The 70,289-nt window shown below is 44.9% G+C and overlaps 1 protein-coding gene and 1 pseudogene across 2 annotated transcripts; both read left to right on the top strand.

The window, feature by feature from the left end:
* Window positions 1-15,056: 15,056 nt before the first annotated feature.
* LOC133090247 (nuclear transport factor 2-like) lies at window positions 15,057-15,448 on the top strand (annotated as a pseudogene).
* A 10,738-nt stretch (window positions 15,449-26,186) lies between these two features.
* ZNF496 (zinc finger protein 496) lies at window positions 26,187-65,334 on the top strand. 2 transcript variants are annotated; one of them, XM_061190146.1, is made up of 10 exons: window positions 26,187-26,269; window positions 26,387-26,612; window positions 28,044-28,160; window positions 28,510-28,936; window positions 29,359-29,542; window positions 35,243-35,319; window positions 53,678-53,789; window positions 54,335-54,442; window positions 55,542-55,655; window positions 61,915-65,334. In XM_061190146.1, exons 4-10 carry the CDS (start codon window positions 28,547-28,549, stop codon window positions 62,670-62,672), a joined length of 1,743 nt encoding a protein of 580 aa, XP_061046129.1. In that variant the 5' UTR covers window positions 26,187-26,269; window positions 26,387-26,612; window positions 28,044-28,160; window positions 28,510-28,546; the 3' UTR covers window positions 62,673-65,334. The 2 variants fall into 2 exon arrangements, with proteins under 2 accessions (XP_061046129.1, XP_061046128.1); XM_061190145.1 differs by having other exon boundaries at window positions 53,657-53,789.
* The last annotated feature ends 4,955 nt before the right edge of the window (window positions 65,335-70,289 follow it).

The raw sequence follows: 70,289 nt of genomic DNA, 5'->3' as shown, positions 1-70,289 counted from the left end.
TGGGAATGTAAATTGGTTCAGCCACTGTGGAAAATAGTATAGAGGTTCCTCAAAAAACTAAAAATAGAACTACCATACAATCCAACAATTCCACCTCTGGGTATTTATTCTAAGAAAACAGAGACACTAATTCAAAGAGATAAATGCATCACTATGTTCATTGCAGGTTTCAAGATATGGAAGCAACTTAAGCATCCATGAACAGATGAACAGATAAAGAAGATGTGGTGTGTGTATATATATATATACATGTATATATACATGTATATATATGTATATATATATATAAAATGTTAATCATAAAAAAGAATGAAATCTTGCCATTTGTGACAACATGGATGGACCTAGAGTGTATTATGCTAAGTAAGATAAGTCAGACAAAGAAAGACAAATACCATATTTCACTTATGTGTGGAATTTAAAAAACAAAACAAGAATAAATCCACAGATAGAGGAAAAACTAATAGTTGCAGGGGGAGTGAAATAGGTGAAGGTGATTAAGAAGCACAAACTTCCAGTTACAAAATAAATAAATCGGGACTTCCCTGGAAGTCCAGTGGTTAAGACTCTGCACTTCCACTGCAGTGGGCACACATGGTCGACCCCTGGTAGGGGATCCTGCATGCTGCGTGGTGTGGCCAAATAAATAAATAATTTAAATTTTTTAAATTAAAAAAATAAATAAATCATGAGATGTAATATTCAGAATAGGGAATATAGTCAATATTATAATAACTTTAATGGTGACAGATGGTAACTGGACTTAGTGTGATTATTGCATAATGTATAAAAATATTAAACCACTATGTTACACATCTGAAACTAATACAATATTGTATGTCAAGTGTAACTTAATTTTTAATAAATAAATAATTGATATTTTTACATTTTTTTAATAAAAATAAATAACCTATCATTGCACTGGACCTTCAGTTTTCTGTAAATGGGAGGTTTATTCAAGGTAAACATTTAAAACACACCACAGGGACTTCCCTGCTGGTGCAGTGGTTAAGAATCTGCCTGCCAATGCAGGGGACATGGGTTCGAGCTCTGGTCCAGGAAGATCCCACATGCAGTGGAGCAATTAAGCCCGCGCGCCACAAATACTGAAGCTCACGCACCTAGACCCTGTGCTCCACAACAAGAGAATGAGAAGCCCACGTACAGCAAGGAAGAGTAGCCCCTGCTTGCTACAACTAGAAAAAGCCTGCGCGTAACAACGAAGACCCAATGCAGCCAAAAATAAAATAAATAAATATTTTTAAAATAAATAAATAAATAAAACACACCACAATTTCGTAATCCTGCTTTGTCACTTCTTCTTTTTTTTAATGTACTGGGATTCTCTAAACAAAAAACAAAAAAAAAAAAGGGAAAGAAAGAAAAAATGGAAGTGGCCTGGAACTGCTGTCACAATGTGTTTCCTGCCCACATTCTGGGCACTTCTCCTTTCCAGAAACTGGCTCCAGCTGCATCTTGGGCCGCGGGGGTCTCAACACTTCTTAGGCCTGGCCTCTCCTCTCCTCTTTAGGACTCTAAGCAAAACCGGCCACCTGGCCTGGCCTGGTCTGCAGCCCCCAACAACTGACCTCATTGCTTAGCTAGGGTGGGAGAATCCCCGCTAATTTGCTTCTGCTACTCTCTGCCACCCTCTGCTGGTCATGGGTGTTAGTAGCACTCAACCTTCCACCCTCCTTCCCAGGTTAAGGAGACAAAGAAAGAAAAGCAAGGACTAGAAGAGAGTGCAGAGGACCAGAGAAAGGAGATAGCTAGTCACTGAAGGAAAGAGTGTGCAAGGTGTTGAAATCTCCAGGAGAGAGGCGAATGACTGGATACTGGGGAAAGATGTTGTTTTTCTAGATGAACATTCATATAGTTACTTACAGGAGGTGGGGGAGAAATGTTTGGCTGACACCTGTGCAAAACCAGGAAGCAGGAACCTCCCCCTCTTTGTAACCAAGAGACCGACACTGTGAAGCACTCACCTTCATGGGGCGCCTCCCCTCCACCTCACTTAAGTTAACCAAATGCCCTTCTGTTCACCCTTCATCAAAACCCTTTCACAAGAAAGGCTTTTGTAAACCTGCAGGCGAGCCTCTTTCAATTGTTTAGAAATAAAAAGATATTAGATATCATCCAGTTTAATATCATTCCTTTATAAAAGAATACACTGTGCTCTAGAGCCCATGAGCCACAACTACTGAGCCTGTGCACCACAACTACTGAAGCCCACGTGCCTAGAGCCTGTGCTCTGCAGCAAAAGAAGCCACTGCAATGAGAAGCTCACACACTCCAAAGAAAAGTAGGCCCCACTCACCACAACTAGAGAAAGCCCGCGTGCAGCAATGAAGACAAAATGCAGCCAAAAAAAAAAAAAAAGCATAATCTAGCAGATACAAACTATTATATATAGGATGGATAAACAACAAGGTCCTACTGTATAGCACAGGGGACTATATTCAATACCTATGATAAACCATAATGGAAAAGAATACGAAAAAGAATATATATATATATATATATATATATATATATATATATCTGAATCACTTTGCTGTATAGCAGAAATTAACACAACATTGTAAGTCAACTACACTTCAATAAAATTAAAAAAACAAAAAAGAAGCATAATCTTCCTCGAGGCAGATCCTGGCCCCACTAAATGCTAGCTGTGTTCCTCAGTCCTGACAACTGGAAATGCCCATCCTCACAGCCCAACATGTCCTAGGGGTCCTCTTTTGGATTTGTGTGACTGATCCAGCTGGTAAAGATACAAGGAACCACTTTTAGGTTCAGACACTTGATTACTTATATAGCAAAAGGAAGAACAGCCAAAAGTGCCCCAGCTCCCCGTGGCCCTCTTCCCACACACCAAAAAGACAATACCCCAATGAAAGGGGCAAGTTGTGGGATGTTCCATAGTGGAGGAGACCATCCTAGACTGCAGCTAAGCAGTTTTATATTCTGCAGCTCTCTTCTGAGTGGGGCAGGGCAGAAAGCCCCACGCCTCACTAGAGCCTCAAAAGTCCTGAGAAAATGCATGACAGCCTCCCTGGGGAGATAGGGAGTAAGTGGGAGACAGCATCAGAGCAACTCCTCACAGGCTTACCATGGTCTCATATTCCAGGGGGATCACAAGGAGTTCTGTCAAGACTCAGATGAGCTGTGGTTCAAGCCTGTGTGGACTGAATGTGCCCCCCCCAAATTCATATGTTGAATCTCCAACCCCCAATGTGATGGTGTTAGGAGGTGGGACCTTTGGGACATAATTAGTGTTAGATGAGGTCATGAGGATAGGGCCCTAATGTTGGGATTAGTGCCCTCATAAGAAGAAGGAAATCTCTCTCTCTCTGAGCTCAGAGAAGAGGTAATGGAGCACACTGCAAGATCCAGTCACCTACAAGCCAAGACAAGAAGCCTCAGAATGAAACCTAACTTGCCGGCACCCTGATCTCACACCTGTAGCATGAAGAATTGTGAGATATAATTTCTGTTGTTGAAGCTGCCTGGTCTGTGGTACCTTGTTACAGCAGCCCAAGCTCACTGAGACAAAGTTTTGCCTGCATGGCCCATGTCTCCAGGGCACCATGGGAGAACCATGGCCCTACAATCCCTTCCCTCCAACACTGCCCAACTTTCATCTCTATCACAAACACACTTCATGGCATGCTTCAGAAAGGTTGAACCTTGGACACCCCTGGAATAACCCAGAGGAAATGAGGAAGAGAAGGAAGAAGTTAATGGTCAGACTGTCATACTCCCCCAATTTTCTCTAGTTTCCTTTCTTTCTTTCTTTTTTTAAGTAGGTGTGCCAATGGCTTTTTTTTTTTAATTTTTATTGGCATATATTTGATTTACAATGTTGTGTTACTAGTTTCCTTTATTTCTAACTATTAAAAGCACATTCCAGGGCTTCCCTGGTGGCACAATGGTTAAGAATCTGCCTGCCAATGCAGGGGACACAGGTTCGAGCCCTGATCCGGGAAGATCCCACATGCCGCGGAGCGACTAAGCCCGTGTGCCACAACTACTGAGCCTGCGCTCTAGAGCCCACAAGCCACAACTACTGAAGCCCACGCACCTAGAGCCTGTGTTCCCCAACAAGAGAAGCCACCGCAATGAGAAGCCCTCCCACTGCAATGAAGAGGAGCCCCCCACTCGCCACAACTAGAGAAAGCCCGTGCACAGCAACGAAGACCCAACGCAGCCAAAAATAAATAAATAAATTTATAAAAAATAAAAAATAAAAGCACATTCCAAAAAAATACCGTATAATAAAGAAGTAGACATATATTTAAAAAAAAAAAAAAAAAGCAAAGCACATTCAAAGTCCATTTACACATGGTTGCCTCCTCATCTTCTTCTCCCAGGGGTCAGAACCAAGTTTTGCAAATAGTAAGTACTCAATCAATTTCTGTTTGATTATATGCATTAGTTTAAAAGGACTCAATTTCTTTTTCCTCAGCAATTTCAAGGTAATTAACACTGAAAATCTTGTGCCAGAACTACGCAAAACATTTTGCTGACATCACCCTATTTAACCCTCTGAACTATTTTTGCTCACACTCATGACACAAAATGTGTGGGGGTTTCCTCTACCCAACAACTGATTCTGCAAATGTCTGGACTCTAATTGGGTGTCCTACAACTCAATTCTGATACTATCTACCCAGAATTAATGTCAAATCTCACAAGTTAAGGGCTCAGTCCCACAAGACTGACCCCACTACATATGCCAATCAGACGTCCAGGTTGTCACGGGTACTTCTGACCAACCAGCTATAAATGCAAGAGTTACCATGTCCACTCCCCAACTCAGTTTCAATAATTTGTTAGAGATGCAAACTATTACATACAGAATGGATAAACAACAAGGTCCTACTGTATAGCACAGGAAACTATATTCAATAACCTGTGATAAATCATAATGGAAAAGAATATAAAAATATATATATATACATATATATGTATAACTGAATCACTTTGATGTATAGTAGAAATTAACACAACATTGTAAATGAACTATACTTCAATAAAATAAAAAATAAAAGGTAGATAATTTGCTAGAATGACTCACAGAACTTAGGAAAGTATTTACTAGTTTTTTATAAAGGATATAACTCAGTAACAACCAAATGGAAGAGACACATAGGACAAGGTAGGGGGTGGGGGTGAGTTTCCATGCCCTCTCCAAGCACACCACCCTCCTAGTACCTCCATATGCTCACCAACCTGTAAGCTCTCTGAACCCCACCATTTAGGGTTTTTTTTATGGAGGCTCCATCACATAGGCATGGTTGATTAAATCATTGGCCGTTGGTGACGGAACTCAATCTCCAGTCCCTCTCACCTCCTGGGAGGTTGGGCAGTGGGGCTGAAAGTTCCAACACTCTAATCACAATTATTGGTTTCTGTGGCAACCAGTCCCCATCCTGAAGCTACCTAGGAGCCCAACTTGAGCTCAAATAAGTTCAAATAAGTATAAACTCAGGTGTGGTTGAAAGGGGCTTATTTGAATTAAAAAATATACTCTCTCATGCATATCACTCAGGAAGTATCAAGGATTTTAGAAACTCTGTGTCAGGAACTAGGGACAAAGACCAAATATATATTTCTTATTACCAACATCCTTATTCTATTAATGAGGGAACTGAAGTTTAAAAAATAATCATAGCTTGCACTACAGTCTGTTATATTTAAGAAATGGTTCGTATATATTGTAGACTGTATTCTAAATTATAGTATAGTGCCTATATAATCACACATACGCTATATAAAATGTACTATTCTATAATCTAGAAGTATTGTACATTAGTAGATATTATTACATTATATAATAACACATCTATTAAATGTTTTACTCCTACAATAACCCTATAGGGTGAGAACTAACTATGATTACTATCATTTGAGGAAACTGAGCTACAGTGAAGTTACATTAGTGTACAAGATCACACTATAGGAGGGACTTCCCTGGTGGTTCAGTGGCTAAGAATCTGCCTTCCAATGCAGGGGATGCGGTGGGTTTGATCCCTGGTTGGGGAACTAAGATCCCACATGCCACAGGGCAACTAAGCCTGTGCCACAACTAATGAGCATGCAGGCCACAACTAGAGAGCCCATGCACCACAACTACAGAGCCTGTGTGCCACAACTAGAGAGAAGCCCATGCACCACAATAAAGACCCTGCGTGCAGCAACTGAGACCTGATGCAGCCAAAATAAAATAAATAAATAAATAATTTTTTTTTTTTTAATAAAAGATCACACCATGGGAGGTGGCAGCTGAGCTGATCTAAAAGTTGTGCAGCCCCACAGGCACTTCCTTGGCAGTCCAGTAGTTAAGACTCTGCACTTCCGACGCAGAGGGTGTGGGTTCAATCCCTGGTCAGGGAACTAAGATCCCACATGCCATGCAGTGCAGCCAAAAATATAAAGTTGTGCAGCCCCAAATCCTTTGCTCTCAACACTCCCCTAAACTGCTCTTGTCTGAGTCCCAGGCCTGAATGTGGACCTATCTCAAGGTTCTTGGTCACTGTTTCCCAGTACATCAAAGAATCTTCTTCAATTTTATAATATTCTCTCCCTACTTCAATTTAAAATGTTTATACCCCCAGTCACTTAGCAAAACTCAGCTTCATATTTCCTTGATTCTAAATCTTGCATTTGACAAAAGATGCTATATATAAAGTTAAAATAAAAATGATGAAGGATATATTTGTGAAAAGATTCTCATTTTATATAATAAATTATTACTATCCAAAATGTGTAAAGGGCTCCTGAAAATAAAGAAGCAAAAAAGACTTATATGCTGAGAACTATAAAACATTGATAAAGAAAATCGAAGATGATTCAAGGAAATGGAAAGATACCCCACACTCTTGGAATGGAAGAATTAATATTGTTAAAATGGCCACACTACCCAAAGCAATCTACAGGCTTAATGCAATCCCTATGAAATTACCCATGACATTTTTCACAGAACTAGAACAAGCAATCCTAAAATTTGTGTGAAACCAGAAAAGACCTAGAATTGCCAAAGCAATCCTGAGAAAAAAGAACAAAACTGGACGCATAACCCTTTCAGATTTCAGACAATACTACAAAGCTACAGTAATCAAAACAGCATGGTACTGGCACAAAAACAACATATAGCTCAATGGAACAGAAGAGGGAGCCCAGAAATTAACCCACACACCCATGACCAATTAATCTTTGACAAAGGAGGCAAGAGTATACAATGGAGAAAAGACAGTCCCTTCAGCAAGTGGTGTTGGGAAAGCTGGACGGTCAGCTGCATGTAAATCAAGGAAGTTAGAACATTCCCTCATACCATATACAAAACTAAACTCAAAATGGCTTACAGACTTAAATATAAGACATGACACCATGAAACTCCTAGAAGAGAACATAGGCAAAACATTCTCTGACATACATCATAGCAATGTTTTCTTAGGTCTGTCTTCCAAAGCAATAGAAATAAAAGCAAAAATAAACAAATGGGACCTAATCAGATTTATAAGCTTTTGCACAGCAAAGGAAACCTTGAACAAAATGAAAAGAAAACCTATGGACTGGGAGAAAATGTTTGCAAACGATGTGACCAACAAGGACTTAATTTCCAAAATATACCAACAGCTATTACCACTCAATACAAGAAAACAAACAACCCAATAAAAAAATGGGCAGAAGACCTAAATAAAGATTTCTCCAAAGAAGACATACAGATGGCCAACAGGCACATGAAAAGATGCTCAAGATCACTAATTATTAGAGAAATGCAAATCAAAACTACAATGAAGTGTCAACTCACACCAGTCAAAATGGCTATTTTCAAAAAGTCTACAAATAATAAATGCTGGAGAGGGTGTGGAGAAAACAGAATCTTCCTACACTATTGGTGGGAATATAAATAGGTGCAGCCATTATAGAAAACAGTATGGAGGTTCCTTAGAAAACTAAAAATAGAGTTACTATATGATCCAGCAATCCCACTCCTGGGCATATATCTGGAAAAGAAGAAAACTCTAATTAAAAAAGATATATGCACCCCAACGTTCACAGCAGCACTATTTACAGTAGCCAAGACATGAAAGCAACCTAAATGTCCATTGAGAAATGAAGGGATAAAGAAGATGAGGTATATATATACAATGGAGTATTATTCAGCCACAAAAAAGAATTAAATAATGCCATTTGCAGCAACCTGGATGGACCTAGAGATTATCATACTAGGTGAAGTAAGTCAGACAGAGAAAGACAACTATTATGATGTCACTTATATGTAGAATCTAAAAAATAGTAAAAATGAACTTATTTACAAAACAGAAACAGACTCATAGACATAGAAAACAAACTTATGGTTACCAAAGGGAAAGGGGGAGGAGGGATAAATCAGGAGTTTGGGATTAACACATACACACTATTATATATAAAATAGATAACCAACAATGACCTACTGCAGAGCACAGGGAACTATACTCAATACCTTATAATAACCTATAACGGAAAAAAAATATTTTTAAAAGATAAATGATGAATGATATATTTGTGAAAAGATTCTCATTTTATTTTTCTATATTTATTTATTCATTTATTTATTTATTTATTTGGCTGCGCCGGGTCTCAGTTGCGGCATGCAGGATCTTTTAGTTGCAACATGCGGGATCAAGTTCCCTGATCAGGGATTGAACCCAGGTCCCCTGCATTGGCAGTGTGGAGTCTTAACCACTGAACCACCAGGGTAGACCCAAGATTCTCATTTTGTATAATAAATTATTAATATCCAAAATGTGTAAAGTGCTCTTAAAAATAAAGAAGCAAATAAGACATTTTATTATTTTTCTGTTGCCATGTGTATAACAAGTTGCTTAAAACAGCAAACAATTGTAGTCTCAGTGTCTGTGGGTCAAGGATGTGGGCGTGGTTTAGTGGGTGGTTCTGGCTCAGGGTCTCTCCGGAGGCTGCATTTAAGACTCAGACAGTAGGGGCTTCCCTGGTGGCGCAGTGGTTAAGAATCCGCCTGCCAATGCAGGGGACAGAGGTTTGAGCCCTGGAAGATCCCACATGCCGCGGAGCAACTAAGCCCGTGAGCCACAACCACTGACCTGCGCTCTAGAGCCCGATAGCCACAACTACTGAGCCCGCCGAGCCACAACTACTGAAGCTCGTATGCCTAGAGCCCATGCTCCACAAGAGAAGCCACTGCAGTGAGAAGCCCGAAGAAGAGTAGCCCCCGCTGGCCGCAACTAGAGAAAGCCCGCTCACAGCAACAAAGACCCAACGCAGCAAAAAATAAATAAATAAAAAAAAAAAAAAAAAAAAGACTCAGACAGTAGCTAGGCTCTGAGGCTTGCCTGGGTTTACAGGATCCACTTCCAAGCTGGCACTCAGCTGCTGGCAAGGGGCTTCAATTCCTGGCCACAAGGCCCTTCCCATAGGACTGCTCACGATATAAAAGTTGGCTTCCCAACTTCTATGAGGGTGATGAGATAGACAGAGGGAGAGACCGCACAAGTGGGCAAGGGAGCTACCTAGATGAAAGCTTTTGTAACTTAATCCTGGAAGGGATATACCATCCCTTCTGCCTTAAGCTGTTGGTCTCACAAACTAACCCCGGTAGGATGTGGGAGGGAGCCACATAGGGTGGGAGCAGCAGAAGATTGAATAGAGGTCATCTTGGATGCTGGCTGCCATTAACATAAAAATGGTTATCCATATAAAAAGATATTTGTCCCCCCAGTGATTAGGTAGTGCAAATTATAACAAAAAGAACCCATTTCTCTGTTAGATTAGCAGGAACTTTAAAAGCCTGACATAATCTATCATTGACCACAACGCAGGCAAGTGGGTATGCTTACACCTTATCCTGGAAGTGTGCCTTGAAAGGACAATTTGCAGTAACCTCTGAAGTAGTGGCTCCACTTCCTAGGTATCTCTCCTGAAGGAATACTGACTTATGTTCACATGATTTATGTTCAGGGGTACTTAGGGAAGAACTGCTTGCTGTACAAAGAGAATAAAGAACAGAATGCCCATGAATAAGGAATCATTATTTCATATCATATCCACAGGGCACATAATATGTTGCTAAACGAAGAAAGCTTCATGCCAAATATATGTATCTTGTGATCTAATTTAAGTAAAATAATTTTTTTTTAAATCTCCCATGCAGGTGATAAACACACACACACACAACAGCAAAAATACAGGAAACCTGCATACCTTGTTCACTCCTTAACCCCCAGGGCTGTGAACAGAGACATTCTGGATAAAAACTATGCCCCAAAATATCTGAATACAGATAAAGATAAATCTAGAAAGTTGCATACTCAATTATAGAGAAGAACGGTACGATGAGGGAACATTCACATTTGGGTGTGTGTGTATTATATACAAAACCACAAATATGTACTTAAGTTTTGCAGTTTATTTCCTTCCAACAATATTGCTACAACCAACTGTAAACAAAAATCATGAAACTGGACAAAGTCAGCGTGACTGATACCATCCTGGCCTTCAGAACTCCTCTCCAAGGGCTTTTAAATCCCAAATTCAGTGCGAAGAAGTTAGAAGAGGAGAAGGATGAAGAGGAAGGGGAGGAGGAGAAAAAGTAGGAGGCGGAAGAGAAATATGAGGAAGGGGAGAAGGGGGAGGAGCATGGGAGAGGAGAAGGGGGAAAGCAGACGAAAAAGAGGCGAAAGGCCCTTTTCATTTCATTCCTTTGCTTCTGCAAAGCAAATGTCACCTGACGAGAGTCAGGGATGAGTCCTTTTCACATGGGTGTGAAGAAGAGCCAACTGTTTCCACAAGAGGCAGGAAAGAGGCCTTGGGCTTGCTCAGCTGAAATCAGTCCTATACCTCTAAGTCAAACAAAGACAAGAGGGGGAAAAAAAAAGAAGTCTTGTCCAGGCGCTGCAGTGAGCTGGTCTAGGGGCCTGTGTGTGGAGCGCGCGGCACCCAAGTGGACCCGCGTGAGCGTGAAGGTGAGCTCAGCCGGTCCTGGCGTGCGCGGGACAAGGATGCCCGTCCGTCTGTCGCTCATCTCCCCTGAGAGTTGCTTCCGCATTTCCAGCAATACATATTCGCCCAGCCGGGTTAGCTCTCCGAAGGTAGCTCGGGTTTCGTGGTGTTAACACTCCCCCACTCATTTTCTAGCCCACGGGCTGGACTCAACGGATGATTTTGAACCCCGCAAACCGCCCGAAGCATCTTCTCCGCCCTCTGGTGGTTACAGCAAAGTGAAACTGATAGAGAAATTCAACTCCCGCTGAACTCGGTAGTTGCAAGGAATAGATTTATGACTACTCGAAAAGGAAAACGCATGATCTTGCAATTTGTATTTTAAAATGTCCAGAGCTTGTGGCTCTCCACGGGTCACCATTTCACCGAAAGTGCATGTTCCCAACGGATCCAGTTTGAATGTGATGTCCTCGGAACACCTCCGCGGTGCTTCGAAGGCCTGGAATCCGCCCCGCACAATGGATCGCGCCTTTGTCACTGTATTCCCTCCTGTCTTCTAGGACCTCTGGATGTGCTCCCGGTAGGCTCTGGGCCTCGTGTCCTGGACTCCCCTGAACAAGTTTTGACTTTTACTGCAAGGAGGTAACTCCTCAGCCCCAGGCCAGGGAGACCCCAAAAGGGTGGCGCTCCAAGATCTCCCCTGGGAGGCGGCGCGCAGCAGTACACTTTATAAAAGTGTTTTCCAGCCTTTGAGCCAGCAAGCCACTTTAATTTTAGAAGAGTTGCCGATAGGAGCAGACATGGTGAGGAAGTTCATAACTTAAAACGCCCCACTCCACTACGGGGGGTACCGAGGTGCAACTCTGCCTTCCCATTCCCCAGCAGAGAGAGGAGGCGCGCCCGCCCCAGCTAAACTCTAAAGCCACCCCTGGAGTTTGGGCAGAGAGGGATGCTTCAGGCGTTATAGCCCCGCCCTGACTGGGGAATTTTCCTTTTGTTCCACATTAAAATACGATGGTTGGGGGTGAGGGAAGGGAAATGGGTGAAGGTGGTCCAAAGGTACAAACTTCCAAGTTTACTTCCTGGGGTAGTAAAGTACGTCATGGTGACTGTAGTTAACCACAGTGTATCGTATATTTGAAAGTTGCTTAGAAAGTAGATCTTAAAAGTTCACACACACCGGCTTCCCTGGTGGCGCAGTGGTAGAGAATCCGCCTGCCAATGCAGGGCACACGGGTTCGAGCCCTGGTCTGGGAAGATCCCACATGCCGCGGAGCAACTAAGCCCATGCGCCACAACTACTGAGCCTATGCTCTACAGCCCGTGAGCCACAACTACTGAGCCCGCGTGCCACAACTACTGAGTCTGCGCTCTAGAACCCACGAGCCACAACTACTGAAGACTGTGCACCTAGAGTCTGTGCTCCGCAACAAGAGAAGCCGCCCGGGCCTGGCAAGGAAGAATAGCCCCCTCTCACTGCAACTAGAGAAAGCCCCGCGTGCAGCAATGAAGACCCAATGCAGCCAAAAATAAAAGAAGATAAATAAATTTTTTAAAAAAGTTCACACACACAACTGTAACTTTGTGTGGTGATGGATTTAACTAAAATTGTATTAACTAAACTTACTTCACAATGTATACATATACCCCAGGTAGTTTTGATGTAGGCGGGCTTCCACTGCTCTCTGAGAAATACTGACAGACCAGTGGTGCTAAAATGCAGATTGGAGAGACTTTCACCTAGTACTTACCATTTGGAAGGTTTTGGAGGGACCCAGGAATCAGGATTTTCATTACACACAGAGTTTCAAAGGCAGCTCTTTAAGAACGCATAATCTAATAATATGGTTACTGTCTCTCACACTTTTTAAAATTGAAAGCCAAAGAAATATATTTAACATCGTATCTAGTACATATGTATTTATGTGTATGTAAATATGCATGTATGTATAAAATGGGAACAAAATTTAAGGAACAATACTTACCCTGACATAGCCTGATAAGAAAAAGCAGCCCCCTCTATAATCAGAATTTTGTCAAGTGTTCTAAAAGTTAAAGTAACACAACAAAAAAATTCCTTTCATTTTCCTCACTCAAGGTCCTGCTTCCCTTTGTTGTTCCCAATAAAGCCGGGACTCCTCTGATTCCTCTTTTAAATGTATATTTGGATCCCTTTTCAAATGCAAATTCCACTTTATCTATGGTTATTCAGGGTAGATTTCAAAAACATGTGCTTGAATGGCTTTTCAAACATAGATTGTGAGTTTACTTTTGAGGACTTACCAGACTCCCAGGGCTGATCCCCAAACCAAAAGTATTTGGGAGGTGGGGCTGTCTCCTTTTGTTCTCTAAAAGAACCCATAAACTTGTGGAGATAGGAACTGTAATGAAGTAACCAGTGGTTTCTTGCTGGTGGATACTCCCCTTATTCTTACTTCTCGCAGATCTTGAGAAAACAAAAGCCCTATTTCAGACATACCAGAGTCTATGGACTCATTTCCAAAACTAGAACAATGTGCTCTGGCATCTAATCTCCACTAGTCTCTTCCATTAAAAAAATAATAATACTGGACCACTACGTTGATTAAGCCATGCACAATTCACAGGGTGAAACACACCAGTCTAAGACCTGTTGGGAAAGGATTTGTTGCGAGGTTCCAGGTTTAAAGGGCTCCCTGTTCTCGTTCTGACTGGCATTCACTGGGCCCCCAGGACCTGGGCGGACAACAGTCCAAAGAAACTGAACTCGCAGATCTTTTTTTTTTTTTTTAAAGCCCCCAGTAGGAAAGACGAGTGCAAAATGCGCTGGGTATCAGAGATGTCGGTGGAAGTGTAAGGAGAGGGAAGGCAAATTCGCAAAACCTGGTGAGGAGCTGTAGTCGGAGGAGAAGATGGAAGCTCAGACCCGGGGGCGATTTGCCCTTCGGCAGTGGTTCTCAACTCTGGGAGACCAGCTTTTCATTTGCGAATGTGAGGAATCCCCGCAGGCGTGCAACAGCCGCGGTGCAGGAAAGCCAGCGCGGTGCCACGCCTTTTCTTCTCGCTTATTCAATTTGTCATCAACGACGCATCGGAACAATCGAGAGGCAAAAACAAGTTCGCTTCCTTTTTTCAGAAGATTCCCTAGGAAAACGATTTGCTTTTTAAATTTCTTTGAACAACCTTTCGCCCTAGAAATGGGAGAACTGAAATTCTGCTTAATTCTGATTTCAAATATCTGCATGGCAATTTGGGAATAAACATTCATCCCCAAGGCCTCTCCCATTCATCTATGGGAGCGGGGAGGAACTACCTAAGACCCCGCAATGTCACCCCTCCAAGGGTGATAGGGCCAGCGCGAGCCCTTCTTACCGCGGTGTCCCAGAACCAAAGTTGGTGACCGGTGGTTACCGACAGTGGCGGGCGGCTCCTGGGTCCAGCCGTCTGCCGGAGTAGCCTGTTTGAAATACAGCGCCCACCCTTAGAAATTCCCGCGCGGGCGCCTATGTACTTGGCAGGATGCACACCTCCCCGACCCTCGCCTTCCCAGCCCGAAGAGCGACGGCAGAGAGGCCACTGTCCTAGACCCTCCCTTGCGGCCAGCCCACCACTCCCTAGGCTTCAGGGCCTTTGTAAGGCGCGACCACCTGCGTCAGAGAACGTGGCACTGGCAGGGCTGACCCCCAGAAACTCCTGGAGCCCGGGCGGGGGCCATCGGTGGAGATGGGGTGGGAGTAGGGGGAATTACGCAAGGCGGGAGGGTTCAGTGGAGAAAGCAAGGGAGAAGTCCAAGGGCTTGGAGTATCCGGCTTCCAGCAATGGGAAGGCTCTGTAATAACAGAGAGACCAGGCAATGGTCCCTGTAAAGAGTCCCGGATATCAGGGGTCAGATGTACCTGTTGTGTCCCTAGAAATTCCTCGAATGCGGCTGTTAACTTTTCCAGGCTTTTTCAACTCAGTTAAGGAGTTTGATGCTGGATAATTTCTGAGGATTTATCAGGGTGTTAGCTCTGTGCTACTAGAGTAAGTAAATTTTAAAACAAACGAACAGACAGACCGCGCTGGGTTGCTGTCGCCATCGTTGCAGCCCCTTGGGTCTCAACAAGACCGGTGATGCTCCAGAATGGGAGACAAGCCAGTTTGGGAGCAGATTGTATCCAGCTTCACTCAACATTACTACCAGTTATTTGATAACGACAGAACCCAACGAGGCGCAATTTATATTGACGCGCCATGCCTTACCTGGAAAGGACAGCAGTTTCAGGGGAAAGCTGCCATTGTGGAGAAATTGTCTAGCTTCCATTCCGCAAAATCCAGCACAGCGTCACGGCTCAGCACCATCAGCCCATGCCAGATAGCTGCAGCATCAGCATGGTTGTAGCCCAGCTCAACGCAAGTGAAGACCCTACCACGGGGTTCCACCAGATGTTCCTATTAAAGAACATCACCTGATGCTTGGGTTTGCACCAATGACAGGTCCAGGCTTGCCCTGCACACCTTGGGCTAACGCTCTCCCAGCCAGGCACTCATGCTGTTTCCTCCTCCCTCCTCCTCCCGATACTATTCGCACTCCTCCAGATGCTCCGAATATCATACACGAATGAGCAGGGCCGCGGTGCGAGTGAGCGCAGCACGCCTCTGCTACTGAGGTATTGTGCATGATGTTTGGACGCTAGACTACTTGCATCTGACAGGAGAAGTTTGTGCCGTACCAGCGCATGCCTTGGAAAGACAAGTTAATGCAAAACGTTGTCTTTTTTCTTTTTTCTTTTTTTTTAATCTACTGACAAGTTGTTTTAGTAACCCAAAGAAGTGAAGGAGAAAGCTGCTGCCTCGCTGCCCAGATGTACTGATTTGTTCAGATGTTTCAATGCCTCATGATACAATCAAACCACGGAAATTTTCTTAACAAAAACAAAAACAACCTTTTTAAAGAAATTATACCAAGTAGTTGTGTGGGGGGGGGGGTAAAGGCAGATGTTTTTGGAAGTGAGGCTAAGGATAGAAGTAGATGATAACCTTTCAACTAGAATAGATAATGTAAAGAAAGAAAATAGGAACACAAAGTAACATTTACATGATCTATTCTTAAAGTGGGAAATCTGCATCATCCAAGCCACAGGGAAGATAGCTATGTTCACATCAAGTTGGTTTTAGATGGTACATCTGTCTCATTTGTTCAGTCCCATTAGCCTTCCTCGTGGCAGAGCTGGGGAGTCCCTAGGAAGGCTACCAGCATGAGCCAGGCCCAGGGCCCACCTTACAGTTCAGAATTCTGGCTCTTACCATTCAGGATGAGGTTTAGGAGCCAGACCTTTCTTATTTCCAAAGCCCACAACACAGGCTTTAGGATGCTCTTTCTCAGCAAACTACTACAAGCCAAGAGGTTTTGGTTCCCAGACATTCCACAGATCTGGGAGAGAATTTTTACCTGGCAATGTCTTTCCACAACCTAATGGTGACTGAGACATACAAGAGCCCCCTTCAGCGACTGGATTCAATCACAGTTATGGGGCAGCCGACTTTCCAGCCTTCAACTCCTGTACTCACTATTAACTGTCTACTTTCTTGTCAAGTCAGTAAGCCAGCAGCCCACACATCTCTCTCCTGGGTTTCCCCAAAATACTAACTGAATTCTAGTACCTGTCAAGATCCCCTTAGCCTAATGAGAACCGTTCATCAACACTCCATTTTGTTAAAAGACCCATTACAGCTTATGATAGTGTTAAAGAAAAATTATTCATGACACTAGTTAAAGCACAATAAGGCTGATCTTGGAGAGGCAGCGGTGACTGGTGGTGTGAAGCGAGATCTTAATTCCCTGCCCAAGAATTGAACTTGGGTAGCCTGGATGAAAACCAGGAATCCCAGCCACCACACCCTCTGGCTCTTGCCCCCAGTGAAAAATGCATTTCTCACGGAGGCAAAAACTGTAAAAACAGGTACAAAGTTTATTATTAGAGACATAGCACAACCACAAGTGGGAGAGCACACAGAGAAAGTTTGTTTAGTTAAGACAGAAGCAAGGCAGAGATGCACACCCCGAGAGAAAGGGTGTGGGCATCCTCCCTAATGAGGAGGAGTGCAGTAAAGTGGTGGTTAAGTCATTTATATAGGGCAGTTCTTCCGGGTCTTTGTTTACCTTTGACCAATTATCTGGTTTCTTTTTCCACACCTGACCTGCCTTAGGCCCCTCCCCAACATGCGTGCACAACTTTTTTCCAAGATGGATTACAGCCCAGAGGCCTATGGGACGGCCTTAGCATCACATATTATGGGGCGGTGCCCCCTCCTTTTTGACCCGCAAGGAGCCTTTCTGCGCATGTGCAATGTTTCCCTTGCCCCAAGGATGGAGAAATGTATGACCTCTTGATCTTTTAACAGGGTTTAGTCCCACTCTGTCCCTGCCATAAAAATGTCCAGTGTCCGGTTATTTACCCTATTTCTCTTGCTGGTTTTTATATAGAGGTGCAGATCTCGAAATATAGACAGGAGTCCGGTCATAAATACGTAGTCCTGGAGCCCATTTGTCTCTTGCTTCAGGAAATGTAAACAGGGGGCTGGTAATGAATGTCTGGCCTGGAGCCCATCTTCTTCTCACCCCCGGAAGTGTGAACAGGAGGCCAGTTGTAAATGTCTAGCCTGGAGCCCATCTATCTCCTGCCTCAAGGCAATCTTTATTCAGGGAACTATTGGGATAGGTGTATGGACCACTGAAACAGGGTTTTGCAAGGGGGGAGAGTGATTGGGCTCAACTCCAAATACAACAAGGAAACGTGGGAATTCATAGCCAAGGAGCAGGGTGGGAGAGTCAGTGGATAGAATATTACTAAGGGGAAACATTAGGGGTAAAGGGGCATTCAGACTAAAGTGACCTGACCTGAGGGCATTCTTGCTGAAGGCAGGCCAGGGTGATCAGATATCACCTGAGGGATCGTGGGGGGATGACCAACCTGATCAGCGATCTCAGGGGTAATCAGAAATCTCTAGGGTGGGGACTTCTGGTTAAACTGACTTAGCAGGATTCTTGCTAAAACTGGACAATGCAGAGAAAGAATGGAAGCCCAAAAGTCAGGTCTAGTTGAAAAATGATCAGGGAAACCTGATTACACTTTGGCTGAGGAGAGAATCTGCCAACAACAGCCCAGCCTTTTTCCTGCAGAATAGAGTAAAGCAGAAATTATCAGAGTGAATCACGATTTGTGCGTCTTTCTCTGGGCTGCAGGCAAAAAAGCATGAGAAACACTGGCCTACAGAGTGAAATCCAAGTTCTTTAGCCTGGTGTATGAGGACCTCTTACCTCATCTGCAGGTTTGTCACACAGTTTCCTCCAAATAGCAAGTGTTTTGCATCATGGTCATTCGTTCACTTATTTCATCTTCATGTTGTACCAGTGAGATTTTCCCGTCTTCCAGAATAAGCCCCACTTGCTCACCCTTGAGCTGGGCTGCTCTGAGTTGATACCCAGTAAATGCTAAATTAAATTAACTCGAAGAAGAGAGAGATTAGGACAGCAGATCTGTTGGCAATTATCTCAATATTCCAGGGAGATGACTTCAACAAAGACAACCAGAATGCCAAAGAGAAGATGGATGGGGGACTTTGTCTATTTTAACCAGTTAGATCTGGGAGATAACAGGCAAGGAAAAGCTGAAGGTGACAACTTTCATGTTTCATTGAAGGGTCTCAAATTTATCTGTAAGAGACTAGGAACAGGAAACTGGAAATAATAATAAAATAAGCAGAGAAGTAAGACTGCAACAAGTTTCCTAATGCTGCAGGCCAAGTTAGTGGGTGTGTGTGGGTGGGTGTATCCAGACCTGCGTTAATTTCTTAGGGCTGCCATAACAAATTGCACAAACGGGTTAACCTGAAACAACAGGAATTTATTCTCTCACAGTTCTAGAGGCCAGAGTGTGAAAACTAGGCATCAGTAAGACCATGCTCTATGGAAGAATCCTTTCTTGCCTTCTCCTAGCTGCTGGTGATTATGAGCAATCCATGGTGTTCCTGGCCTTGTAGACCTACCACTCCCATCTCTGGCTTTGTTGTCACATGGCCTTCATCCTGTGTGTCTATCTTCACATGGCCTACTTATAAGGACACCCATCATCAGATTTTGGGCTCACTCTAATTCAGTATGACCTTGTTTTAACTTGTTCACAACTGCAAAGACCCTATTTCCAAATAAGGTTAATTTCACAGTAATAAGTGATTAGGACTTAGATATACCATGCTGTGGGACACATTTCTACCCATTACAGGACCCTCACTGCCATCCCTATCTGCACATGAAGTAAACTGAGCTTGAGGGAATGGGGCTGAAGGGAGACTGGCAAAATTGGGAGGGCCAGTAGTTAGGGTCAAGAAATTCCTGAAATAGGTCATGCTATGTTTAAAAGATTCAGTGTAAGTACTTGGAGTGTTTGAGGAACAAGGAGTAATTTAGAATTCTTTGTGTCTAGAGCAAAAATATGTGGTGCCATCCAGGTGTTCAATAGCAGAAAAGCAAACTGAGATACACTGTAATAGGATGTGTTGAACACTAAAAAGTTTAAAAGTTCATGTGCAGCTAATTGAGGAAGAAAAGGGAACTATGATGCATAAGTACCTGTTAAGTATCTCTGGCTCTGTGCTGGGGTACTTATGTAAAACATTTTGTTTGATCCATGTGAGCCAGGTATTGTATCATCCTATCATGAGTGGAGAAACTTACCCACTGCCTCCTAGAATCTAAGTAACTTGAATGAACAGGGTTGTTTCCCTCCTAAAAGAGTCAAAGCCTGTCCAGGAGCAAAACTGTGAAAATCAATGAGGAGAGAGAAAAGAACAGGCAGGAAAGAAGACACACAGTAAAGCAGCTGTGTGTCCACAGGAAATGTGCCTTCCCTAAGGTTTTGTAGCAGCTGTGAAATGCCACAATGCACCCATCTTGGAGTGACTCTTATTTTCTTACCACTGACACCCCAGATCTGCTTGCTACACTCATCTATGACTCCACGGCTAAGTTACCCTCACCTCCTGACAACCCCTGACCCTCAGTTAACCCCACCTCTCCTGAGCCCACCTCAAAATAGCATGCAAAGCAGAAGTGACCCCACTTCCCTGGTACCGTCCTCCTCCTCCTCCAACCTTCAGCTGCAAACAGACCTTAAGAAGACACTTTCCTTCTTCCTTTATCAAGCCTCACTCCAGCATCCTCTATGCCCCCTCCCTCATGGCACCAGTACAATAAATCTGGTTGTTTCAGTTAACTGAATTTGCCAAACTATAGGCTGGTCCCTGGTGGTCTGGATGAGTCAGTAATAACACCCCAATGCTCATGAACAGCCCTCCAAAACTGATGTTTGGTGTTTTGGCTTTGTTTCCTTGACCACAGCATCCACATGTGACTTCGAGGAAAGGGATGGCACCTTTTTCCAGGGAACAACTGGGTCATTTTAGGTGCTTTCATTGGAGCCCTTAAGTAGTTGGTTATGTTGGTCTTTGTGTAGTTCTCAAAGTCTTTTTGACTTCAGCAAAAGGAACAAAACAAAACAAAATATGAAAATAGATGAGCAGCCTTCACGTGACAGCTGGGAGGCCTGTATTGCAAGAAAATTAATCAAGCCAAATTCCTTCACTCAATGGATTCTCACTGAGCCCTTTTTACCAGCCATAGCCTCTGCTGGATATTGGGGACCAGGTCAGAGCCCTGCTGTCCTTGCTTCCTGGAAGCCTGTGAATAAGTCACAGTAATATTAAGCACTATTACTCTTAGAACTGCTAGTCAAGCTACAGTTTATTGAGCATCTACTATGCCCAGAACCATGCTGACCCCTTTACAACAGAGCTTCTCAAACTGCAAAGAGCTTGGACTTCCCTGGCGGTCCAGTAGTTAAGACTCCGCGCTTCCACTGCAGGGGGCGTAGGTTTGATTCCTGGTCGGGGAACTAAGATCCCACATGCTATGAGGGGTGGCAAAAAAACCCCAAAACTTCAAAGAGCTAGAGAGTCCCCTTGTATCTGGCTAACCATGCAGGCTGTGTTTGGGGCCTGAGGGTTCTATTTCTAATGAGCTCCCAGGTAAGGCAGATGTGGCTGGTCCAGGAACCAGACGGCGAGGTGGCACATCTTATACACCTGTATTTGTCATCGGTCCACAAGCATATTCTGTGGAATGATGACCTCCTCCCCAGGGGAAGATGTAATTGCTGCCCTTCCATATGTAGATACTAGGTTTCAGGAAAGCTACACATGGCACTTCATGGTGCACAGTTGACTTTCCATGTTTGGCATAATTTATGGTTTCCTTTCCTACAGCCCACTCACCTTTCCACTCTGCAAGGTGAGCGTGTCATGTCTTCTCCTTCCTGCTCTCACACCTCTACCATCTCCTGCTCCTCCCTGTTAGCCAAGGGCCCCATGGATCAGTCAGGGTTCTCCAGGAAAACAAAACCAATAGGATGTGTGTGTGTGTGTGTGTGTGTGTGTAAACCTCAGTCTTTACCCTTAAAGACTGACTGGTTGAGGCCCACCAACATTACGGAGGATAATTTGCTTTACTTAAAGTCTACTAGTTTATTTATTTTTAAACTTATTTAGTTATAAATTTATTTATTTATAAATTTATTTATTTATGGTTGCATTGGGTCTTCATCACTGCACATGGGCTTTCTCTAGTTGCAGCAAGTGGGGGCTACTCTTCGTTATGGTGCGCGGGCTTCTCATTGAGGTGGCTTCTCTTATTGTGGAGCACGGGCTCTACACGCGTGGGCTTCAGTAGTTGTGGCACACAGGCTCAGTAGTTGTGGCTCATGGGTTCTAGAGCTCAGGCTCAGTAGTTGTGGCGCATGAGCTTAGTTGCTCTGCAGCATGTGGGATCTTCCCGGGCCAGGGCTCGAACCCACATCCCCTGCATTGGCAGGCGGATTCTTAACCACTGCACCACAAGGGATGTCCCAAAGTCTACTAATTTAAATGTTAATCTCATCAAAAAAATATCTTCACAGCAAATCTAGACTAGTGTTTATCAAATACCTGGGCACACTGACCTTGCCAAGTTGATGCATAAAATAAATCATCACACCCTGTTTCTTATTTTGCCAAAGTGTCTGAGTATTCAGAAGTCCACCGTGGACTTCCACTCACCTGCTCCCTGTCAGCCTCAGGGCCCAGGGATCACTTTGCCTTTTCCTCTCCCTTCACTGCTCCCCTTGGCTCCTGCCCGGCCCCTCCTTCTTTTAAGCCACACACTGTAATTCTCCCATCCTTAAGATGGGACCCATGCTCCCTTGGCCACTGCCACTTTTTCTTGCCCAATTGTCTCCACTCCCTCACCTCCTTTCTCTCTCCAAACTACTCCATCCCAGCAGCTCTACTACCTCTGCTCTGCTCAGGGGCCCTCTATACCAAATACTAGGGTCAGTATTCTTATCGGTGTTTTTCCTCATCTAATTTCTTCTTCCAGCAGCACTTATCTTCACGGACTATCCCTCTTTCTTGAAACACATTTGCCTGCCTGGGATTGCAAGGCTCGGCACTGCCCAGATTTCTCTCCAGCTCATGGTGGCTGCTCCTTCTCCTTCCCCTTTCCCCCCTTCCCCCTTTCTTCTTCGCCTCCCCCTCTGGATCTCCCTCCTCTCTTCCTAGTCTCCAAAGCTGGTCCACCCTCTCCAAGGCAGCTTCTCAACCTGCACTTGTCCATCCCAGGGTCTCAATTCCTGCTCCGTGCTGTGACAACAGATTTCCACCTCCAGCCTTGGCTTTCTCCCTGGACAGTCATAACTATTTGTCTTTTGAGCATTTCAGACCCACCAATTCCAAAACTCATCTTTGTCTCCTAACCCCTTCCCAGAAACCTGCTTTGCAGTCTCCTAGGCAGACTCTCCAATCACCCAACTGGGGCCAAAACTACAGCCGTTTCTCACTCCTTTGACACCCAGCAGCACACCATGGGGAAAATCACCACTGTTCACCAGCTGATTCTGGACTGGACCATGTCCTGCCTGCATTTCCGTGGCTGCTTCCAACATGGCCTCTGCCTCCTCCATCCAGCTCCAAACTGTTCTGCACAGTGATCACGTAAAATCAAAGTCCCATCAGGCCACGCCCTCACTTGAAACCCTCTAAGTGTAAAATCCACAGTCACTCCATTCCAGCCTCCCATTTCTCCAGGGGGGGGACAAGCCTCCTGCTTTATGGCCTTTGCACATGCTGTTCCCTCTGCTGGAATGTTCTTTCTGCGCACCTCTGTTCAGTCTGCCCTCCACCTGCTCTCTCCTCAAATGTTACCTTCTCAGGAAGGTCCTACCTGACTGCCCCAGCAGGATCTTTCTTAGCCTGTTTTATTTTTTTCATGTCATCTATCATCTGATTCCCCTTCCAGCTTCTAAAAGCCAGGATCTTCTGTCCACTACGGTCTCCCCAAGGTTGAAACAAATGGTGGCACACAGCAAGCCTTTCATAAAAATATACACAATCAGCAACATAATATAAACCAAATGAAATGTATACATTAAGTGTGAGATGGCTCGATGGTCCTTGAGCAGCATTGACATTCAGGGTTCTCTTTCTGTTGCTTCACTAGTGGTATCTGTCACGATCCCATCTCGTGTCAAGGAAAACTCCTTCCCATGGCCTCCAGTTGCCTCCCCACCTCCACCCTGAGCTGACACCCCACTGCACTTGCTCACTGGCTGCCTCACTGTGCTTCCACAACTTTAGGGCCTTTGCTCTCATGGTGGCTTCCACCTGGGACCCTGATCTCACCCAGGCTTGGGCTTGATCAACTCCCTCATCTCAGATGTCACACTCACAATGGAACCTGCCCCGACCTCTTCTTTAATACTGTGACTGTCACCAGCTCATCCCCAGCACCCCTGTTACCTGATGCCGCTCCACTTTCTTTTTCCTCTGCAGCATGGATCAAACATAGCAGATCACGTTATTGATTTTGCTAACTGCCCGCCCTGCCCCTCTCACCCATCCCCTCAGCCAATTGTGTTCACAGATGCACCCTGAGAACCTGCAATGGAGCCTAGCATAATGAATGCCTAGTAGGTACTCAGTACACATTTGTTGAATGATCGAATGGCCCCGCACATTTAACGAGGTAGACAGCATCATCCTTTTTCTGGATGAGGAAACTGAGGCGCAGATAGGTTAAGTATACCTGAGATCACCTGGTTAGGAATTGATGAGGCAGGTTTTAACCCAGGTGCTCTGACTCATAAATGGCAAATAAGCACAAAGCTTCAAGGAGATAACAGTGTACAGGGAGGTGTCAGGTCAGGGGAAGGAACTGGACAGGGCAGGGAGGATTGATCTGATGCTGTGTGCTAGGAATTTCTGGGCCCTGCATTTTATCTGCTTTACGACTGCAGTGGGCAGAACTGTGAGCACAAATTACCAACACTCAACAGGTAGTTCCCTGCCCAGTCACAGGGCTGGGAACCCAGGCAGAGGATCTGGACTTTTAGAGCAGGCTGCGCTATTTGCCAAAGTACCTTAGTCGGACCTGCCTTGGCGAATCCTTGGTTCTTCCCCAGCTTCTCCTCCAGGCCATGGTGCCTGGCTGGTGTTCCTGAGAAAGGGGTGCACATGAACCCTGTTAATGCTGAGTCAGGTTAAGTCTGAAGGGGGTGGTTCCCACTTGTATCTGCAGGTTCCAGGTAAGAACTCTGGGTGGCCCTGCCTGCATCTGGCTGTATTTGGGGGAACAATCACTGTTCACAAAGATGAGCTTTACTCCTTGGCTTTGATCCATCTCCTGCAAAAGTCACAGAATCCAAGCATCCGGCAAATGGTGGCTCCCAGTAACTCCCCTACTCAGGAGTGATTATTCATAATAGAGAGGAAGAAACAAAAGGCTCCCAAGTCCAAGGAATAAGGAAAGCAACACTGCTAAGAAATCCTGTTCCTCAGTCCATCCACCTCTTTCCCACCTGCTCAACCAGGCCACTTTCTTTCAGGGAACTGGTATTGTCCTACTTGATCTGAGAAAAATCATTTATCTGCAGTAGTGTATCACCTCTAGTAGATGTAGACATTTCTTTGCCTTCTTCCGTGGGAGAGTCCAACTTCAGTGCCAGGCAGATGAAGAAAGAGAAGGGTTGGTAGGAATCAGGCCTGCTCAGGGACCCGGTACATGCTTGCTCCCAAACCCAAGAACCTGGGAGATTAAGGATGACCCCAGGAAGACCCCTCTGAGCCTTTGAGCTATGTTCAGCATAGGGCAGTGGCAAGGAGCCCTATCTAGAGGTCCAGAGGCCCTAATTCTTCTTGCCCCTCACGGACACTCGACTTCAAGTCAAAGTCCCTTAACCTGTCCCTCGGCCTCAGTGTGAACAGCTAGCTACACCCTACACTTAAGGGAACAATAAGCACTCCGACCACCCACTAGGGGCCGGGATTGACCAAAGTCCCTCTGCGCACTCCCCAGAGCTGTCCTGATGCTCAGAAGGGATGTGTAACGGCAGCTATGAAAGTCCGCAAACCCCCCAGAAGCCGGAGCTGACACCTTGGGCATCCGATAGAGACGAATCGGGGAGGTGAGTCTTACTTTCTCCAGTCCTCCTCGCTTCTTCAGCGGCCGCGGGCCGGACCTAGAGGAGGGGTTTTGGCTGGAAGGGGGTTGGGCCTGCCAGGGCGCGGGGTGCGGGGTGGTCACACCGGGATTCTGAAATGTAGCGGCCCACTGTGCGCGGCCGCCTTCTTCCTCCGCTCCCCCTCCCAATTCCAGCATTCAGCCTCGGCTCCAGGATCGTCCCTTCCGGGCGTCCCCAAGCCCGGAGTGTGGGCGTCCGAAGGGGCAGAACAGCGAAGAGAGGAGCCCCCAGGCCAACCTTCCCACACCGGCGGCCGTCCAAGGCAGGGCGCACCCGCGCGAGCCCTCCTGCTGACCGTGTTCTCTGCCCCCCCGTTCTGCCACCCGCCTCCAGGCGCGGTCCCAGCTGAGCCTTCGACGCCCCGGCCTCCCGCCCCGCCTCGACGCGCGCCCCCCGCGCGAGCCCGCGGGGAGGCAGGGCAGAGGCGGTGTGGTTGACCCACAAAGCCCCCGGCCGAGCTCCTAGGCCGGGGCGCGAGCGGAGCGGGGCGTGGCAGGGCGGGGCGCGCCGGCCGGGCCGGGCCGGGCCGGGGGTGTCGGATGTCACCCCCAGCGCACACCTCGGCCGGGGGGCGGAGGAGCGAACCACTGAGATGCGGAGACCTCCCCGGTCCTAGAGCGGAGCAGGAAGTGTCCCAGGGGAGGGAGCCGGAGGGCTTCGGCCTTTCCTTTCCTCCGCGTCCGGCGGGCTCCGGAGGCGGTCAGGCCTGCACGGCCCGCCAACTGGGACGCGGCGCGGCGGTGAGTGCGGCCCAGGCGGCCCAGGCTTCTGTGGCCCGCGCGCCCTGCCTCGCTTCCAGGATCCGTGCGGTGAGTCTCCGGGGAGGGGGATAAGACAACACAAATGTTGTTTTTCAGGCGCCTCCATTTGCTACCATTTCTTCCCTCCTAAGCGGAGCCGTGGTTTTCTGGATGAGCAGGAGACGGGGGCTCGGCTAGCCAGGGACAGAGTGGCCTCTGCCGAGAACCCGCCTCAGGAAGCACACCCGGGGGACCGGGCTGGAAGGATGAGGAGCTGCTGCCTCAGACTTCCGCCGCAGGAGGGATTTGAGTTAGACGCAGGGAAGGAGTTCCAGGCTGTGAGGTGAGGAGCTGGGAACTGATTAAAGTGGAGGTGGATGTCTGTATGTGTAGGGAGGGAAAGGGAGAGAGGGAAAAGGGAGAGAGATCTGCAGCGAGGAAAAGCTTGCCCTTTTTCCTGGCATAAAATGCCCATCCCCTCCTCTTTCTGCTGATGCAGCTCTGTTCCTCCGCCTAGAGCTTCTTTAAGCATGCCCCGCCCCCCTGTGGGATCCTCTTGGGACCAGCGTTAATTCATTCATCACACATCATTTCTGAGCCTCCTATGTGCCAGGTGCTAGGGTGACAGGAACACGGCTGTCTGGTTAGGGATGATGGGCAGAGCCTAGAGCCAGATGCCCCAGAGCGGGCATCTGAGTACTGACTGAGGGTGGGGCACAGGTTTGGTGCAGACCTGAGGAACCTAGAGGCCCTGCAGGTGTGTGATGGCTGAGTTCATGGAACGTGGCAAGTGAGTAAGGCTGAGATTGGGTGTCAGATGCAGGAGCAGACACTGGAGGAAATCCGGAGGCGGGGCAAGCTGTAGTGTGTCCAGCCAGATACCCTCAGAGTCCTTTTATGCCAGTCTGTATTTGTTTTTATGTTGGAAAGCAAAGAGGTATAGAGATTTGGGGTTTTCTGATTGCCATTCAGTGGCTTTGTTGTTCTTCTGTGAAGAACACTTGTCTTCCTGTGAAATGGGACTGAGGCCTGCGTTTTGCATGGAACCCTTGGGGGATGGGGACACTGAGCTGTTGAGATTAAGGTGCTGGCATGCTGGGGAGCCTCATAAACTTGGTCAGGAGGGCAAGTGACCATGTCCAAGGATCTCAGAGGCCTTATGGTGGCTGGGGGGGACTGTGTGCGACCCCATGTGCCATTCATTTTCCCTGGGTCCCATAGTTTTGAGTAGTGGCTGCTACTCTCTGATGTCGCTCTGTATGTGTTCACTGGGGAGGTGGAGGGGCCCCTGTGCCCCACCCTGCAGATGTGGAGGCTGTGCCCTGAGTGCCCAACCTCTGTTCTGCCTGAGAAAGGTCTGTGAGGTGTGTGTGGTTTTCTTCATTGTGGTTTGAAGAGAAGAGAAGGCAAGATGGGTGGAGGCCAGGTGGAAGGTCCAGACATCGTTAAATATATGCTAAAGTTTACTATTCAGACTTTAGTGAGTTGGGTGGAGGTTCATCTGAAGGCCCTGATGTTTTTAATTACATAATGTTATTTTTCTGTAAGAAACTCAGGATGTGGCTGCCTCTTTTGACTTTCTCCATCTCTTGTCTGGGGATCTTCTAGGCTGTCTGCTTTATTCCCTGCTTCCCAGTGCATATTCCACTGAGCAAGGCCGATTCTCAGTCTGTGTTGGTCTAGCACTGATCGTCAGACCTAGCCACCAGCAGGATGAATTTCCTGGATCAGCTTTGAAGACTTTTCCTGTGCATGTCTGTCTTTGTCCTTCTAGCTCATTTTGTAAAGGTCTCAAGGGCAAAGACGGTGACTTTGGCTCTGAAGCCTCAAGATAGCGGCCTTCTCAGCTCGTCCATTTCAGGTCCTTTCCAGGAGGACCTGGACACCGAAGGTACCACAGAGCGTTAATTACATCTCTCTCCTGCATGCGGCCCTGTTGGTCTCCTGGGATGCTTGGAACGCCCAGTGCCACGTTGAAATGCCACTGATTTTCTCCTGGACTCCCTGCCTTGTTTGTCCAGTCACCCAGTTAGGGGAATCACAAAATGATGCTTTTGGGAATGGGGTCATTCCTTCTCTCCCTTTGTGTAAGGATCATCCACACTGACACTTCTCACATGTCCCAGGGCTTCTCCCAAGGGCTGGTCTCTGTGGGCTTTTTCACTTTTCCCATCACCACCCCCAAAAAACTACTGCAGGAGACCAGAACATTGAAGCCAGTGATTTCTGTTTGGAAATAGGGTCGTCTTCTGCTGCTGACCCCCATCAAATCCCATCATGCCCACAGCCCTGTGCCCCCGAGTCTTGGCTCCGAAGGAAAGTGAGGAGCCCAGGAAAATGAGGAGCCCACCGGGAGAGAACCCTAGCCCCCAGGGTGAGCTTCCCAGCCCCGAGTCCTCCCGCCGCCTCTTCCGACGTTTCTGCTACCAGGAGGCGGCGGGCCCCCGGGAGGCCCTGCACCGCCTCTGGGACCTGTGCCGGGGCTGGCTGCGGCCTGAAAGGCACACCAAGGAGCAAATTCTGGAGCTGCTGGTGCTGGAGCAGTTTCTGGCCATCCTGCCCCGGGAGATCCAGGGCTGGGTGCGGGCCCAGGAACCTGAGAGTGGTGATCAGGCTGTGGCTGCTGTGGAGGCACTGGAACGAGAGCCGGGGAGACCCTGGCAATGGGTGAGCAGAGGGGGCTGGGCTGGGCTGGCTGGGAGGATGGGAAGGGAGAGGGAGAGAGTGGGGCTGGGCAGCACGTGTGGAAAGGGTGGCCACCTTGTGCTTTGATGGTTTGGTGGGGTCACGCGTCCCCTGGCCAGGGATGAGGAATTCCATCTAGAGCTATGTGCTTCGGTTATACCCACATTGAAGTTTGGTTTCCTAAAAAAGCAGATTCCATTCCCTAAAGGCCCTAATTGGTGGCATGGTTATGTTACCCCCCTTTATAGCCCTGTACAAGGCTGGGACTGAGCTTCTAGTGGTAGAGTCAACAGTCAGCAGGCCCAGGGAGGGAGGGGTTTGCCCAGTCCCTGGCACAGGTGCTGGTCCTCATCTGGCCAGGGACCTCTCCACCGAGCTCTGAAAAGCCCTCTCTGGGATTGCAGCTCAAGCACTGTGAAGACCCCGTGGTGATTGACGATGGGGACAGCCCTCCAGACCAGGAGCAGGAGCGGCTGCCAGCAGAACCCCAGAGTGACCTTGCAAAGAGCCAGGACGCCCAGCCCATGGCCCTGGCTCAGGGCCCCGGGCTTCCAAGCAGACTCTCGGGCCAGCTCAGCGGGGACCCAGGTAGGGAGCCCAAGAGAGTGGGGAAGGGGTATTTGTACCTAGTCCTGTGCACTTGGGAGTAGCTCTTGACATTTTTAGTTCTCTCCTTCCCCCTAAGTAACCTGGAACCATTTTCAGCGTCTGGTTCTTCCCTAGAGCAATTCAATCAGAATCTCATGAGAGTATCCTCTTCATGGGTGCCAGGTCTGCCCAGAGGGACCTCTACTATGGGTAGGTGTTTTTGAGGCTGCATCATCTTGTCTCTTTGAGGGCGCACCTCTGGGCTTTGCTGGTCCGGGGACAGCTGGGCACCGTTGCTGTCCCACTAGGGCCTGTGTGGGGAGCTGAGCATGGCCATGTCCTCTTGTCTCTCCGAACCTCTCTTTCCCCAGCCAAACAACTTCTGCTCTCAGGATTGTTATAATATTGCAAAGAAATATAAAAATGCTTCCTAGGGGATAGGGTGATATCTTCAGGACTTGGAGCATGGATGTTGGCTAGACGTGTCTGAATATCTGTACAAAGTGCACTAATGGCCACAGGCAGGTGGCTTTGGCAGCAGATACACTTGGCTTTGAATCCTCCAGGTATGACCCGGGGCATGCTTCTAAACTCTGCAAGCCTCAGTTTCCTGGTCTGTCCAGTGGAGATAATCTCAATAAAGTGAGTCACATGAAATTTTGGTTTCCCAGTACATATAAAATTTGTGTTTACACTGTAGTCTATTAAGTGTCCATTATGTCCATAAGCATTATGTCTAAAAAATCAATGTACATACTTTAATTGAAAATATTTTATTGCTGACTATCACATGAGCCTTCAGCACGATGAAATCTTTTTGCTGGTGAAGGGTCTTGCCTCCATGCTGATGGCTGCTGACTGATCAGGGTGGTGGTTGCTGAAGGTTGGGGTGACTGGCAATTTCTTAAAATAAGACCACAATGAAGTTTGCCTCATCGATTGAATCGTTCCTTTCATGAACAGTTTCTCTGTAGCATGTAATGCTGTTTTATAGCATTTTACCCACAGAACTTCTTTCCTTTTAAAATTGGAGTCAGTCCTCTCAAACTCTGCCATTGCTTTATCAGCTAAGTTCATATAATATTCTAAATCCTTTGTTGTCATTTCAGTAGTCTTCACAGCATCTTCACCAGGAGTAGATTCCATCTCAAGAAACCACTTTCTTTACTCATCCATAAGAAGCAACTCCTCATCCATTCAAGTTTTATCATGAGATTGTCGCAATTCAGTCTCATCTTCAAGCTCCACTTCCAATTCTGGTTCTCTTTGCTGTTTCCACCACATCTGCAGTTTCTTCCTCCACTCAAGGCTTGAACCTCTCAAAGTTATCCATGAGGATTGGTATCACCTTCTTTCAAACTTCTGTTAATGTTGATATTTTGATCTCTTCCCATGAATGTTCTTTTTTTTTTTCTTTTTTTTCTGGCTGTGCCACGCAGCTTGTGGGATCTTAGTTCCCCAACCAGAGATTGAACCTGGGCCCCGGCAGTGAAAGCACCGAGTCCTAACCAGTGGACTGCCAGGGAATTCCCGTGAATGTTCTTACTGGCATCTAGAACGGTGAATCCTTTCCAGGAGATTTTCAGTTTGCTTTGTCCAGATCCATCAGAAGAATCACTGTGTATGGCAGCTATTGCCATGTGAAACGTATGTCTTAAATGATAAGACTTGAAATTTGAAACTACTCTTTGAACTATGGGCTTCAGAATGGATGTTATGTTAGCAGGCATGAAAACAATGTTAATCTCGTACATCTGATCAGGGAGCTCTTGGGTGACTAGTCAAAAAGCAGTACTATTTTGAAAGGAATCTTTTTTTCTGAGCAGTAGATCTCAACAGTGGGCTTAAAATATTCAGTAAACCATGTTGTAACCAAATGTGCTGTCATCTAGGCTTTGTTCCATTTATAGAGCACAGGCAGAGTAGATTTAGCATAATTCTTAAGGGAAGTTTTAGGAGTTTTGGAATTGTAAATGAGCACTGGTTTCAACTTACAGTCACCAAATGCATTAGCACCTAACAAGAGAGTCAGCCAGACCTTTGAAGCTTTGAAGCCAGGCATTGCCTTCTCTCTAGCAATGATAGTCCTAGGTGGTATCTTCTTCCAATATAAGGCTATTTTGTCTAAACTGAAAGTCTGTTGTGCAGTGTAGCCACCTTCATTTAATGATCTTGGCTAAATCTTCTGGATGACTGGCTGCTTTACCTTGGACTTGTATGTTATGGAGACCGGCTTTTTCCCTTAAACCTCATGAACCAACCTCTGCTAGCTTCAGACTTCTTTTGCAGCTTCCTCACCTCTCTCAGCCTTAATAGATGGAAGAGAACTAGGGCCTTGTTCTGGATTAGGCTTTCGCTTAAGGGAATGTTGTGGCTGGTTTGATCTCTCCAGACCACTAAAACTTTCACCATATCAGCAGTAAGGCTGCTTCGCTTTCTTGTGTGTTCATTGGAGTAGCACTTTTAATTTCAATAACTTTTTGTTTGCATTTGCAGCTTGGCTGTTTGGTGCAAGAGGCCGAGCTTTCAGCCTGTCTCAGCTTTTGACATGCCTTCCTCACTAAGCTTAATTATTTCTGTCTTTTGATTTAAAGTGAGAGGTATGCGGCTCTTCCTTTCATTTGAACACTTAGAGGCTATTGTAGGGTTATTAATTGGCCTAATTTCAGTGTTGTTGTGTCTCACAGAATAGAGAGGCCCGAGGAGAGGGAGAGAAATGTGGGAGCCATTGGAACACACACAACATTTATCAGTTAAGTTTGTTGTCTTATATGGGCATGGTTTACGGCACCCCAAAACAATTACAATAGTAACATTAAAGATCACTGATCACAGATCACCGTAACAAATACAATAATGGAAAAGTTTGAAATATTATAAGAATTACCAAAATGTGACACAGAAACATGAAGTGACCAAATGCTGCTGGGAAAATGGTGCCTCTAGGTTTGTTTGATGCAAGGTTGCCACAAACCTTCAGTTTTTAAAAAAAGTAATGTCTGCAGAGTGCAATAAAATGAGGTAAGCCTGGATACCCATAAAATACTGAACAGGGGGCCTGAGCTGCCCATGATTTGTTTTTTTTGCTGCGCCGTGCAGCATGCGGGATCTTAGTTCCCTGACCAGGGATCAAACTCGTACCCCCTGCAGTGGAATCATGGAGTCCTAACCACTGGACAACCAGGAAATTCCTGCCCATGATTTCTAGTTGAAGTAATTAATCATCATGGAAAGAAGTGGTGCTCTCAGCTTGAAGGAAGTGACCTGTAGGGTGTGAGGGTTAGTTTGGACAGACTTGTGCTACAGTTGTGCTACAGTTATAGATGGAAAAAGAAAGTATGAGGAGACCAGGAATGCGTTCTTATGATTCACAGAAGTTGTCCTTGTCATTGTAATAAGGTTTTCAGTTTTAAAAAGTTATATATTACATTTCTTTACATGTGAAACTATACTGATTTCTGTACAAATCTAATTAACTCTCCAGCCTCTCCTTGGTTAAAAGTCAAGACAGATGTGCTAGTTTGTTTGGGCTGCCATAATAAAGTCCCACAGACTGGGCAGCTTAAACAACAGAAATGTATTGTCCCACAGTTCTGAAGGCTGGAAGTCCTAGATCAAGGTATCAGCAGAGTTGGTTTCTCCTAAGACCTGATTCTCCTTGGCTTCTAGACAGCCATCTTCTCCCTGTTTGCTCACGTGGTCTTCCCTCTGTGTGTCTGTGTCCTAATCTCCTCTTATTATAAGAGCATCAGGCATATTGGATTAGGGCTCACCCCAGTTACCTCATTGTAATTTCATTATCTCTTGAAAAGCCCTATGTCCAAATCTAGTCCCATTCTGAGGTACAGGGGGTTGGGACTTCAACATATGAATTTGGCAGGGATGCAATTCAGCCCATAACCACAGGCTTGAGAAACAACCATTTGCCCAAATAAACAATGCATGTGCAAGCAGCCTGGGTTATGCAGGTTGATGGTGGCCATGACAGGACCCTCAGGAGGAGGAGGTGCTTCAGGAACTGTAGCAGCCTACTCACTTCCTGGTGAAGTTCTGAGATAATCCAGCTACCATGGATGGGCTTTGGGTCAAAAGGGTCAGCACTTCCGTTTCCTTGAGCAATAATGAATGGACAAAGTAGGCATGATGAGACTTAGCTCTTAAGAACACCTTAAACGTTCAGGTGATTTATCATTGGGAAGCACTTCCAGTAAAAGCCATATAGTTCCTAATCTTGAAGCTTTTCCCCAAAATATAGATTTTGTTTAGAGGCTGAAAGCTGTCCAAAGTAATCTTAAAGTGTCGATGTGCTCATTTATCATGCTGAAAGATAGGGTAGGGCTGTGTATTATACCCCAGAAGGTGGTAGGTGTGAGAGCAGAATTAAAACATGCCTTCCTCAAATCCATGCCCACCTAGCCTGAGCTTCTGGCAGCAGAGTGGTGAGGCTGCCTTCCATGGGGAATTCTCCTCACACACCCCCACCCAGATGTCACTGCTGGCTGAGCTGGCTCCTGTCTCAGGCTGTTGTTCCAAAGAGCCACACCTGCCCCTGCTGTTTGCCGAAAGCCTCATGTCCCAGGTGTGAAAGGTGAGGAACACTGGCTTCTAATGTTAGCTTTGACACTGATTTCACATTATGAGCTGCGGTTAACCTCCCGGATTTTCTCCAAACTGAGAGATGATAGTGCAGCTTATTCTGTGAAAGGAGTACCTTTTGAAACACAAGCTCATTTTGACATGGCTGCACCGTGGGCCAGGTATGTGGCTCACTTCTTGCAGAAGCCTGGGTGTGTGCTGGTCAGGGGAGAGAAATCACATGAGAATGTAGCAGAGGCCCTTGGTAGCCCAAGATAAGGGAGAGTGAGATGATCCCAGTACTACACTGTGTACACATTTTGAGTGATGGTGGTTGGGCACTGTGGGAAGTGCTCTTCCAGGAGCATCTGATAGAGATAATAGTCTTTCTTAAAGAGCTTTGCAATTTATAAACTTATAAATGTATAAATTTGTATGACACTGGAGTCCGACGATAATCTTAATTGCTAACAGCTCTTACTGACCCCATTTACTCCATGGAGCTTCATTTCCCTTGTATTGTGGATGATACAGCTAAGGTCCCTGGACCTGCAGGGAGTCACATAGCTAGTTGGTGGCAGAGCCAACTGGAACCCAGGCATTCCCTGTTAATGCCCCCACTGACATGTCTGAAAGCAAAGTGACAGAAATCTTTATTTTGCAAGTTTTTTTTTTTTTTAAACTTAAATTATTTATTTATTTATTGGCTATGTTGGGTCTTTGTTGCTGCGCGCGGTCTTTCTCTAGTTGCAGCGAGCGGGGGCTACTCTTCGTCGTGATTTGCGGTGGCTTCTCTTATTGCGGAGCACAGGCTCTAGGTGCGCGGGCTCGGTAGTCGCGGCGTGTGGGCCCTAGGCGCGCGGGCTTCAGTAGCTGTGGCTCACGGGCTCTAGAGTGCAGGCTCAGTAGTCGTGGTGCACGGGCTTAGTTGCCCCGCAGCATGTGGGATCTTCCTGGACCAGGGATCGAACCGTGTCCCCTGCATTGGCAGGCGGATTCTTAACCACTGCACCACCAGGGAAGTCCCGCAGGTGCTTTTTATGTGCATCATCTGGTAATCCTCTTTCTACAGGTGAAAAAAGAGACCCAGGATTTTATGAGCTATCCATTTCTGATCTCTTTCAGTCCTGCAAGACACTTCCCTTCTTCAGGAAGCGAGTTTGAGGGACGCACAGCAGGTGACTGCCCTCCAGCTGCCCCCGGTGAGTGATTTCTTCAAGGGTCTTTGAGAACCCCATATTTGCCTCTCTGTAAGCTGCATGGCAGCTTTTCCAGGACCCCAGCCAGCTTGCTGTCTGCCCCACAGGTTGTTCAGCCCTAGCAGAGAAAAACTAATACAGGAAGGGCGTGAGTTTGTAAGATGCTCTTTTGCATCCCTCCTGCCTGTGTAGTCCTGGCTGTTCACCATGCTGGCTGTTTGTCACCTTTGGGAGCCTTTGTGCAGACAATGATGGTGGAAAACAAATGCCCTGGAGTCCTCATCTGTTGTCCTCTTGGCATCTTAGAGTTCCTTTCCTGTGAAAAAAGAGAGACCTCTTCACTCTTTTACTTCATAGGGTATTTTTTTAATTTAATAATAATCATGGTAATAACTATTTCAGAAATATTAGGAGATGGAGGAAAAAAGCACAGATTATTTCAGCACCGTCACACAACCGTGCAGTGAGTTGTTAGGGAATCTCCTCTGCATTTTCCCCTTCCATGTTCCCTCACGAGGCTTACTTTCTCAGGTGTCCTCACAGGATAGGGGCTGGTGTTGGTCTGGCAGGTGCTGTCACCTGCCTCTTTTCAGCCCAGTTTCTGCCTTCGACCTTGGTTTCCCACCATACCCCTTCATTTTTATTTCTAACGCTTTCCATTGGCTGGCATAAAATTTAGTTACTGTACCACAGAGTCATCTCCTCCCACAAGAATGGGCTGTGTGAAGGTATGGACTTTGTTTTGTTTCTGGTTCCCTGGCAGCTGAAAGACTGAAGGACAGTAGATGCACAGGAAACACATCTCAAGTTTGCCATCCGCACAGTGCATTCGATAAGACTTTAAACTTGGGGAGTGGAGAGGGCTCAGGATAGGAAGGAATTAACCAGGGTACATGGGATGGGGTGTCTCTATTCCCTCAGCGCTGTACTTATGCGCCCTAGTGCTCAGCACACGTGTTTCAGCATCTACTATGTACTGTGATAGTTGTTGAACACAAATGACCCAAAGGAGATGAAACTCATATTTCTTATTAAAACTTGATACCTTTGACCGGTATGACACACAAGGAGATACTGTGAATTTAATATCTAATGAGCTTTGGTATTCATCTTGTGAAAGGAAAATATAGATTTTGATAAATCAATGCTGTTTTATCACTCTATTGAGGATAGTTTCTGCCTAGTGCACTAGAAATCACCACTGTGAAGGTCTTTTTTTTTTTTTTTTTTTTTAGTTTTTTAAAAAAATTCATTTGTGGTAGAATGTGCATAACATAAAATTTAGTATCTTAACCATTTCTAATGTACAGTAGTGTTTTTAAGTGTTCAGTAATGTTAAACATATTCACATTGTTGTATAGCCCATCTCCAGCATTTTTTCATTTTCCCAAGTTGAAATTCCTCACAAATTAAGTATTTAATTCCCTCCATTCCCTCATATCCCCAGCCTCTTGAAACCACCATTCTACTTTTTCTATGATTTGACTACGCTAGATAGCTCATATAAGTGGAATCCCACGGTATTTGTCTTTTTCTGACTGACTTATTTCATCTAGCATAATGTCCTCAAGGTTCATCCATGACGTAACATGTGTCAGAATCTCCTTCCTTTTTAAGGCCGAATAATATTCCATGGTATGTATGTAATGCATTTTGTTTATCTGTTCATTCATTGATGGACACACCTTTTGGCTGTTATAAATAGTGCTGCTATGATCATGGGTGCACATAAAGTTTATATATTTTTTATTTTTTTACACAATTGTAGATTCATATGTAGTTGTAAGAAATAACAAGAGATCCCTTGTACTTTTACACTAAATGGTAACATCTTGTAAAAATGTAATACAGTATCACAACTAGCATATTGACATTGATACAAATAGGATACAGATCATTTGCTTCACTGGAGGATCCTTCATGTTGCCTTTTATAGCCAAACCCACTTCTCTTTTACCCCATGCTCTCATCCTTCTCTGACAACCGCTAATCTGTTTTACATCTCTGTAATGTTGTCATCTCAAAAAAATTATATAAATGGATTTATACAATATGTAACATTTGGGAATTGACTGTCAGCATAATTCTGTGGAGCTTCAGCCAGGGTTTTACATGTATCAGTAGTCCATTCCTTTTTTAGTGCCGAGTAGAATTCCTTGGTATGGATATAGCACAGTTTGTTTAACCCATTACCTGTTGAAGGACATCTAGGTTGTTTCCAGTTTGGGGCCATTTTGCATAAAGCTGCTGTAAACATTTGTGTACAGGTTTTGTGTGAACATCAATCTTCATTTCTTTGGGGTAAATGTGCAGGCATTCAGTTGTTGGGTTGAATGGCAAGTGCATATTTAGTTTTTCAGGGAACTACTACATCCTTTTCCAGAGTGACTGTACCATTTTGCATTCCTATGAACAATGTATGACTGATCTACATTTTTCACATTCTCCCACCATTTGTTGTCACTTTTTAAATTTTAGCCATTCTGATAAGTGATATCTCATTATGGTTTAAATTTGCATTTCCCTAGTGACTAATAATGTTGTACATCTTTTCATGTGCTTATCTGCCATCTGAATATCCTCTTATGTGAAATGTTTCTTCATGACTTTTGCCTGTGTTCTAATTGGACCATTTACTTTTTCACTGTTGTTTCAAGAGCTCAGTATATATTCTAGATACTTTTCCTTTGTTGGATATGTGTTTTGCACATATATCCTCTCACTCTGGAACTTGTCTTTCCATCCCTTTAACAGAGTTTTTAGCAGAGCAAAAGTGTTAAATTTGGATTAAGTCCAGATTGTGAGTTTTTCCTTTTAAGGATCATGCTTTTGGTGTAAAGTCTAAGAACTCTTTGCTTAGTCTTAGATCCCAAAGATTTTCTCCTGTTTTTTCCTAAAAGTTAAATAGTTAACGCATTTTACATTTAAGTCCATGATATATTTAATCCATGATCTGTGATCCATTTACATTTTAAGTCCATGATCTCTAAGTTTTGTATAAGGTGTGAGACTTAGGTCAAGGTTCATATTTTTTGCCGGTGGACGTCCAGTTGCTCCAGCACCATTTGTTGAAAACGTTGTCTTTCCCCCACTGAATTGCTTTTGCTCCTTTATCAAAAATCCGTTGAGCATATTTGTGTGGGTCTTTTCCCAGGTTCTCTGTTCTGTTTCCTTGATCTATTTGTCTCTCTCTCTACTAATAGTACATAATTTTGAGTACTGTACCTATGTACTAAGTCTTGAAATTAGGTAGATTGATTCCTCCTTTTTTATTTTTTTAATTTTTTTATTTTTTTAACTATTTATTTTTATTTATTTATTTTTGGCTGTGTTGGGTCTTCGTTTTCTGTGCGAGGGCCTTCTCCAATTGCGGCAAGCGGGGGCCGCTCTTCATCGCGGTGCGCGGGCCGCTCTTCATCGCGGTGCGCGGGCCTCTCACCATCGCGGCCTCTCTTGCTGCGGAGCACAGGCTCCAGACGCGCAGGCTCAGCAGTTGTGGCTCACGGGCCCAGTTGTTCCGCGGCATGTGGGATCCTCCCAGACCAGCACTCGAACCCGCGTCCCCTGCATTGGCAGGCAGACTCCCAACCACTGCGCCACCAGGGAAGCCCCGTCCTTTTTTATTTTTTTTTTCTCAAAATTATTTTAGCTATTTTAGTCCCTTTGCCTTTCTCTGTGAATTTTAGAATAATCTTGTCCATATCTATAAAGGGTCTTGCTGAGATTTTGATAGGAATTTTGTTAAACCTGTATATCAATTTGGGGAGCATTGACATTTTTATCATCTGAATCTTTCAATCTGTGAATGCAGAATGCTTCTCCATTTACTTATTTTTTTTGATTTCTTTCATCACTGTTATGTAGTTCTTAGCATATAAATTTTGTTTGTGTTTTGTTAGATTTATACGTAGGTACTTCATTTTTTGAGCAATTATAAATTATATTTTTAATTTTGATGATAACACATCCATTTATAGTATAAGAAACACAATTGATTTTTGTATGTTTATTTTGTATTCTGTGACCTTGATGGATTCATACATCAGTTTAAGGAGGGTTTTGGGCTTTTATTTTATTTTAAACAGTTCCTGGATTTTCTGTGTAGACAATCATGTCATCTGCAAATAAAGGCAGTTTTCTTTCTTTCTTTCCAGTTGTTATGCTTTTATTTCCTTTCCTTGCCTCATCCCACTGGCTAGAATTCCCAGCACAATGTTGAATAGCAGCAGCGGGGACAGACATCCATCCTTGCCTTGTTCCCGATATTAGGGGGAATGCATTCAGTCTGTCACAATTAAGTATAATGTTAGCTGTAAATTTTAAATAAATTATGAAGTTGAGTAAGTTTCTTAATTCCTGTTTTTCTGGAGTTTTTATTATGTGTGATTGTTGAATTTGTCAAAACCTTTTCTACTTCAGTTGATATGATTATGTGAATTTTCTTTAGGCTGTTAATATTATGGATTATATTGATTGACTTTTGAATATTGAACCAGCCTTGCTTCCCTGGAATAAACGCCTTCTTGTCATGGTATAAAATTCTATTTATATATTGCTGAATTTTATTAGCTATTATTTTGTTAAGGATTTTTATATCTATGTTGATGAGAGATACCTGTCAGTGGTTTTTGTTTGTTTTCTTTACTGTCTTTGCCTAGTTTTGTTCAGGGTAATACTAGCTTCAGAAGATGAATTGGGAAGTGTCCCCTCTTGTTTTCTAAAAGAGATTGTATAGAATTAGTGTTCATTCTTTGAACATTTGGTTGGATACTCTAGTGAAACTATAAGAACCTGAAGGTTTGAGGGTGGGGTGGGTTGTGTGTGATATTTTAATTATATATTAAACTTCCTTAGTGGTTATAGGGCTATTTATACTATCTGTTTCATAGTGGATGAGTTGTGGTAGTATGTATTTTTCAAAGAATTGTTTCATTTCATCTAAGTTGTTAAATTTTTGTGTGTGGAGTGATTTGTAGTTTTCCTTTATCATTCTTTCTGTTATCAGCAGGGTCTGTGATATCCCTGTTTCATTCCTGATATTAAAAATTTGTGCCTTTATTTTTCTTTGTCAATCATTTCAGGGGGTTTAAATTTTATTGATATTTTCAAAGAACTAGCTCTTTAGTTCATTGATTTTTCTCTATTATTTTTCTGTTTTCGATTTCATTGATTTCTGCTCTCATATTATTTTCTTCATTTAGCATGTTTGGGTTTGTTTTACTATTCCCTTTCTGGGTTCTTGAGGTGGGAGCTTAGATAATTGATTTGAGACTCAAATGTAAGCATTTCTGATGTAAGCATTTCAGTGCTATAAATTTCCCTGCTTTAGCTACCTACTGCTTTAACAGGGTCCCACAGATTTTAATACAATGTATTTTTGTTTTCAGTCACTTCAATGTATTCTTAAATTTCCCTTGAGACTTCTTCTTCATCACACTTTAGAAGTGTGGTGTTAAATTTCCAAGGGTTTGGAGATTTTCCTGTTACCTTTCTATTATTGATTTCTATCTAGTTCGATTCCATTGTTTTCAGAGAACACACTGTATTATTTCAACTCCTTCAAATTTGTTGGGAGTTTCTCGTCTCCTTCCAGGATTTCGATGACCCAGTGTATGGTCTGTCTTGGTATATATTCTGTGGCCATTTGAATAACAAAACATTTTGCTGTTGTCTAGTGAAGTGTTCTATAAATGTTGATTGGCTCCTATTTGTTGATGGTGCTATTGAGTTTTTTTGTATCCTTGCTTATTTTCTAATTGATTGTTGTATTAGTTTTTGAGAGAGGGATGTCGAAGTCTCCAACTATATAGTAGCTGATTTGTCAGCTATAGTAGCTGATTTGCCTATTTCTCTTTTCTGTTCTGTCAGTTTTTGCTTCACATATTTTGCAGCTCTTTTGTTTGATACATACACACTTAGGATTGCTATGCCTTCTTGTTGGATTGACCCTTTTATTATTATATATAATGTCCCCCTCTCTCTGATAATTTTCTTTATTCTGACGTACCTTATCTGGTATGAATGTAGCTACTCTTTCTTTTGATTAATAATTGCATAAAGGACTTCCCTGGTGGCACAGTGGTTGAGAGTCCGCCTGCCAATGCAGGGGACACGGGTTCGAGCCCTGGTCTGGGAAGATCTCACATGCCGCGGAGCGACTGGGCCCGTGAGCCACAATTACCGAGCCTGCGCATCTGGAGCCTGTGCTCCGCAACAAGAGAGGCCGCGATGGTGAGAGGCCCGCGCACCGCGATGAAGAGTGGCCCCCACTTGCCACAACTAGAGAGGGCCCTCACACAGAAGCGAAGACCCAACACAGCCAAAAATAAATTAATTAATTAATTAATTTTAAAAAATGTACTTAAAATAATAATAATAATAATTGCATATTAAATATTTTCCACCCTTTCACTTCCAACCAGTCTGTATCATTAGGTTTGAAGTGAGCTTCTTTTAGATAGCATATAGTTGGGTCATGTTTTTTAATCCATTCTGCCAATCACTGTGTTTTAACTGATGTACATAGACCATTTGTATTTAATGTAATTATTGGCATGTTAGGGCTTAAGTCTGTTCTGGTTTTTTTTCTATTTGTTCTGTTTTTTGTTCATTTTCTTTTTCTTGACTTCCTGTGGGTTACTTGAACATTTCGAAGAATTCCATTTCTGTTTGCCTAGTGCATTGTCAAGTGTATATCTTTATATTGTTAAAAAAAATATTCAATGCCACTTGTTACAGATGGTAAGGCAGACCTTATTCAGGACCATCTCGACAGGTATAGGGACCACTGTAACGGAATTTTACAGTGGAGGAGAGAGGTGGGGCTTAATTCCAAATACAGCATGGGCAAATGGGAACTTATAGCTTATAGCCAAGGAGCAGGGTGGGGTCAGTGGATGGAAAATTGCTAAGAGAAAGCATCAGGGATAGAAGGGATTCTGGCTAGACCAACCTAACAGGATTCTTGCTGCAGACAGGCCAGGGTGACCAGACATCACCTAGGATGAGGAAGCCAATCAGATGTGGAAGACAGGACGTTCTGGTTAAACTGACTTATGCTGAAATTGAGTTTTACAAGGAAGTGCACAGATGGGCCCAGGTTCAGGAGCCTGACTAAAGTTTGGTCAAGCAAAGAATCTTTGTCAATATAGCTTTTTAGTGATTGTGTTGCAGGAAAAATGGGGCACGAGAGGATTGTCATGTCCCAGGTCTTGGGGGAGTTCCTGGGACAGCCACTAAGTGAGGGTCCTTGGCTTCGCACAGGAAAGAATTCAAGAGCGAGCCATAGTAGTGTGAAAGGGGTTTATTTAGAGAGATACACACTCCGCAGACAGTGTAGGCCTTCTCAGAAGGCAAGAGGCGGCACTGAAATATGGGGTGGTTAGTTTTTATGGGGTGGGTAATTTCACAGGCTAACGAGTGGGAGGATTATTCCAGTTATTTTGGGGAAGGGACAGAGATTTCCAGGAATTGCGCCACCGCCCATATTTTGGCCTTTTATGGTTGGCCTCAGAACTGTTATGGTGCCTGTGGGTGTGTCATTTAGCATATGCTGATGTATTACAAGGAGCATATAATGAGGCTCAAGGTCCACTGGAAGTCGAGTCTTCCACCATCTTGGGCCTAGTAGGTTCTAACCGGTTTTTGTGGTATCCTGTTCTCCTTAATGGTTGTGTAATTTTTTTAATGGTTGTGCCCTGCCCCCTTCCTTCCTGTCTCAGTTGCTCTAGGTATTAAATATACATAACTTATCACAACACTTTACATCCCTTCCCCCTCCTCCTTTTATAATACAATTGATTTAAATAGTTTCTCTGCATACATTTAGAACCACGTCAGACATTTACAACCATGTCAGACAATGTTATAACTGGTGCTTCAACTATCAAATATTTATTTAGAAAACTTAAAAAGGAGAAGGACAGCCTATCGCCTTTGCTCATATTTTGACTTAACTTTTTCCTTTCTTCCTTTCTTATGTTCCATAGTTCCTTCTTTTATTGTTTCCTTTCTGTTTAGAGAATTTTCTTTAGCCATTCTTCTAGGATAAGTCTGCTGGTGGCAAATGTACCTTTTTTTTTTTTTGGCTGCATTGGGTCTTCATTGCTGTGCACGGGTTTTCTCTAGTTGCCTCGAGCGGGGGCTGCTCTTCGTTGTGGTGCGTGGGCTTCTCATTGCGGTGGCTTCTCTTGTTGCGGAGCACGGGCTCTAGGCATTCGGGCTTCAGTAGTTGTGGCACGCGGGCCCCAGAGCGCAGGCTCAGTAGCTGTGGCGCACGGGCTTAGTTGCTCCGCGGCATGTGGGATCTTCCCAGACCAGGGATCGAACCCGTGTCCCCTGCATTGGCAGGTGGATTCCTAACCACTGTGCCATCAGGGAAGTCCACAAATGTACCTTTTTTTAATTCATTTGAAAATGTCTTGGGCTTCTGAGGGGGGTTGGGAGTTCCAGCTCCCGATGTGGTCTCCACTGATACAGTGTGTGTTGGGGTGGTGTGGGGGAAGGACTGTTATTAGTCAGCAGGGATGGAAGTCCCAGCTCTCTGCTTGGCCTTGGCCTTCTCTGAGACCACCAGTGGAGGTGTTGGGGCACTTCATTGCAGCCTGGTGAGGGTGGAAGTCTAGGCTCCCACTCATTCTCTGCTAGCATGAGCGAGGTTGGGGGCCATGTTTTTTTGTGGTGCTTGGCTGGACTAGAGCGGTTATTGTCTGTCTAGCTACTTTCCTGGTCCTGTGAGACCAGGCTGAGAGAACAGGCTTTTGTTAGGGTTGTATTTTTATCTGTGCCTGTTGGTATTTTGGGGTCACTTGCTCCTTCAGCTTCAAGTTTTGATATATGAGGCAGAAAGAAAAACCAGGGTACTCACCACTCTCTGTTGTTCCTCACTGTGTTGTCTGAGGTCCCTAGCTGGTGTGCCTTCCTCTCTCCACCTTTCAGAGAGAGTTTGCTGTGTTTTTTTAATATATAATTTCCTGGGGTTTTAGTCATACTTAGTGGGGGGAATTAAAGGAACGTATGTCTGCTCCATCTTCGAGAAGGCAGCAGAAGTCTCCTCTGAAAATTTAATTTTAAATGGACATATTTATTTCCCCCACCCATTCTTGTTATAAAAATTGGCAAGATTTAGAAAGTGAAAGGATATTACATGTTTCCAGTTATCTGAGAAGATCTCTGAGTGTTGTGATGAACTTCCTTCTTTTCTCTGCTGTTTTATTTGTGCCTTTCTGGGATCATGCTGTATTGAGTCCTGTTTTTATGCTTTGTCTCCCGTGTGTATGTAAGCATTTCTCCATATGATATAAAAGCTCCCTGGGTATCCTGCTAAGTGGCTGTGTCAGATTGTCAGTGATTGGAGCATCATTGATCCATTTACCAGGCCCTGGGACTTGGGTTTGCTTACATGATGCCATGAGCATCTGTGCCCACTGTCTTTTGTTCCTGTTGCAGTTTGGGGTAGATTCACAGACACCTATCCAAGGCTTACAGGGGAAAAAATCCATATCTATTTTGAAAAATACGTAACTGCCAGTTTTTTCTTCAGAATCTTCAGAACCAGACACCTCTGCAGTGCTGTCTTAGAGCACTGACTTCTTTCATATTTCACCAATACTGACAGTTACCATCTTTTTCTCATTAAGAGACTTGTCAGGGAGGAAAAAAACTTTTTCTTCTACTCTCTAAGGTTAAGTGGCTGGGGAACTGCAAATTGAACTGATAAAAGACAGATTAACAGGTGAAAAATATTTATTGTATATGGCTATGGGATGCCTCACAGAAATGAAAGGAAAATTAGAAGGCAGTCAGACCCAGAGAATTATACCATTTTAACTACAGGCAATACGTTTATGGAGAAATGACAAGACAAAGAGGATTTTGAGCTTCAAGGGCTGGTAAATTGTGGGAAGGTAGTTATATGTGGAAACTAATGGAAGATAAAGGTTATTTAGTTAAATTTGTTATGCTGTCTCTGGGCTGATGAAGAGTCTAGGGTTCTGTCTGGTTATTAAGAGTCACATTGCCCTCCCTGGTAGGAGGGGAGGAGTCCTTCACAAAGGAAAATTTACGCCCTGCCTTTAGGCAAGTAGGGGGAGGGTATTTCTTCTGCAGTCTTTCTGTTTCTCCATTGCCTACAGCTCAAAACAGTCCTTAGGCCAAAGTGGCATATTTTGGGGTGGTGGATTCTTACCCCCTTCAAGACCAACATCAAGTTCTTTGCTGCAAGCCCTTGTGAGGAGAGCCTGTGGCTTCCTGAGGCTTGTCTTCCACTCTGCGGAACTTGTCTTGGACAGGCTTCCCCCATACTGGCCTCTGGCTACCAGTAAAGCCACTTAAGGGCTGATAACTGTAGGCTCTCAGTCTCCACCCCAGACCTGCAGGGGCATAATGTGCATTTTTACCAGGATGCTTGAGTGATTGATATGTACATCCAAATTTGAAAAGCCCAGTTCCAAACGGATTCATCTTTAGAAATTTTTAAAATATTATATTTATTTTTAACTTTTGCTTTGGCATTAATATCAAGCTTGGGGAAGACTGCCAGAATAGAAAAGACTTGCAAATACTCTTCACTTTAATTCCCCTATTCTCTGTCACTATCTCTCTCCCTCTCCCTCCTCCCTCTCTCTCTTACTCTGTCTCCGTCTCAGCCCCAATGCCCCCCCCAATTTTTTTTTTCCTGAATCTTTAGGGAGTTATATGCAGACATTCTTCCCCTTTTATCTCTTTGTTCATGCTGAGGGGGCATATTTCCTAAAAGCAAGGGCAGTTGCCTACATAACCATAATACAGTTACTACATTCTGGAAATTCAACATTAAAATAATAATCATAGAGCATCATGCTTCCCAATTATTAGTTGTCCTATGTCCAACATTTTCTCCTTGGAATTTCAATGTTTGTCACAGCATCAGTAGTTCTGAAGAGTGAAGACTAGTTGTAGTGGCAGACTCTGCTCAGATAGGTTCTAACTCACGATGAGATTCAGGTTAAGCGTTTTGGTGGGAGTGCCAGGCTGGGTTGTCTTTCCCCATGTGGCGCGTCGAGGGCACTGAAATGGTGTTCCCCATATGGGTCATGTCAGCTCTGATCTCTGGGGTAAGGGTCTCAGGTGGGGGTTTTTTTTGTTTTTTTTAAAAAATAAATTTATTTATTTATTTTTAGCTGCGTTGGGTCTTCATTGCTGCACGAGGGCATTCTCTAGTTGCAGCGAGCGGGGGCTTCTCTTCGTTGCGGTACGCGGGCTTCTCATTGCAGTGGCTTCTCTTGTTGAGGAGCATGGGCTCTAGGCACACGGGCTTCAGTAGTTGTGGCACATGGGCTCAGTAGTTGTGGCTCACGGGCTCAGTAGTTGTGGCGCATGGGCTTAGTTGCTCCGCGGCATGTGGGATCTTCCTGGACCAGGGCTCGAATCCGTGTCCCCTGCATTGGTAGGCGGATTCTTAACCACTGCGCCACCAGGGAAGTCCCTCTCAGGTGGTATTTTAATATGACATATATACATATATAAGTTATGTATAATTGTTCCATATTTGTTTATTTTTTATATTAACATTGTTTTTTTAATCTTCACCATAATGATGACCGAAAATGGTCTCTATATTTTTACTTTTTTTAATCTGTTTTTTGAGCTATAATTTGCATATACCTATTTTAAGTGCAAAGTTTAGAGAGTTTTTGACAAGTGTCTACGCATGTAACCATTATCCAGTCAAGATACAAAGCATCTCCATCACCCCAGAAGTTCCCTTGTGCCCTTTTGCAATAAAGTTGTGCTCTCCTGCCCAGGTCAGCACTGATCTCCTTTTTGTCACAATAGATTTGTTCTTGTTTTAAAATTTTACATAAGTGGGATCGTATAGTATGTGGTCCTTGGTGTCAGGCTTCTCTTACTCAGCTCAGTATCAGTAGTTTGTCCCTTTTTATTGCTGAGTAATATTCCATAGTATAACTACGTCACAGTTGGTTTATGCAGGGCAGTTGCCTGGTGGTCCAGTGGTTAGGGCTCCATGCTCTCACTGCCGAGGGCTGGCTTCAATCCCTGTTTGGGGAACTAAAATTCCGTTAAGTCGCGCAGTGCGGCCAAAACACACACACACACACACACACACACACACACACACACACACAGTTGGTTTATCCATTGACCTGTTGGTGAGTATTTGGGTCACTTCCACTTTTGGCTGTTATGAATGAAGCTTGTATGAGCATTCATATACAAGTCTTTTTGTGGATGTATGTTTTCCTTTCTCTTGGGCAATTACCTAGGAGTGAAATTGTCATGGGGAAGTGTATATAATTAATTATAGGACAATTGGCTGTTTTCTGTAATGATTTAACCACTTAGACTCCTACCTGTAATGAATGAAAGTTTCAGTTTTTACACATCTTCCCTGACCAGGGATCGAACCCGTGTCCCCTGCATTGGCAGGCGGATTCTTAACCACTGCACCCCTTTGGTTCCTTTTAAAATTACATTTTGTGTATGGTATGAGGTGTAGGGTTTTTGTTTTTGTTTTTTAATGTTGATATTTAGTTGTTTATCACCAATCACTGAAAAGATTTCCCTTTCTCCCATTGAATTGCCTTGGCACCTTTGTCAAAAAATGGTTGTCCACATGTCTGGACATCTGGGCTCTACCTGGTACCCTGATTTATGTTTTGATCCTTTATGCCAAGAACTCTATAACTTTATACTTAGTTTTGCAATTGGTAGTGAGTCCTCCAATTTGACTTTTGTTTTTCAAAGTTCTTTTGGCTACTCTAAGTGCTTTGTACGTCCTTATAAATTTTAGAATCAACACATCAATTAAAAATAAATAAATAAAGTCTCCTGGAGTTTTTATGTGGAATTGAACTGAATTTATAGATCATTGTGGGGCAAATTGACGTCTTAACATTTTGAAGTCTTCCCATCTAGGAACATGTTAAATCCTTCCATTTACTTAGTTCTTCAGTGTTTGGGTGGGGTACATATTTGGTAAACATTTTCCTTAAGAATTTCATGACTTTTGATGCTATTGTAAGTGGTATGGTTTTTTAATATTTCATCTTCCACTTGTTCATATATAGAAATACAACTGATTTTTGTATATTGACCTTCTAACCAGCAGCAACCTTGTTAATTTTACTTATTAGTATAGAAGCTTTTTTGAAGATTCCAGAGGATTTCTATGATTGGATTGTAAGAATTTTGGCCTCTAGGCTTGGGTGAAATTCATCACCTTTCTTTTTGAAACTTTATCAAAGTGAAGATTTTTTTTTCTTTTTATAAATTTATTTTTGGCTGCGTTGGGTCTTCATTGCTGTGCTCAGGCTCTCTCTAGTTGTGGCGAGTGGGGGCTACTCTTTGTTGTGGTGCACGGGCTTCTCATTGCAGTGGCTTCTCTTTGTTGCTGAGCACGGGCCCTAGAGTGCGTGGGCTCAGTGGTTGTGGCTCATGGGTTCTAGAGCGCAGGCTCAGTAGTTGTGGCACACGGGCTTAGTTGCTCCGCGGCATGTGGGATCTTCCCAGACCAGGGCTAGAACCCATGTCCCCTGCATTGGCAGGCGGATTCTCAACGACTGCACCACCAGGGAAGTGCCCAAAGTGAAGATTGATAATAGTATTTTATATACATTTTTTTCATGTACTAGTAAAGGTGAACTTTTTTTCATATGTTTTAAAATATTTACTTTCTTGGTTCCCTCACCTTTTTTTATTGGGATGGAAAGCTTTTCCAATTGTGTTGTAAGGGCTCCATATATTTTAAGTACTCTTTGCCTTTCATAAATGGTGTGCCTTTATTCCCAGTTTGTCATTTGTCTTTTAACTTCATTCATGCTTTTTCATTACTATGGATATTTATAATTTTTATGTGGAGTATCTGCCAATTACTTCTTCATATGGCCTCTCTATTTTTAGTGCCTGAAAGCCTTTGCGGGGGTGGGGAGGCTTCAAATTTTTTATTTTTATGTTCTTTATGATCAAGGATCAGAATCTAGTTTTATTTCTAAGTAATTAGCCAACTGTATCAGGCACATCAGATGAAAGTCATCTTTCTTTTTCCCCATTGATTAGGGTTGTGTTTTTTCTTGTAGATTAAAGTTTTAGGTATACCAAATTTTGTTTCTGGACTTTTTCTTCTCTTCTATGTTGGCCTGTTTTTGTTCCAAAGCCGTATTTCTGATTTTGAAGCTCTTTTCTAAAATGGTCACCTTACTAATTTGTTAAACATTTTCTTGCAGTTCTTTATATGTCATTAATATTACTAATTACTCATATCACCATAAAGTGATTGAAACACTTAGATTTTTTTTAAATTGAAATAGTGTTATCTTTTCTTTTATGATAGTGAAGTATATCCACAGTTGATAACAAGCTGGTTTAAAAAAAATAGGAAGAGCAACTCATTAGAAAATAGAAAAATAGGCAAAGAAAATAAGTGAGCATCTTAAAGAAGACAAAACCCAACTGGCCAATAAATTCATGAAGAGATGTTCATCAAGGTAAAGGGAGTTACACTGCTGTGATTGCTTCATACCCACAGTGTTGCTAGAACCTTAGATATTTGACAGTACCCAGTGTTGTTGGCAAAGGTGTTTGGAAATAGGCGTGCCAATGGATTGCCAGTGGGAGTGTACTTTAGGTACTCCACTTGAAGAAAGATGTGGAAATACTTAATGTCGGTCAAGATGTATGTTCCCAATGTTCCCTCTATACATCTACTCTGGAGACACTCTTACACATGGATGGGGTGACAGAGAGAGAGTTCACTGAGCTGGGAAAGACCTAAACATTATGACAGAAGAATAATTCTATGAAATTGTATACATTAAAGTCAATGAACTAGACCTACGTATATCAACGTGAATAAATCTTAACTAGAATGGTGCATATAAGGCAAGTTTAACATTTAAATACTTACAAAACAGTGCTGTCATTTCAGGCTATATTCAGATGTAGTGGGAGTTTAAAAGCCATGCATAGAATATTAAACACCAAATCCAGAGTGCAGCTTCCCTCTAGGAAGGTCTAGGGGTGGAACTGGGATCAGGAGAAGCTTAGAGGAGACCATAATCCCACCACACCCTTCCAAAGAAAACCTGAAGCAAAGACTGTTACCTATTAATAGTTTATACATCTTAGTAGTGGGTACATGGGTATTTTATTTCAGGTTTTTTTTGTTGTTTTTTTGGCCATACCACTCAGCTTGCAGGATCTTAGTTCCCCGACCAGGGATTGACTCTGGGCCACCGCAGTGAAAGCGCTGAGGTCCTAACCACTGGACCACCAGGGAATTCCCCAGTTTTTAATAATATTAAAATATAAATGATACATGCTTAGGTAGGTCTTCAGACACTAGAGAAAAGCATAAAGACGAAAAGAAACCTCACATATGATTCTGCAAAACATTGTGTTCTACATTCTTTACACACATTTTTGCATACATCTCTAATGATTTCCTTAGGAACATTTCCTAGAAATAGAATTACTGGATCACAGTATATACTTCTGCTACATTCTCCCAAATATTGTTCAGAAATGTGCAGTTATTTCCAACAGTGTATAAAGGCCTATTTTCCTACATCCCTAAGTACCCAGGGGAGTATCACACTTTTAATCTTTCCTGATCGAATGGACTTGGGCAAAAAAAAAGTATAAATAAGTAATTGTAAACATATGCCTGTGGTAACATAAACATAAGACTGTTGAATTTTATTTATATCCCAGATGACTGACATTTTAAGACAATGTATGTTTAGCAAGATTTCTAGGGGCCCATTAGAAAGCTTTAACCCAGCAATTCCCAATCTTGACCTCTTGTCACAGTCACCCGTGAAACTCTCCAAAATATTTTTCCTTGAAAGGGTAATGCTATTTCATAATTCAGAAGACACTAGGTGATATTACTGAACCAATATTAAATTTCTCTGTTGTAGAGCAGTTTATTTTATTTTTTTTTCATATATTCATTTATTTATTCATTTAAGAAACATTTATTGAAATCTGTTCTGTGCCAGGTATTGTGTTGGGCATTCAACATACATTATCTCTTAGCCCTCACAATAATACCATCTATCTATTGTTAGCAGTTCTATTACTATCAGTTAGCAGTACTATTATTTATTTTTTTTCACACACACAGACACACACACACACTGTATTTTATTTTTACAAGAGATAAATAGACTGACAGCAAGCATTGTACATGGATGACCACAACGAAAGCAACAATGATTGCAATTACCAAACACGAAACGCACTCATACTATGTCATAATATTGACATTCAGTCCAGTAATCCTCCACTGTAACAGCTCCTTTACTTTGCAGTGAAAACTGATTTGTATATGTTTTGCCTTGTAGAGCAGTTTCTTGACCATGGCTCTGTTGACATTGTGGCTGGATAGTTCTTTGTCGAGTTGGGCCGGAGGGTGTGTTGAGCAGCATCCTTGGCCTCCACCTGCTCCATGCCAGTAGTGCCCACCCCTCAGTGGTGACAAAAATGTCTCCAGACATTGCCCGATATCCTCTGGGTGCAGAATCAATCCGCTTGGTTGAGAGCCACTGTGCTAAAAGAATTGTGCTGATGCAGGAGAGTAACATCTTTCTTAGGAGATACACTCTGTCACATGTTGGGGTAACGACCTGTGGTACCTGCAACTCCCCAGGGATCCAGGAGAACAAGTGAACATACCCAATCACCATATATGTGAGAGGGGGAAATGTGACAAAAGGGCCAAATGTTCATTTATTGACTCTAGTTGAACAGTGGTGTATCCTTCATGTTCATTGTATTACTCTCTAGGTTTAATTTTAAAAATTAAAAAGCGTGTATGTGGGGGAGGAAGGGTCCAGAGGTACCAGAGGAGATGCATTGAAAATTCTCCTTACCCAGGTCCCCGCCCACCCGTCTACCCGCCAACCCCCGCACCTGGCACCTGGCCCCCGGGCAACCGTATGTCAGTAACTGGTAATATTCCAGAGATTTAGATGTAAGGACATGTGTTTAAAATATTGTGAATTCTTTTTCTTTTTTAAAAAAAAAAACAAAAACAGATGTTAATATATTATACAGAAGTACTGTGGGTTGCACTTTTACCCCCAAATTTTATTTTGAAGTCCTTTTCAATTAACTGTATAAAGGGCTTTTTTTTTAAAAAAAAAAAAACCCAAATGGAATTTTATTTTAAATGCTTTGTGATTGAAACACTTTGCAGAAAACATGTGCTTGTTAAGCCAATATATAATGACATGCTTAGTAGAAATAATACATGTATGTATTTCTGTTCTTCTGGGATTAGAAGGTACAAACAGAAATGTCAACTAGACCAGTAGTTGTTCATCTTTCACATTTTACTTCTCCCAAATATTCTATCAAATGAACAAGGTTCCAGATTATTACAAACAAAACAAATAATATTTCAGTGACATTTACATTTACCATCAATTGTCATATTAGTATTTAGAGGAAATTTGAGAACCTAGCTTCATACTCTAACTGGCTAAGAATTACATTTCCATTTTGTAAATGACTTCTTTATTTTTATGGACTCCTGGTATTATGTGGATATGCCATCCTTTCAGAAATTAAAATTAATTTTTGACACATTCTCATGGTTTATAACACAAAGTGTAAGAAAAGTCTCCCTCCTGCACGTAACCCTGGGGGCCCTAGCACCTTTTGCAGAAGCAGCGACGGTCAAGACTTTTAGGTCCTGGGCACACAGGGACAATCTAGACAACCTCTGCGCGGGTGATTTTTTCATGTAACAGTACACCTTGGAGGGCTTCCTACGCGGTACAGAGAAGCCCTTATTCTTTCTAATGGGGGTGTGATCAGGCCTTGTAGGATGTCCTGTAGCTTACTTGAACAGTTCTTTGTTGATGAGCATAGACCTTGTTTTCAGCTTTAACTATTATCTATTATCATCAATGCTGCAGCGAAGGAGCTCATACAGACCTCATGCTGCACATGTGCAAAATAAACTATAGAAATGGAATCTCTGCATCAAAGGGTGAACACGTGGGTAATCTGGTGGACATTTGCCTGCCTGGGAGTTGTGGGTTGCAGCCTCCCCAGCACTGTGTAGGAAGGCCTGTTCTGTACATCCTTGGCCACCCTGTGAGGCATCCACTGTTTGGATTCTGCCAAACCAGATGCATCCAAGGTGGATGGATCTCAGGCTAGAACTAGGGAATCAGTGTGAGCTCTGGAGCAGCCTGTCTGCTTTTTTCTTTCTCGCATCTGCACGTGTTGCTGGGGGCTCTGCCTCAACCCCGTCTTCCTTCCCACTTGTTTGTAGCATCCCTCCCCTAGCTTGTCCCTGGATTCAGGTGTACCTGTTCTCCTGTGGTTTCAGAACCGGGTTTCTTCTTTCAAGGATATGATCTTCTGCTTCTCAGAAGAGGACTGGTCCCTTCTAGACCCTGCCCAGACTGGCTTCTACGGAGAGTTCATCATTGGGGAGGACTGTGGAGTCTCACTGCCTCCAAGTAAGACTTAACTCTCCTCTCTCCTGAGACCAAGGATCTAGGGGGCCCATATCTGACCTCACTGTTCACCCCCAAACCCTGATGGGAGGTCACCTGTACACAGTGGCCCCAAGGCCACTTTGCAGATTGACCATTGCCTGCTGCTGTGACATGTAAGTTAGGCTTGTTAGCTGGCTGTTTTGCATACAAAACCAAATATAACTTGTATCCCTTGCATTTGCTTTTCTTCTATCATTCCTGTCCTACGGGTCTCTTCATTGCTGTTTTTCTAACTGATAGGCCTGAAAGAGTTGCCCCAGGCCCACAGCTTCCCCTTTAGTGTCCTCCGTCCCCCGTCCTCTCGCTGCTTGCTCTGGTCTTTCCACTTCTCTGTGGCCCTGTGTGGCCCCTGTTGGTGTCATGGCCCGTCGTGTGTCCCTCCAACTTCTCTCTTCTCTACCTGTCCCAGAGTTGCCTGGGACAGGCAGCTTCTCTCTCCTCCCACCCTGGTTTCCTATGGGAGCAGATCACTGATGAATGTGTATCCTTCCCTTTTCTGTGAATAGATGACCCAGCTGCCCAGCTGGATCTCTCCCAAGGAGAGGAGAATGAGCCCCGTGTTCCAGAGTTGCAGGACCTCCAGGGGAAGGATGTGTCCCAGGTCTCCTACTCAGGTGAGTAATAATACCAGAAGTTGGTGAATAGAGCGGGATGGAAGGCCGCTGCCAGCCAGAGGCAGACCTGCTCCCTCTGCCAATTTTCTGCAGCCCTCTGTCACCACTGGACCATGTCTTGGTAGGACAAGTCTTGCCTCGTCCCTCATTCCTTACAGAAAGAATATGGGGATTTTAATTTTGCCAGGTGTGGGGATTGCACTTCATCAACCAGGAACTAGGATGTAATAGGAATATCTTTCTCCTCTGCTATAAGTGACACCTGGCTTGTGCTGACAACCCAGTGGCCCCTCTGCCAGTGAGGTCAGATGCTCTCCAGAGGTCAGGTAGGGGAGGAGGAGGGTGTGCCACCTCTTGGCCGGGCACTGGGCACAGTGCCTCTGGCCGCTTCCCCCGTCTGCTCCTTCCAGCCACATACTGCAGGTAGTGTGAGGAGAGTGAGGCAGGGGGTGGTGCTGGGGCTTGGTTGACATGACACAGTTCAGCAGCAGCATTTCCCAGCCCCCTCCCCACCCCCAGCGCTCTGTGTCACCAGAGCTTGTGTTTGTAACCACTGTGCTGTGATGCCTCAAGATGTCTGCTCCTTCAGGGGAAAAAGTCCTGTACGGTGTCGTCAGCAGGCCCTTGACCCCTTCCCCTTTGGGACCTAAAGCTGGCACAGAGCAGATCTGTATTTCACTCACTATCCCCACCTGGAACAAGCATCCAGGGCCTCTGGTGTGGCTAGCTTCCCATCCCATCTCTACCCCAGCAGGCCCTGTCCAGGCTGCATTTATGCAGCGTCTGCGTGGAGTACTGGAAATCCCACCACAGAAAATGGAAATGACAGCAGGGATGGCAGTTACTTGTCCACAGTCAAGTGGAAGGGGCAGAACCAGGATCCACATTCCTTCTATCTAGCTTCAAAACCCACGTTCGTGGTGTTGGCCCATTTTGCCTGCAGATTCATTTGCTCAACAGACATTTACTGAGTGGCTGCCCTGAGAGGGAGCCTAGGCCTACTCTTGGATCACAGCCTGGCATCTGTTAAGATGCACCCCCCCCAGGTGGTGCTGCAGCTGCAGGGAAAATCAATGTTTTCATTTTCTTCTCTGGAAAGACTTTCCAAGTCTCCAGCCATTCCAGACAGAAGAAAGAAGAAAACGGGATGAGCCGCAGGTGCCAGAGTTCCAAATCTGCCAGCAGACAGTGCTCCCTCAAAGCACCTGCCCAGGTAAAGGAATGCCTGAGAGGGTGTGGGGGAGTGTGCCCCTGGATGTGTGATGTGTGGCTTGAGTGTGCATATGTGTGTATATGGTGTGTGGTGTGTATGTGAGCTTGTGTGTGCATGTAGCGTGGGGCTGTGATATGGCATGTGGTGATGGCATGTGTGATGTATGTATAGTGTGTCTGGTGTGTTGCGTGTGTGAGCGTACATGTGTGGTGTGTATGGTATGTGGCATTGTGTGGTATGCACGTGAGCATGTCTGCATGTGTGTGGGCATACACGTGTGAGTGTGGTATTTATGTACGTGGTATGTGTGTGGTGTGTGCATGTGTGTATAATGTCTGTGTGAATGTATGTGTGCATGGTGTGTGTGTGCGTGCATGCGTGTTGTGTATGTGTATACATTTGTGCTGGTGGTAGGTTCAGGAACTGAACTTTCTGAAATTCCTGCTGACGGTTCCTTGCCAACTGCCTGCCCTAGTTTTGTTTTGCTAGGTTCTCTTCCAGCTCACTCGCAACCTGAGACCCTGCCCTCCTTTCCTTTCTCTTGTGGGTTGAGTCAGGGTGCTGATGTAGTGCTGTTGACCACCTAGTTTGTGTATTTCTTCCCTGAGCAAGGAAGACCAGACTCCCTGGACAAAGTGTTGGAATTAAAGAGCAGGTTTGCAGAATGCTGGAAGGGGGACCTCTGGAGAGTGTGCTCCAACCGCTCTCAGCAGCATTTAGACTCCGAGTAATGCTGGTAAAAGTTGCCACCTCCAGAGGCGAAGACTAAAATCCCGCCATATTTAATGTCCTCAGTGTTCAGCCATTCTTCCAGATATCACACCCACGTCTCCGGTCCTTACTTAAACCCACTGTGTCATGGAGGACTTTTTGCAGCTATGAAGACTGACTCATGCACAATCTGTGATGCCTTTTGGGGGCAAGATTTGCATGATATTTTGGTATTTCCACCTACCACCATGCAGGGTTCACGACCATTTGTGTTCGCCCCCTATCCTATGTAGACAAAAGGGATTTTATGTTTATGTAAATCTACAGTAGATCTAGATGGACAGTACTCCCTCCCCACAAGCTTGGATGCTCACCCTTGGTTTTCTAAGGAGCTTGCTTCTGTATGCTGAGGATGATTATTCATGTGTAGCCCATTCTCAGTTCTGCCTGATGAAAAGCTTGATGCTTGAGATACATTTTGAATCCTCTTCAGCTTCTTCCTGCCCACAGCATGTCTCAGCCCTGGCAGCATCCTTATAGAATGTGGATAGTCATTAATCCCCAGGGGAGTTTTTTAGCTCCACTCTCCCTTTGCTGGGCTCTGACACAGAATATACTTTGAAATGGCAAGAAGCTAAGGGTTGCTATCTGAGATCAGTGAGAGATGATAGATTGCAAAGAATAGGCACCGTTTTTATTTTGGTAGCCTTTCCCACACTTCTGACAGCAGGTGAAGGGTCCACATCGCCACATCCACGCTCATGAGGGACCATCCCAACCGGTTCCACTTGTGTCAGTCCAACCAGCACATTATAATGCTGCCACTGCGATGGAATATCTTTTTTTAAATTTATTTATTCTTTTTTGGGGAAAGGGTACTGCGTTGTATCTTCATTGCTGCATGCGGGCTTTCTCTAGTGTAGGCAAGCGGGGGCTACTCTTCATTGTGGTGCGCAGGCTTCTCACTGCAGTGGCTTCTCTTGTTGCAGAGCACGGGCTCTAGGCGCGCGGGCTTCAGTAGTTGCGGCACACGGGCTCAGTAGTTGTGGCATGCAGGCTCTAGAGTGCAGGCTCAGTAGTTGTGGCATACGGGCTTAGTTGCTCCGTGGCATGTGGGATCTTCCTGGACCAGGGCTCGAACCCATGTCCCCTGGATTGGCAGGTGGATTCTTAACCACTGCGCCACCAGGAAGCCCAGAATATCTTTTCTTGTTTATTGTGTTTTCTCTGTGAATTGCCTAGTTAATATTCTTTAGTCCTTTTTTTCTTTTTTGCCCCTTCTCCCTTCACATTTGGTAAGCTCTATGTCTTTATATCCAAAGCACTGCACCAGTGTAAGGTCTTTACATGATTTGTGCATTATATCCTTACTGCACCTTCTGAGATAGATACCGTCTCAACCAGCACAGGCTACTATAGCAAAATACCATAGAGGTATTTTCTATTAAACAATAGAAGTTTATTTCTCACAGTTCTGGAGATTGAGAAGTTTGAGATCAAGTCAACAGTACATTCATTGTATGGTGAGGGCTCTCTTCCTGGCTTGTAGTTGACTGCCTTCTCCCTATGTGCTTGTATGACCTTTCCTTGGTGCATGCTCATGGAGACAGAGCTCTTGTCTCTTCCTCTCCTTATAAAGGTACTAATCCCATCACAAAGGTCCCGCCTTCAAGACCTCATATAAACCTAATTACCTTCCAAAGGCCCCACCTCCCATACCATCACATTGGGAGTTAGTGCTTGGACATACAAATTCTGGGGGGGGGACACAAACTCTTGGCCCATAACAGGTACTATGATGTCTCCATTCTGCAGCTGGGACCCCCAAGCTGAAGCCTCTTGCCCAGGCAGCATCTGGCACTCACAGGCTGTGAGTGTCAGACTGAGGATCTGAACCCACGTTACAGGGCTCCAGACCCGTGCTCTTAATTCCACATCCGCTTGCCTTTTCCATGAATTAGTAGAAACTCAAAATTGTGGGTCTCAATCTGTTGCCTCTTAGTATTTGTACATAATTCCTCCTGTTTTTTAACTTTGTTTATGTGTCTTTTAGGACATAAATGGTTTTCTAAAAACGTTTTTAATATGTAAATGCAGTTATTCATCTCTTTTTTGATTTTGTGTCTTGCTGAAGAAAGCCTCCCCATCCTAACATTATAAGAATATATTAGTTATAATGCCTTTATTTGTTTATTTTTTAAAATCTAGCTTCCTGTCCTCCCTGCTTCTCTCCTTAGCACCCCCAGCTGACAGGGAATGATTCATTCCCAGGCCACAGATTGCCCTTCTTGAGGAGTTAGCCATCCACCTGGTCATGGGCTTTTTCCCCCTGAAAACACACAGCATCCTGGTTGTTCCCTGGCCATGGAACATCATAGCCAGAGGCTTTGGTATGCAGCACCCACTCCCCCCTACCCCCAGTGGAGCTCAATTCCCCTGAACCTTGGTCTACTTTATCTCTCGGTTTTAAATTTTTCTCCTGTAAGACAGAGATAATAGTCATAGCTACCTTGTGGAGTTATTATTGTTGAGGATTAAATGATTTAATACATGTAAAAGCACTTACACCAGTAACTTCCCTGTTTTCTCTACCATCATCCTAACAGCCAATTCAGCCTCCCTCTCCCCTTCTCTCCACCCCCCGCACCCCTTGCACCCATCAGTGCCGAGCTGAGACATCCCTGGTGTTGAAACACTCTTTCTCTGTGGTGTTTTGGGCAACACATCTATGAGTTTCATCTCATCTGCTAGGAATTCTTTACACTATTGTGTCAATGGCACACAACACTATTGTTGATTTATTTCCTCCTTTTTAGAAACTATGCATCTATTTTTGGTCACTTCATCTGATTTAAGGGGATGTCATCCTATATGCACTGTATTAGTCTCCTAGGACAGCTGTAATAAAGTACCACAGACTGGGAGGCTCGAACAACAGAAATTGATTTTCTCAACATTCTGGCAGCTTAGAAGATTGAGATCAAGGTTTCAGTAGAGTAGGTTTCTCCTGAGGCCTCTCTTCTTGGCTTGTAGACAGCTGTCTTCTCCCTGTGTTTCCACATGCTCATCTCTCTGCATGTCTGTGTCCTAACCTCCTCTTCTTACAAGGATACCTGTTGGATTAGGTCCTGCCCTGTTGACTTCATTTTAACTTAATTACCTCTTTTTTTAAAAAAATTATTTATTCATTTATTTAATATTTGGCTGCATTGGGTCTTCGCTGCTGCGTGCGGGTTTTCTCTATTTGCTGAGAGCGGGAGCTACTCTTTGTTGCAGCACGCGAGCTCAGTAGTTGTGGCGCACAGGCTCTAGAGCGCAGGCTCAGTAGTTGTGACGCACGGGCTTAGTTGCTCCGCGGCATGTGGGATCTTCCCGGACCAGGGCTAGATCCCACATCCCCCGCATTGGCAGGCAGATTCTTAACCACTGTGCCACCAGGGAAGCCCCCACTTAATTAGCTCTTGAAAGACCTTATCTCCAAATATAGTCACATTCTGAGGTGCTAGGGGTTAAGACTTCAACATACGTATTTTTAAGAGGAAGAGGATGCAGTTCAGCCTATAACACTTCACCCTCTGTTCCCCCATGATTCATGCTTCTCATACGCAAAATACATTCACCCTATCCCAACATTCCTTAACCTATTCCAGCATCATCAAGATTTAATCTAAATCAGGTTTGGGTGAAATTCAAGGTGTACTCACTTCCAGCTGTGAACCTGTGAATCCAGACATCAAGTTATGTGCTTCCAAAATGCAATGGTAAGACAGGCAGAGAGTAGACACTCTAATTCCAAAAGGGAGAGATTGAAAAGAAGAAAGGCTGATGGCTCCCAAGCAAGTCTGAATCCTAGCAGGGCAAATTCCGTTAGATTTTAGGGCTTGAGATTCATCTTTGGCTCAGTGCTGTGTCCACACTCTGGGCCTGTGGATGCAGTGGCAGTCCTGTCAACCTCCGAACTGCCTTTGGGGCTGGTCTTCCTTTTCCTTCAAGGTTGATGCATGTTTGCAGCCAGATAGCTCTATTAGTTTGTTCTAGAAGTCTGAGAGCCTTCCTTCAGTTCATCCTGTCTCCTTCCTTTTTATTCCAAGATGGCAGTGTTTCGGCTCATATAACATTCTTAGAAACACTGTTGGCCTCCCATGCAATTTACAGTAGTTCAGACCGTCAGACAAGAGGGTCCTCTACAGACCATTCCTGAATTATCTTATCTCCATTCCTGGCTTCTGAGAGGTTGATTGGATCCAAGGTTGTCCTGCCACACCCTTGGTGTTCTCCCCAGAATATACTTTCTCATTTTTTGCAGTATAGGTAGGCTGAAAATTTTCTAAATCTTCAAGTCTTCCCTTCCCACTCCCCAGTCTCACATTCTACCCAGTCCCCCTCACACTTGTCTTGTGATGTATGGACAGACACCCCCATGGACTCTGCCCCTCCCATTGTCTCTCCTGCTCTCTGTGGCTTTGGGTCTTCCTGGTCTGCTCTGTCCGGTTTCACCTGCTCTCACTTTCCCTAAGCTGCCAGAACTCTCCTCTCTCCAGCAATTAAGTCCAGAATAACCATATTCCTACTAATATCTTGAAGGGCCTGGCACCACTGCCCCCCACCCCTGTTTTAGACCTGAGCCCCACATTTCACAAAAGTGAGGAAACAGTCCTGAGGAGAGCTGCGCAGTGGGCTCTGGGCTGCAGGGCAGGACTTCATACTGGGTTCCCCACTGCCCACTCACTTCCTCCCCACGGTACAGCTTTCCAACATCACAGGCTTGGGATCCATTGAACGAGCTGCTTCTAGTCAGTTTATGAAGTCCAGGACATCTCTACGCATCACCACTAGTGGCTGTTGGTGGGCCTCTGATACGACACTGAGAGGGAGAGATGATCTTGGGCAGTCTGGGACCATTGAACAGCCCTGACATCACAGCAGGGCTCAACTCCACTTCAACCCTGAGCCCTTGGGCACATCACCCGAATTTGCCTATGTTTATAATGTGGCAAATAAGGTATCACTGGGTGTGTCCAGGAGCAAATGGGACTGTGCACGTCAGAAGTCTTGCACAATCCCTGGGGCATTTAAGTGCTCAGAGTATGGTAGCTGGCAGCTTCCTGGCAGTCTGTTCATAGAATATAGGGTCTTCCTCTCTCTCAAGGCTTTTAATGTACCCTGACAGATTTTTCCCCACACCTGGTTAAGGAAGTCAAGGTTAAGTGATGTGTAAATGGTCAAGAGTTAACACAGATAGATACAAACTCTTAGAGCTTGGAGGGGTCTCAGTGGCTAGAAGAAAAAAAAAAAAAAGATTGGGTCTGGGAGCTTAGGAGAAAAGGGTAGGGAAGGGGGAGAGAGGAGAAAGAGGTACCCAGGATATGTTGGCACAGTGTGGCTAAGGGTTTCCTTGCCACTAGATACACCAGAGGTATCTGCAACCGGAAGATCCCTTGCAAAAATGAGGGTTCCTGGACCCACGCTGAACCTTCCTGGGTAGGGTTCATAGGGGCTAGGGTGTGGCCTGGGCAGCACCACTGACCTCCATGTTGCTTTCTGGTAGCCGGAGGTGATGCACCATTTCCCGACAACAGCCTGGATGAGGAGGTGACCATCGAGATTGTTCTATCCAGCTCTGGGGACGAGGACTCCCAGCTCGGCCCCTACTGCACAGACGAGCTGCAGAGCCCCACGGAGAAGCAGCACAGCCTCCCTACCTCCCACCGGAGCGGCCCCGAGTCAGGGGGTGAGGTGCAGACCTCCTCCAAAAAGTCCTATGTGTGCCCGAACTGTGGCAAAATCTTCCGCTGGAGGGTCAACTTCATCCGGCACCTGCGGAGTCGCAGGGAGCAGGAGAAGCCCCACGAGTGCTCGGTGTGCGGGGAGCTGTTCAGTGACAGCGAGGACCTAGACGGGCACCTGGAGACCCACGAGGTCCAGAAACCTTTTAGGTGCGGTGCCTGTGGGAAGAGCTTCCGCCTCAACTCCCACCTGCTCTCCCACAGGCGGATACACTTGCAGCCAGACAGACTCGAGCTACTGAAGAAGAGAGAGCAGGAGGCATCGGGGACCATGGGCGGGGATTCCGACGCGCTACTGGCGAAGGGCAAGGCCAAGCTGCGCTTCCAGTGCTGTGACTGCGGGAAGGTGTTCCAGCGTCCCGACCACCTGGCCCGGCACCGCAGTAGCACTCACGTGGACAAGTCCCGGCCCTTTCAGTGCCGGTACTGCGTCAAAAGCTTTTCCCAGAACTCTGACCTTCTCCGCCACCAGCGCCTGCACATGAAGCGCCGGTCCAAGCAGGCGCTGAACTCCTACTGAGTCAAGGGCGCACACGTTGTTGGGTGCAGCTCCAGCCTGGGTAGAGCACCTCCCGCTCATGCTCGGTCCTGACTGGTTCCAGACTCCTCCCCAGGACAGAGACCACATCCTCCTGACCTTTACTCTCAGGTAGAAATGAGATCGTGGCCAGTCGAGCATTTGTTCTGTCTCTGCTGTGCCAGAAGCCGGAAGGGCGTGTCACCACCAGCTCTGACTTGCCCGGTGTTTTCGGGTGTAGGAGAACCCTGTCCAGTGCTTCCCAAGCGGTGGAGGGACTGGGGCGCCCCCTACCGCAGTGACCCCTTGGTGGGGGGGGTCTGTCCCTTACCAACCAACTTTCAATATACTCCCATCCTGTGCTGTCTGAATGCCCACCCCATCCTGAGGTCTGAAGGTAACTACTTTCTACCTGACAGCAAGCTGCAGATGAGGTGATGGGTTAGGAGGAAGGCAGGAAGGCGGGGTGGGACCCGTGGACACAAGGGCAGTAGGGCCAAGCTCACCAAACCATGTTATGTCATCAGAAGTCTGAGTCCTGGTCACCATCTGGTCCACAAGAACACCTCAAAATTATGAGATGGCCCTTTCAGGCTCAGAAGCCTTGGTGGGGGTCTTTATAGCTTCTTGCCAAATGGAAACCTTTTATTTGTGATGGTGGCTGGTTACTAGGGATTGTGAGCTCATTTAAGGCAAAGCCCACATTTTAAATTGTATGTTGGCACACACTCCCGGAAGTGTCCTTTCTTTGTACCCTGAAGGTCCTTGGTATATGCTTGTGGGTTAGAAGTGAAGTCATCATCATTTGAAAGGCACTTAAGTTTCCTTTCCCATTGGGTCGTGTCTAGGAAAGGGAAGCTCAGCTCCGGTGAATGAGAGGTTCTTTGGCTGGGTGAGCTGAGCAGGGGAAACAACAGAACCTTTGGTGAAGTCATTCTCTACGTATATATTAACTTAGTGTGCCAGTTGTATTAGTTCATTAGGGCTGCTGTAACAAAGTACCAAAAACTGGATGGCTTAGAACAACAGAAATTCATCGTCTCAGTTCTGGAGGCCAGAAGTCCAAGATCAGGGTGTCAGCAGGGTTGGTTTCTTGTAAAGGAAGGATCTGCTCCATGCCTCTCCTTTAGCTTCGATGGTTACTGACAATTGTTCATATTCTTTGTCTTGTTGAAGCATCACCCCATCTCTACCTTCATCTTTACATGGTGTTCCTGTGTATGTGTCTGTCTCCAAATTTCCCCTTTTTATAAAGACACTAGTCATATTGGATTAGAGCGTACCCTAGTGTTTCCAGTATGTTCCCATCTTAATTAATTGTATCTGCAATGACCCTATTTCCAAATAAGGTCACATTCTGAGGTACTGGGGTTAGGACTTCAACATGAATTTGGGGGGGATGGGTAGACACAATTTAACCCATAAAACCAGATAATACTGAGGTTCTGCTGTCCTTGCTGATTCACAGGTGAGTCAATACAAACTTGAGTTAGCTTGCTCTCAGTTCTATTGGAAGCAGGATCCAGATCCAAGCTTCTGCTCCCAGGGTGGATGTCCTCTGCATATAGCCTTTAAATTTCATTGCCTGGGGTTCTGGACTGGGAGTGACCACTGGTAGTGAAACCGCAAGCATTGAAAACCATGGTCTTGTTCCTGGCAGACTGGCCAGGTTGGCTCAGCTCAATGATGAGAAAGCACAGAGGCTATGGAGTACCAGTGACTAAATCAGAAAGCCAGCCACCAGGCAGGTGTTTTGTATTTGTATGTCAGGTCCCATTAGCAGGCAGTAAGGCTGGGCAAATGAATGCAAGGCCCTTTGTTCCTTGTCAGCCACTTCATTGTCACGTTGAGAGACCCTGCTGCCACAAACTCAGTGAAAGAGTTACAAGGTTTTATAGTTACGATTACTGTGCCTGTGTAGATTCATCTACATACCCAGGAACAGTAAATGCAATAAAATAATCTGGTCATACCCTGAACAAGAAAAACTATTGAGGCTCTTTGTTTTCTACATAGTTTGCCTCTTGGATTGATCTGCCAGGAAAAGGGAAAAATATGAATCTTGAAGGCCAAGGGAGGGGGAAATTCCAAATAGAACCCAGATTCTGTGTACATTTACCCCACCCACCTGTGCACTCTTGCCCAAGGATTCCATTAAGAGGGGAGGTTATGAACCCAAGAGGAACACTGCTCTACTTAGTGTATTTTATCTGAAAATCATAAGAAAGAAAGGGAATGTGAAAGAATTGAAACCTTTGGGGACGCTGTGCATCTGTTCAGTACCCACCAAATATTGTGAGGCAGTCCCCCATTCACTTAACGCAAACCTGACCAAGGTACTTAGCTAATCAGAAGGTTACCTTCCCCCCTGGATTCAGAAACCCTACTGGGTGATGCAACTCAAATCCCAGGTTCTTTCCACGAAGAAGAACCAATGCGGTTACCTGCTCTGGAGAAAGCTCCTCCAGAAGATAGGAGAACTGACGGACTTAGTCCCTCCCCACCGTCCCTGGGTAGCTGGGCAGACAGGTGAGCTATGTTTCTACCTTGCCAAGGATGTTCAGAGACCCCACATCTGAAGAACATCTGTCCTCCCTGATCATCTGATCCCTTGGCATTGTTCCCATAAATTCACAGGTGCATAATAAAAATTCGACTCACTGAATTAATATTTGCGTTTGACTTTTCATTTTAGTTGAAAAAGTAACAAGTAGCACAGCTCAGAGAGATGGTCAGTTGGCCTGACAGAAGTTGAGGCGGGAGGATGCTGAAAATGGCCCTGTGGATGTCAGGCATCACCTTGTGAAACTTCTGGGCCTCAGATAGATAGTTCTGGTCATGTGATCTGACTTCTCTAGAGGAGAGAGGAAGTAACTGCTTCTTTACACCAGGGATGGGATGAACTCCTGGTAACACCATAGCTGTTTCACCCAACCTCTGCCATTTTCATATAGCCTCTGTCTCCTGACCTCTTGCCACAGCTGGGAAAAACAAAGATAAAGCCAGTGGTGGGAAGGTCCCTTGCTATTCTTAAGTCAAATCATGACACAAGTTGAAGAGAAGGCACAAGTCTGTGCCTACCTTGGACTTGGAGATTGGTCCTGGTTGCTTTTCTCCTATGAGATAGTTTCCCTTCTCTACCAAAAGCAGAGTTTTGATCAGACACAAACACTTCTGCTTGCAGCATAATGGAGGGAATTTGATGACATTTTTGTCACCTCCCCAGTTCCATCAAATAAACCCAGGTGCATTTTCTATTAGTAACAAAAGTTGATACTGTTTTGTCTTATAAGAATGGTCAATGCCTACCAGTGCTCCAATGCAAACAAGTCTACAGATTAGGTAACATGCATAAGAAGGCAGCTTAGCTGGCAAAGGAGCATTGGGATGAAGACTGGATGACCAGGCTCTCCTGCAGCCCTGCCCCACACCTAAGGCACCCAGCATCTGCAGGCTGGTTATTAGGGATCATAAGTTCATCAAGGGCAAAGCCCTGGGGTTCCATCCATACCTTTTGACCATCCCATACAGATTAGGAATTTTATCCTCCCTCTAAACCGTAGCCAACAACCAGCGCACCATGATTAATGTGCATATAATCACCAAAGTCCACTGCAATATTATCAATTCTCCATAAGATGCAGAACTCTGTTAAGAAATGGAAGAGCAGATTCACACATTAATGGGAAGGGCCAGTCGTCACTCGCGTATCTTGGCTATAGCCAAGGAGATCGCAAGCAGATTGGTAACCCCCTCAAGACAAAGGGCTGTCTCCTCAGCACACAAATAAATGGCAGGGGATTGCCCTTTTCCCATCACCCGCTAAAAAACGGTTTGGTATAAGTCGTGTCTGTACTAGCCTATTATGTACAGGTCTTGCTACATCTTGTCAAAATGTAAAGGGGCCAGGATACCTGCCCTGAAAACGTTGCAGGTCAGAAAAGGTGCAGATTTAATAGTTGGGGTAAATCAATCCCACCCAAATCAAGCTGGATCACCTTTGAAAGTGTCTGTGTGCTCTGAGAAGAGATGGGGGCCTGCTTCCAACCCACTGAAGGTAAATTCAGAGTGACTTCTAGATTTTTTAAAAAATAAATTTATTTATTTTTTATTTATTTTTGGCTGTGTTGGGTCTTCGTTGCTGCACGCGGGCTTTCTCTAGTTTCAGTGAGTGGTGGCTTCTCTTGTTGCAGAGCACGGGCTGTAGGTGCGCGGGCCTCAGTAGTTGTGGTTCACGGGCTCTAGAGCGCGGGCTCAGTAGTTGTGGCGCACGGGCTTAGTTGCTCCGCAGCATGTGGGATCTTCCCGGACCAGGGCTCGAACCTGTGTCCCTTGCATTGACAGACGGATTCTTAACCACTGCGCCACCAGGGAAGTCCTAGATATTTTTAAGTGTTTCTCTGAGTAAATATTTTGGAAAAGAAGATTTGGAGTGGAAAAGAGTATAAACTCATATTGAAATCATATCAACACAGCATCTTCAGCAAACAATGACTCGTCAAGTTGGAGGCAGGGGGTGGGGTTGCTAAGAGTGGCTGGACCAAATTTATCTTGGTCTCCTTTTTTACAGCTCATGTTTTTCTGAAATGGCTTGGCTGATGTCCAGATGATATTCTGTGGTCGTGATCTAAAAATTTCACTAGCAACTTTCTTTAACCATCTGCTCAAGAAGCCAGAAGCCTAACCGATGTGCACTCACCAAATTTATAGAAAGAGAACCAGGTGCACCAGCAAAGATGGCCACTGAGATGAGAGATCCAGGGACCTCAGCATCCTTAAGGCTGTCTCCTGTACCTGTGGAGATTTTCAGGTAGCTGCCTTTGGTGACAGCAGAGAACTTTGGCTCAGGCACACTCTCTGTCCTTTGAGAAGGTGCTAGGCAGGTGGGCAGTCTTGGGGTTCAGAGAGGGTAGGCATAGACCCACATTGTAGTTGGGAAGGAGAGGGTGGACAGATACCTGGTATATTCTCTCAATGTTTTCTCCACTGCTAATCACCCACCAAGAACTGAGACCTCATTGTGTTTATCTGTTTACATTGTCAGCTCAGTATCTGAATCAAAATGGGATATTGATAGTGTGCCGTATAAGGTGCACCTTGTCAATTCTGCCCTCCCAAGAGAGACTGGACTCCTATTGGAGCAGGAGCTTGGAAACCAGCTTTTCCAGGTGCTGAGAAGAGCCTGCTGCTATCATAACGCCAATTCTCTGACACCAACTGGGTGTCCACTGTGGGCAGGGAATGTTGCCTGCCATTCCAGTAAACAAGGATCAAGCCATCAGTCACGGCAGCCCTGCCCCTCCCTCCCTGACTGTGCGCCCTCAGGGGAATACAGGATAGAGAAAGACAGGGACTTCCCTGGCGGTCCAGTGGTTAAGACTCCGCACTTCCAACACAGGGGGTGTGGGTTCGATCCCTGGCTGGGGAGCTAAGATCCCACATGCCAAGGATAGAGAAAAACAGGAAGCATTATGTGCTTTGGATACTGGCCCTATATAGTTAAGATGCTTATCTAAGGAATAATTTCAATGAGCCCAGATTCTTGCATCTTCCCTTACAGAGAAAAGTGCTAAAATCATTAACTTGAGGTGTCTGTTTTTGTGATTAGCAGTAATAAATGCAGTCACTCTCCCACTAGGATGGACAATCTGAGAATATGGAACACATGATTTGGGGTTTTATTACTCTTTTGGGTGAAGGTGAGATTTTTCTGAGCTGGGTTTTAAGTGACAGAGGGAAACAAATTCCTTTTTTGCAACTTTTCATGGTCACTTGGGAAAGAGAAGTCTGAGACAAAAGATTGTCTGCAGCCAGACAGCCTCTTTCTCCCTAAACCTGAGCTGATCTCCTTCGGCCTTGAGAAAGGGCCCTCCAGGGGATATCAGTGCTCTAGCCCATGTGCTCCACACCCCCTCCCCCACCCATGTTTGGGTCACAAGATGTGGCTGAAGAAGACAGAACCACAGCCCTGGCTGAGTTTCAGTCTCTGGATAACAAAGGTGAAGTTGAAACTCAGCAGGACCCTGTGGGGCCCTCCTGGGCACAAAAGCCTTTCTGTGTCCCCCGTTTCTTGTTTGTAGGAAATAGGCTTCATTCAGCCTCCCTGACCTTCCCTGAGTCAAAAGGGCAGATCCAAACAGTTGCTAATCAGGGAAGGGAGAGAATGCTGAAACAAGGAAGAAGCTGTCAATAAACAATAGGGCAATGTTGGGGCAGGGTCCTAGTTCCTCCTCAAGGAATATACATAACAATATCTTTGAGTTCTTCTGCTGGAACTAAGGCCCCAACCCAGGTGGAAGATGGTAAGTTCATGCTGAGCACAAGATTCCTGGAATACTGCCCAGTTTCCTCAGCACCAATCAGAAGAAAGTCACACACCCTGCAGCCCTCACCCCAAATTTTGCCTATGAAAGCATCCCTCCCCCGCAAAAAAAACAGAAAACAAAAAAAGACAAAACAACTTTTCCTCCTAAACCATTGAGGAGCTCAGGGTTTTTGAGCATAGGCTACGCATTCTCTTTGCTTGACCCTGCAATACACCTTTCTCTGCTCCAAACGCTGATGTTTCAGTTTATTTGGCATCAGTGTGCATCAGGCACACAAACTTTGTTCAGTAACAAAGTCATGATAAATCCAGGGAAGCAAAAAAAAATCATTTTTAATGAAAAGGCCCTGGTCGGCTTTGAAATAGGTTAAGGGTGACACATAAAGGAAGGGGGCAGGGCACAACCATTAAGAAGAACAGGATACCACAAAAACTGGTTAGAACTTACTAGGTCCAAGATGGCAGAAGATTCAACTTCCAGTAGACCTTGAGCCTCATTATACACTCATTGTAATACATTAGCATCTAAATGACACACCCACAGGTGCCATGACAGTTCCAAGGCTAACCATAAAAGGCCAAAACGTGGGCGGTGGCCCAGTTCCTGGAAATCTCTGCCCTTTTCCCAAAATAGTTGGAATAATCCTCCAACTCATTAGCCTATGAAATTACCCAACTCATAAAAGCTAACCACTCCCACACCTTGGGGCCACTCTCACTTTCCAAGGCCCTGACCTCATGCCCTGGGGTCACCTCTCTTGCCTTCTGAGGTGGCCCATACTCTGTCTATGGAGTGTGTATCTCTCTAAATAAACCTGCTTTAACTTTACTTTGGCTCCCTCCTGAATTCTTTCCTGTGTGAAGCCAAGGACTCTCACTTGGCGACCCGTCCCAGGGACTCACTCGAGACCTGGGACGTGACCATTTTCTTGTGCCCCATTTTTCCTAGAACATGGGGAAGAGACTTCATGAGAAGAGGACTTGTTTTACCTGGAAACACCTAGGAGTTGCCTTCACTGCTCATCGCTCTTCTTTGCTCCCTTGGTGGCTGTGAGGGACTTATAAAAGTCCAGATGCCTTTGGCTTGGCAGCTGTGGGCAATAGATGACATTAACTCTTGGGTGCCACCTATCTATTCCTCAGAGGGGCAACTCTCTTTGGGACCCCAAAGTATCACTTTGGGGACTGGTTTATTCCAACAAGGCTACAGCAGAAGCTCCATGGTGGGGTGGGGTGGGAGGCAGGGGTGGTCCATTTCTGAGTATTGTGTATCCTAGTGCACTTTTGTCTTGATA

Source organism: Eubalaena glacialis, chromosome 4 (assembly GCF_028564815.1).
Source record: "Eubalaena glacialis isolate mEubGla1 chromosome 4, mEubGla1.1.hap2.+ XY, whole genome shotgun sequence".
NCBI classification, from domain to species: Eukaryota; Metazoa; Chordata; class Mammalia; order Artiodactyla; family Balaenidae; genus Eubalaena; species Eubalaena glacialis.
This window is presented reverse-complemented; position numbering and strand designations above follow the sequence as displayed.

What these genes read in the sequence shown, in the direction of transcription:
- ZNF496 (XM_061190145.1), top strand. Translation starts at nt 28,547, where the DNA reads ATGCCCACAGCCCTGTGCCCCCGAGTCTTGGCTCCGAAGGAAAGTGAG. An exon ending in CGGGGAGACCCTGGCAATGG is followed by an intron (nt 28,937 to 29,358) that starts GTGAGCAGAGGG and finishes CTGGGATTGCAG; the next exon opens with CTCAAGCACTGTGAAGACCC. An exon ending in GTCCCAGGTCTCCTACTCAG is followed by an intron (nt 54,443 to 55,541) that starts GTGAGTAATAAT and finishes TTCTCTGGAAAG; the next exon opens with ACTTTCCAAGTCTCCAGCCA.